The 72089-nt window shown below is 40.0% G+C and overlaps 2 protein-coding genes across 2 annotated transcripts in view; both read left to right on the forward strand.

The window, feature by feature from the left end:
• Positions 1–18630: 18630 nt before the first annotated feature.
• On the forward strand, positions 18631–37091 carry LOC140327558 (uromodulin-like). The gene is made up of 12 exons (XM_072406947.1): positions 18631–18679; positions 18921–19009; positions 20259–20309; positions 21804–22000; positions 24133–24287; positions 26248–26496; positions 27657–27810; positions 29721–29799; positions 29914–29982; positions 30079–30090; positions 36059–36400; positions 36859–37091. Exons 2-12 carry the CDS (start codon positions 18937–18939, stop codon positions 37089–37091), a joined length of 1614 nt encoding a protein of 537 aa, XP_072263048.1. The 5' UTR covers positions 18631–18679; positions 18921–18936.
• A 20395-nt stretch (positions 37092–57486) lies between these two features.
• The window catches only part of LOC140327559 (vomeronasal type-2 receptor 26-like), a 65840-nt gene continuing 51237 nt past the window's right edge, over positions 57487–72089 (forward strand). Inside the window, exons 1-6 of the mRNA XM_072406948.1 lie at positions 57487–57527; positions 58074–58365; positions 59764–60060; positions 60385–60552; positions 61493–61705; positions 64821–64957. Of these exons, the coding sequence (XP_072263049.1) occupies positions 57487–57527; positions 58074–58365; positions 59764–60060; positions 60385–60552; positions 61493–61705; positions 64821–64957 (1148 nt within the window). The remainder of the gene's footprint in view (positions 57528–58073; positions 58366–59763; positions 60061–60384; positions 60553–61492; positions 61706–64820; positions 64958–72089) is intronic.

The following is a 72089-nucleotide window of genomic DNA, read 5'->3' on the forward strand; positions in this document are numbered from 1 at the left end:
TGTGGTTATGCCCAATGTATAGTGCGCAAAATACGGTAAGGTGCAAATATTAACAACTTGCAAACAACAGCAAATTCAACCAAATTAGAATCCAATATACCAAAGGGATGAAGTGCCATGACAATGGGCAACACATGGTCTGGCAAGATCCTTGTAAATGGAAACAGAAATTATAAATTTGATTTGGGTGAAGTTCACAATGAGAATTTTAACCCCCTCCTGTCCATGAAAAACCACCCTTGATTCCTTAAAAAGGAGGAGTGCCATGTTGAGATACTAGGCCTTAACCTCAGAGCTCATCCCCTCCTGTGGGGCATTACATTACACATATGATGCTATATAGTGATACCTTGGCTAACAATAATTATGTTCCGGAATCACATTTGTTAGCCGAAATCTTTGTTAGCCGAAACGTGAATTCTTGTAGGTTTCTATAGAAAATCATTTAATTTGTTCTAGATGCTGCTAAAAGGTCATAAACTCATCAGATGAACAGCTTCCCCCAGTAACAGCAGGTAATAGATACACTATTTTATAAATACAATTGGGACAGATGTTTGTCTTAACATATTATTAGGCAGAATGGTATCAGTTACTGTATGAAATCTGCACTGTGAATTAATCACGAACAAAGCAAAAAAAGCCTAGACCTTCATTACCTTCTTCTGCAAGTCATGAAACGCGCCCCCTCCCCCCCATTAAACCTCCATCCTGCACACAAGCCGGATTGAGGATTTTTGCATTTTTGTTAGCTAAATTCATATTCATTAGTCAAGCCTCTTAAAAAGTGGGAAAAAAATGCGTTAGCTGAAAAATTTGTTAACAGGGCCACTCGTTAACTGATGTATCACTGTATCACTGAATGGTTCTTCAGTTAATAATGAGATAGTTAACATGAATTTGCATACATTTCTACTGGTATCTACCCCTCCACTTTTAAACAAGCCATAATTCTCCCTATCTTAAAGAAACGCTCATTGGAACCCTCCTTACATTCTAGCTACTGTCCTATCCCTTCTCCTATATATTTTCAAACTTTTTGAGCGCCTTGTCTATAAAAAGATTTGGCGACTGAGCACCAACTCTCTCCTTGACCCTCTCCAGTCTTGTTTTAGAGCTGCCCACTCCACTAAAACAGCCCTTACTAAAGCGGCCAATGACCTCATCAGGGCTATGTCTCAGGGCCAACTTGTCTTTCCCTCCTCCTTCTCCTTGATCTTTCCTCTGCTTTTGACACTGTTGATCACCCCCTTCTAATACACATCCTGCGCTCCATTGGTATCAGTGACATTGCTCTTTCTTTGTTTGCCTCCAACCTGTCTGACCGCTCCTTTCAAGTTTCTTTCAATGGTAACTCCTCCTCACCCACTCTCCTCCCTGTTGGTGTTCCCCAAGGGTCGGTCCTTCTCTGTACACCTCCTCTCTCTGTCAGCCATCTCATCATGAATGTCTGACCGATTCCAGAAATTCAACCTGGATAAAACTGAACTCATCATCTCCCCACTCCCTCACATTCCATCCAAATCACCACAACACATTCCTAACTGTTAACAACACTGTCATTCTTCACTCCCCACAGGCACCCTCAGTTCTACCCTCTCATTTACCCACCATTTTCAGAACATTTCCAGGTCCTGTCACTTTCACCTAACATCTCCAAAATCCACTTCTACCTGTCACCAGAGACCACCAAACACTGTGTACGGGCTCTTATTATCTCTTGTCTGCACTACTGTAACCTCCTCCTCTCTGGTATTCCACTAACCCGACTCTCTCCTCTACAATCTATTATTAATGCTGCTTCCAGACTTATTCATACTTCCCACTGCTCTTCTTCTGCTGCCTCTCATAGTAGTTTTCTTACCTTTCGGAACTTGTAGAGGAATACACCTTTAGTTTTAGGAGATATGCTGTGCGCCATAGCAGTATAAAACATGGTTTTACAACCTCTTAGATTGTAAGCTCTCCAGGTCAGGGTCCTCTCCTCCTCCTGTGTCACTGTCTGTATTAGTCTGTCATTTGCCACCCCTATTTAATATACAGCATTGTGTAATATGTATATAAATCCTGTTTTTTATTATTATTATTATTATTATTATTCTTAATAATATAATAATAGCCCCTGCTTTCCTTTAACCGTGCAGCGTGATGTATTTTATCAGCATCCCCAGCATACATTGCTGGGCTGTGCATAGCTAAAGGGGATTCAGAGGCAATTAGCTCCTGACTCATTCCTGCAATTCCATTGGCTGCTGGGACTTTATAGCCTCTCTGCTCCCAGTCACCAGGGCCTGTTAGATATTGTCCATGTCTTCGTTGCTTCCTCCTTTTCTGTACAGGCACCAGTCAGTAAACGAGGGTGTTAAGCTTATGTTTCTTTGCAACCTTTCCAAATATTCTCCATGATCAGGTATTTTCAATGTGTGGAAGAGAACAAAATGTGTTGACGAAAAAAAAAAAAGAGATTATTACAATGAGAACATCAGGGGAAAGGAGGGATTCATCTCACATGTGGCCCTGCATGCGTGTCATCTATTTGTTTATTTTTTTAACAAACCACATTACTTCAAATAGTACATTACAGGACTACATCACTCCTGTTGAACTGACTGAGCTTTTCCTTCTTTTTGTATTCCATATGTGATATAATAAAAGAGGACCTGTAGACAAATGTAGGTCAAAGGACCAACATTGCCGGTGGCTTCCATTAAGCTGATCATTTTTCAACTATAATGAAAGCACAGCAGTTTAATGATAAAAATTAAGTTGTTCATCTTCAATGGGTATGGACAAGCTGTTTGTAATATATATATTTTGTTTTCATTGAAAGACGATACTTAGACAGCACATAATTTAATATTGATGTTTAGCCCCTGCTTGCCTTATGTGGTCTAATTACTTCTTATAGCTCCCTTTTGTAACCTCCACAGTCACTACTATCCATATGTACCAGGTCACAGCATTCATTCCTTGATTTACCATGTATTGGCCAACTTCCTGTCAGTGCCCTGAATAGAAGATGTAAGGTCCTCCATTCGATGGATCTCATTGACTCTACCGAGCCATGAGCCAGTTGTGGGTGGATCAGGGTTTGCCAGTAGGTGGCAATACAAGAAATAGCGGCCATAATAAGGTATCTGATGACCAAACTTTTATATGCCTTCCATGAAAATGAATTGTGTTGTCGAAGGAAAAAAGTTGGGTCATCAGGGATATCCTGGTCCGACATTTGTTTAACAATGGACCGAACAGTGACCCAGAAACTCTGCAAAAGGGGACAATGCCAGAATATATGCAGTAGTGATCCTTTCTCTGTCTGGCACTGCCAGCAGCGGTCCGATACATCTAGAAAAATGTGATGTAGTTTCTCTGGAGTGCCGTACCACCGCCAAACTACCTTGAAACAAATTTATTGGTATTTACTAGTAGATAGATGCTTTATGAGTCCAATATGGAATATTTTCCTTCTGTTCCGTAGATAGCGAAAGACCCAAATCAGTCTCCCAAGAGCTAAGAAATGTAGGTGTATAGTCGGGGAGTGGGATTTGTAGAAGCCTATAAACAACATATAGAGTGTGTCTAATACCACCCACCCCCATGCATAGGTGCTCGAAAGAAGTAAGGGGTCTGCAATAGGAAAGGGCCGAACGGAGGGTAGACAAAAAGTGGGTGATCTGCAAAGTTTTCCAGAAATCTAGTTGAAACTCACCTGTAGCCTCTCTTAAATCCTCCGGGCTGATCCATCTGCTTCATCTAACAAAGTGTAACGCTCTACAAACACCAGAAGAGAGCAATTCTTTGAACCTCCCGTCCTCCAACCCAGGGGGGAAAGACGACATTCATTTTGACAACATTTTGACAACATTGATGCGTCCCAGCCAGGAAAAAGTAACAATTCACTGTGGAGAGCAATGGGAGATAATTCCCTTCAAATATTTCAGAGAGTGTTTTAGGAATTTTTGTGCCTAGATATGTAATTTCATGGGGTTCCCAGCGAAAAGCAAATAATTGTTTTAAGGTGGGAGCGGACTACATTCAAAAGTGTTATGTCTAAGGCTGCTGATTTGGAGTAATAATTTTGGAATTTGACACATAATTAAATTCACTCAGGATTGTCATGAGAATAGGCAAAGAGATGACAGGGTTGGTTATGTCGAACAATAAATCATCAGCGTAAGTAGCTACTTTCTGGATCAAGTACCCCATGTCTAAGCCCGAGTTAGCAGAGGAGGCATGGACTGTATGAAGAAGTGGCTCCAGGGACAGAATAAAGATTAAAGGGGATAAAGGACAACCCTGTCTTGTGCCCTTAGAGAGTCCATTCACTCTGACCCTGGCCGAGGGCTCAGGGTAAATGGCCCTTATCCATGAAAGTATTTGGGGGCCTAAACCTATGTGTACTAGGGTTTGATCCATGTAAAGCCAATCTACCCGATCAAAAGCTTTTTCAGCGTCCGTGGACAACAACATTAGCCGGATATGTTTGGATGTAGTGTAGTATATCCAATTCAGTACTCTGGTCGTGTTGTCTCTGGCTTCCCTACTGGGCATGAAACCAACCTGATCAAAATGGACAAGATTATGCATGACCTTGATCAATCTGGAAGCAAGAATTTTTGTGAAAAGTTTGAGGTCTTGATTGAGGAGGGAGATGGGTCGGTAACTCTCACGATAGGTCTTTACCCTCTTTGGGCATGACCGTGATGGTGGCCCGTAGGGAGTCCAGAGAGAACCAACCACCTAATATGATTATATGCTTCTAGAAAATGAGACACCAAGAAAGCCTGAAAAGTTTTGTAGTATGATAAAGGTAACCCATCTGGCCCAGGGGTTTTACTGGTGGGGGTGTCTCTTATGGCTGCACTATGTTCCTCCACTGAGATAGGAGCCTGTAGTATCTCCCTTTTAGACAAAGTAGGAGAAGGCATCCCGCACTCCAAAAGATATTTTTGGATCGCCCATATCCTCTCTCCCGTCACCGAGGGGGAGGATGTTTTCAAGATGTTATATAATGTAGAGTAGTATTGGCGAAAGGATTCTGCTATGTCTTTAGTATAGTAAATTTTTCATCCACAGTTGTCCGTGAAAAAGGGATAAACGAGCAGGTTTTCTGTACACAGAGAGCATTGGCTAATTTGCGACCACTTTTGTTGCCGTGTTCGTAAAACATCCTCTTGCATTTAGCAAGGGCAAATTTAGTCCTGTCGAGGCAGAGTAGTGAACGTTTCTCACAGAGAACTTGGAGTTCTTTACCTATTGTAGGATCTAGGGAAGATTTATGAGAAGATTCTAGGATTGCAATGCGGTTGAGAGTGTCCCCTATCTCCCTTTGACGTTCCCTTTTGAGTCTCGTCCCATGTTTGATAAATATACCTCATATTACTGCTTTGTGAGCCTCCCAAAGTAAAAAGAGGTTGGTCTGAAAGTAATAAGATTAAATATTGATAAAATTGACATTTGCCAGGACAGCTGTGTCTTGGAGGAGAGATTTATTAAAGCTCCAGTTCCAGGATTTGAGGCAGTGATAAGATAATTCGATAGAAATGGATACCGGGGCATGATCTGATAAAGTTATTGAGCCAATGGAACAAGACCATGTACCTTGTGTAACTCAGGATGAGGGAGCCAAAAATGGTCAATCCTCAAGTATGAGCTATGGGGGAAGAAAAGAATGTGTAATCTCTATCTTGGGGATGTAAAACGCGCCATATATTGAGGAGCCTATGTTGAGATAGGACTTTCATGATTCAACCGTTGTTACGAGGTGGAGAATGATTGGGATCGCTACGATAGGTGTCTACCATCCAATCTGGTGTGAAATTAAAGTCTCCTCCCAAGATCAAGATACCTTCTTGAAATTGTTCTAGTTTTTCGAGGGTCTCATTTAAAAATGAGGCCTGACAAGTATTAGGAAAGTATATGGATGCTAGAGTGACTTCAGAGGCTTCTAAGTTCCCCTTAATAAAGAGGAATCTGCCTTCCTGGCAGCTCAGTTGGTCCTTAAAATGCCATGTAACAGAGGAGGCTACCAAAATACTAACTCCCTTGAATTTAGATGAATCAGTGCAGCTATGATAGACTATTGGGTATCTCTTGTTACCTAACCTTGGAATCCTTTCAGTGCGAATGTGAGTTTCCTGTATGAAAGCTATTTGTGTTTTTAACCTGTGTAGTTCTGCCAGTATTGTGGAGCATTTTTCCGGGGTATTCAACCCTTTAACATTATATGTGACTACTTGGACTGGACCCATTGCAAGAATATTGAAAGGGGTCTGTCAGGGTACCTCAATATAAAAACAAACAAAAACATTAAGCGCAGATCAGCTGCGCAAATTCCCTTGAGAGGGGTAGCTCAGGTGGTCAGGGCGAGGCTCTCACCACTAGGGCCGGTCCTATAATTATATGCTAATATAAACACTGGGTGATATAGCTAATGTAAGCTGTACGGGGGAGGGTACAAACATAAATCTGCTTCTTTTAAAACAGATCGTTTTCTTAAACTAGAACAGTGTAAACAAATATCAAGGCATTATCAAATGTCAAGAACGTATACAAAAATACCTCACTGGGTGAACAACCCAGACCTTCTGTAAAGGACATAGCCAGTTCTTTTTCTTCAGGGGTACAAAAAAACCCCTTTATAGACTAGTTCATGATCACAGAGGAGCCTGTGAAGAATTGCACATATGGGACGGAAAGTTAGAGGATGAATTCTCTAGAGTAAAGTCAGGTGGTTCTAGACCAGGCATGGCGGTTTGAGCAGTGTTAAACCTAACACTGGGTTAATGTTTGAACAGTTCTGAAATTATATGGGAAAATGTAGTGAGAGAAGGTTAGAAAAGCTTGTCTCCCCGGTTCAATGGTTGTTTATACACCCATATGTAAGGCCCAGCGGTGGCAAAGCCTCACATCCTGCTAAATTAACTGCACATGATATCTCTAGAGTCTCACAATCCTAATACCTGCAGGAGACTGCACAATCGTAATGGCTGCAGGATATAAATGCCAGAGAAGTGAGTCAGCAGATGAACAGGTTGAGGTAAGTGAGCAAGCAAGGTCAAAGTACAATCTGTTCAGAGATACCAGGAAATTCCCTTCAAAACCTAATGAAATTTGATAATAGAGTTAGGCTGTTAAGAGATCAGATTTCAACCAGTATAGATCAGCTCTTCTTTTTGAAATATCAAAAATGTAAAGCTCAGGAAGGTAAGATTGCCATGTAATGAAACTAGAATTCAGGATGTCCGGCACTCTGAGAAAATAATGAAAAAAGAGATAAATTCTCCACAGGCTTCAAATATACTGATCTAAAGATCCAGGAGAACTTGTCAGTAAAAAATATGTTCTAAAAGAAGCTTGAGTCGCCTTCAGGGTTGGTAGGTGCACAAAATTTAAAGGAGTAGATGTACAGAGTCAGAGTTCAATCAATTGATCATGTCTTCTCTTTGTAATATATGATATAAGGCTCAGGGAGATGCAATTATAATAAGATGAGGCTAGATGTCAGGTTGTCAGGCAATCCGGTATGTTATTAGGGAATTTATAATACTGGTATATTCCCGCAATGCACCAATATATTGATCCAAGAAAGCTGGAGAATCTTTCAATGAAGACTGTTTTAAAATAAACGTAGGTCTCCTTCTCTTATCAGGATGGAGTTGGATTAAAACATGAAGGTATTATTCAATAAAGAATGCAATGTGTCCAAGATAGCCGCCTGATTTCCTCTTGTTACTAAAGGTTCTCTGTAGTGATCTTAATAGGTTAATGTTTGAACAGTGTCCTCAAAATATCAAAAAGAAAGTTAGCAGCTTATGTCACAAAGTGCAGGTTAGGGTTATCCCTAGTCAAGAGTGCCTGAGGAAGGCTATTGATTGCAAAGCCACGTGGCAGCAGCCCAAAGATGGCAACCTGTAAGCCTGATCAGCAGAACTCAGGACTCAGGGCAGCCACAGCAAATCCCAGGGCAATCCTTCCATCAAGTGTCCCCCAGCACAAGCTCAGCATACTTTCAGATAAGGACCTCCTGTCAGCAGACTCTGCCAGTAAAAAGCCAAATGCCATGTGTATGGTGATGTCTCCTGTCTCGGCCGCACTCAGGATTTTATCAGCCGGCTCGCACCTGCACTAGGCTGCAGTCTCCAGCAGCCGACCTCAATGCTCCGGAATAGCAGCTGTAGCCTTCTCCAGCACCAAATAAAAGTCCCTGGCATCCAGGATCACCATCCTGGCAGACAAGTCTCAGGGCTAAACGGAGCTGTGTGTGGATGCGTCCTTTCTTGGTGACTCCTCCTCTGGAAGATCACTGTAGTAGGATTTTATGCTCCTAATAAAGGTCAGATTGATTTTTTTTCACCTCTCTATTATCTGAAATATCTTCCAAGACACAGGGCACCTTACTAGTTTTGGGTGATTTTACCTTGGTTTTAGACCAGGTCCTGGAAAAAATTAATGGATCTAAGTTTGGTGTCCTCCAAAGAAAAGTCACCAATTTTCCATGCTACTAAAACAGTACGATTTGGAGGGAAAGGAATTGATCAGCCAAGGATTACACATATAATTCAGTGGCACATAATCAGTTTTCCCGTATTGATAACATTTTTCTTTACCCTTAGTTGATTCCCCTTGGTGGATAAGGCTCGCATTCTGTCTACATCATGGTCAGACCATAACCCGAAAGTGATGCATGTGAGGGGTTTGACAGGTAAACAACCTGGTTTCTGCTGGATCCTCTGACCCAAATTGCATGCCCTCCCAAAAACTGAACTTAAGGATAGTAGGCTGTCACAGAATCCAGAGAAAATTTTGTCCATTTCTCAAGCTTTTTACAGTAACGTGTATGGTAAGGGGGACACTTTCTTCCAAGCGGCTATGGATGCTTTTTCAGTAGTCTTACCATGCCAAAGCTAAAAATCAAACATAAAGAAATTCTAAATCAACACTTCTCTAGTGGGGAAACCCTGAAAGTACTTAAAACGGGCAGCACTCCTGGTACGGATGGATTCTCATATGCTTATTACAAGACATTTGGTCCTATGTTGATCTCTCACTCGTGAACTACTATCATTATTTACAAAAGGGTCACTCCCTTTCCCAAGAAGAAAACTGAGCTTTAATTAGTGTCATTCCCTAGCTGGGAAAAGGTGCAACGGAAATAGCAAATTACAGATATATCTCCCTGATTGAATGGGGCCTTAAAATTTATTATTTAGATAATATGAGTTTGTTTCAATTCTTTTGTAGGAGTTTATATCCATCTGGACAAGGCAGACAACACAGGCAGGTCCTCGATCAGACAAGAAGGTCAATAGACCTTATCTCGTTGCTGCACATCAACTGGTACAATGGCCTGAAAAAGTAAGCTATGATCCTTTCAATTAACCTACAGAAGGCATTTAACAGCCTGTCATGGTTGTATTTGCTTTTGGTCTTGTCAGTCATGGGCTTCGGCCTGTATTTCACTAATCTATTACAGTCACTGTATGACAAGCCAGAAGCGAACATATCGTTAGGAGGTTTCCTTTCTTCCAACATCTCCAATAAAAAAGGGACAAGAAAGGGTTGTCCATTATCTCCTTTTTTATTCATTTTAGCTATTGAAGCACTGCAGATGGCAATCCGGGTGAATCGGAATATCAGAGGTATTCAAAGTAATCAGAGGGAACACAAAGTGTGCTTTGTTTGCAGACAACACATCGCCACTTACAACACTGCCTAATCTATTTAGGTTTTTAGATGTAATCGCCAGTTTCTCAGGCCTTCATGTTAACCATTTCTAAATCCCAGGCCCTCAACATTAACATACCTGCGGCTCGGTTAATGTATTTGAAAGGTAATTTTGATCTCTGTTGGGGGGAAAGCTCGTTACAGTATCAATGTGGATTTGAAAAGATGGTCTAGTCCCCCCCTCCTGGCTTGGTCGTATAGCAACTATCAAGATAAATGTACTCCCTAGGGTACAATACCTTTTTTCACACTCTACCAATACAAGCCCCACCTCAGATGCTTAATCATCTCCAAATAAAATTATGGAATTTATCTAGGGAGGTAAATGGAGAAGAATTCAAAAAGCTACAATGTTTGCTTCCAGAACTCAGGGTGTATTAGGGGTTCCCATCTTTAAACAATATTATATAGTGTCTCAAATTTCACAATTCTCTCTCAGCACATTACAGGGGGTGCCCCCTCAATGGGTGGCGTTGGTAGCGTTGGAAAAAATCCATCGTGGGGATACGTAAGATACTTAGGCACACCATGCGCTGCCTGACATGGACACACTCCTTTCAAATACGAGATAAGCATAACTATAATTCAAAGTTATAATTGAAAGTTATGTTCTTCTAATACTCCGCTAACTCCACTGTGGGATAATCCTGAGTTTTCCCCTGGAAGAGATTGCAATAGATTCAAATGGTGGATTGTCAAAGGTTTCAGGCGCATCCAAGATATGATAGATGTGCTATCCGTTCTTGGCGATGATTATCTGACCAGTAAAAGAGAACCCCCAAGGCTTGAATATTTTCAGTATAGACAAATTAAATAATTCAATCATCCGAAATTCTGCTCGTCCCATTTGCTGCACTCAGTTTGAAAGTACCTAGCTGACACGAAAGGTCAAATTTCCTCAAATCTATGCTGCGTTGGTGACTACAAAGAGATTAAAATACATGTGTTTATGGGAGGAGGAATAAGGCCTAACCTGCGATCAGAAAGACTGGAGTGATGTGGCATATTCCATTTATAAAATATCACTTAACTCTTCCTTGGTAGAGGACAATTACAAAGTTTTACTTGGTATTTGGTGCCTGACTGGTTATCTAAGTACCATCTAACATCTTCCAACATGTTTTAGAGGGGGTGATTCCAGGCTCTCTTTGGAAAATGTATGCTGGTCATGTCCAATAACACAGAAATACTGGTCAGAATGTTTCATATTATTTCCAGGGTCTTGCAAATAGATGGGCAGAGCTCATTTTATGATGTGAGTCTGATGAGAGTCTTCTACCCTATATCTAGCCCCCCTCTCCTCTATACCAAGGTCCGATCTTAAATGTTATGGGAAGATAAGTTGTAAGATCCTATTTAACAGTGTATAACTATCCTGTGACACAATGAGATCTAAAGGGTTTGGAGAAGGATAGAGTTGTCATGTCTTGATTTTTTATTGTGTATGCCAATGTGTTATAAGTTGTTTCACATATATACCAATGATTATCTACTGTTGATTTGCACTTTGTATTTGTGTGTCATTATCGTAATGAAATTGATAAGTTATTTGATACTTTCTTGTATTCTCAATTATTGTTGGTGTATTTCTTTTCATACTGCTAAAATAAAACTGATAAAAAAACAAGCTAATTATCAAAAGGTATAGAAAATAATTTCACAACTGAAAGTATATAGCCAAATTACACAGAAGTTTCACAGTAACTCCACAAACAGTGACAACTTGTACTGCTTGACACATCCCCCCTTGTCGCCCTTGTAACATTACAAAAAAGGAACCTCCCCTGTTATATGTCAGGTAAATGTGGTATTGGTACAAGTCCCCCAATGCCTTTTATTCCTATTAATGATTTGACAATTAGCCTTAAAAATTGACATAATTTATTAACATGATTTACACCTATAGACTGGAATTCACTGCTAAGTCTACATTTCACCAAATGCCAACAGGATTTACTAAACCACTGATGACTAGGATCAGGACTGGTTAATTCATATAATAAACAATATAAATATTTAATAACTGGTCCCCATGGTTGTCCTGTCTATGGATAAATAAGTAATCTCTTGCCATGGTTTCTGTATCCTTGACACCTGCAAAGGTTTGTATACATAGAGAAATATTTTTTGGTGTTTTGTTGTACGAACCCAGACCCAGCTGGTACCGACCTGATATAGATTCTCTGAAGAGCAGACAGAACAAATACCCATAATTATTCTCTACTTTTTATGTGTCTCCATGAATGCAATGGTTTTTACCACTATGATCACAGCGGTTTCATCTTACTGCTCCTACACATGCAATATGCTACTGCTGTAAACTTTTAATGGCTGTCATGTACACGTAAAATTACAAAAAACTATTTACAATGAATGCTTCTGAGAAATATACTTTTCAAAAAATGTGAACTTTGATTCTTGTTGGCCTTCAGATTACCAATATGATGAGTTGCATGCAGATGGTCAAAGAGGTTTAAGTATTAGCTCTATCAACAGAATACTTTTTATTATGAAGCACCTAAATTCAGGTCGACCTGTCAGAAGAATATGCATTATACTAAAATAAACTACCCAAGACATAACATGTCCCAAAACCTAAAAACATAAATATACTTAAACACAACACAAGTTACATTTACAAAATACAATTGTATAATAAATGGCTTTCTCAAATGACTTTCCAAGAAGGAATCACTGAGGAGAAGTAGGAAAACCCCCCATTTATCACCGAGCTGCATAGATCTACACTCACCAGATATGGTCCAGTAGTCACTAGAGGTCAGCTAAGATTTTATTATATTATTGTAGCCCTGTTATGGGGGGGGGGGGTCATGTAAATGGCTCCCACAAAACAAGCTATGGCGCTAACCTGTAGATAACAAAGAGGATCCTGAGCCTTCGCTATGTGGAAGAGTGAGGATGCTAATAAAGTTGGCAGTGCCTCCACCCAGGACAGCTCTTCACATGCAGGTGTCCAGCTATCCCCAAAGGGACATTTGGAGAACTTCTTTTGTTTCTCTGGACCAACCACATCATTTTTCAACAGGTCATGTAGCACTTTGGCTGTTTTTGAATATCCCACTACAAATCGACGGTAGTAACCACAAAATCCAAGAAAAGAGCGTAGCTCTGTAACATTCTGAGGTCGAGACCAGTTTACCACTGCTTCCACCTTAGCTGGGTCGGTGGCTACCCCTTCAGCTGAAAAATGTGTCCTACATAGGTGACTGATGACCTACAGAACTTGCACTTGTCAGCTGACAGCTTCAGACCTTCTTCCTTGAGGCGTTGTAGCACTCTAATGAGCCGTTCCTCGTGCTCTTCGAATGTAGCCCCAAAAACAATGATGTCATCGAGGTACACCAAACATTCCCTGGGCACAAGATCACCCAGAACTTTCTCCATCAACCTTTGGCAAGTGGCGGGGGCACCTCGTATGCCTTGTGGCATGCGAGTAAATTGATAGAAGCCCAAAGGACATATGAAGGCTGTCTTCTCTTGGTCTTCAGGCGCCATGGGAACTTGATAGTACCCTGACCGTAAATCCAACACAGTGAACTAACAGTTCCCATTCAGGGCCTCAAGAGCCTCCTCAATTCTAGGCAAGGTATACTGGTCTGGTATGGTTCTCCGATTCAGGGTGCGGTAGTCTACACATAGGCGGATTGATCCACATTTTTTTCTTACCACCACAATGGGGGAAGCATAAGGACTTTTACTGTCTATTATAATCCCCTGGGATTTCATCTGGTGTAAGGTCTGTCTTAGTTCGTCAGCATCCTTTGGTGCTACCCTCCGCGGTCTCTCTCGGAAAGGAGTAGCATCTGTAAGTCGAAAAGTGTGTTCAGCACTCTTAGCACAGCCCACATCCATTTCATCTGTAGAGAACACTTCGACCAAATCAGACAGCCGCTCTGTCAATTTCTTGTTCCAGGTCTCTGGCAAGTTAGGATCACTCAAATCAAACTTGAGTGAAGAGGCTGTGTCTCTGACTTGAGCTCTGTACACTTCAGCATATGGGTTCACGCCAAACACAGGATAGCAGTTGGCCACATCCTGGTAGTAATAAAGTTGGCAGTGCCTCCACCCAGGACAGGGTCTCTGTTAGCAGAGGGGCTCCCTTCCTGGGACATTAACCAGAAATAATAGGAGTAATATAAAACAACATCTGAGGAACCACTACACCCAGCATGCAACATTAACCATTGCAGCTAAATGAACACACAGGTTGGAGTATTTGTAAGCTTTATATCTCAAAACAGAAATAACAATATATACCATCAATAAACAGCAATGAATACATGTAACAAGCACATAGCAGAGTCCTGAGGAGAATTGTGCACAGATATACCCGGGTATATATACAATCTATTACCACAAATACCTCCAGTACTGATCAGTGTCAGGATGAGTTGCAGAGGCCTCTGGAGTTGATTGTAGTAAAGATGTCCTGATGAGATGATCCTCAAAACAGCAGCAAGGAAATCCTCCAACCGGCAATTGTGCTGTGTATACTGTGATACCGGATTGCAGGGATGGAGGCAAAGCCTCTGGAGTTCAGGAACAATCTATCTGCCCTACCACTTAGACCCTAGCAATCACACTAATCTGCCAATGCAACCGGACCTCTGCTACCTTTGGGCCATCGGATGCCTAACCTATGCTAGGTGTAACTAGACAGAGGGTGCAGATCAGCAAAGATAACTGAAAGGGCAGAGAGAATATATATTTGTGTATGTAGCTGATACACTGACAGTAGGGATATCCCAAAGTGATCTCTAATAAGATATCACATAAACCCCATTAATATAGAGGGAATTATTATAATAATGCACTACATACAGACAAGGCAGTCAGTGTGTTCTGGGAGGGATGCGGAGACACCTATCCTGGCTGAGCACATGTTCTCATCTCTGTCCCTGTACCCCCTGCATTTCTCTATATCCTGATGGGGTTTCCCCAGGCCACTATCAGGGGCAGGAAAACTTCAACAACTTTATTTGCTATTTACAAAGTTACAACTCAGCAAGCAGATAGAAAAAGGCAGACCCCTACATTAGCAATGTATATACACTGAGTATGTTCACTGAGTCCAGTGTAATGTACAGTAAATTAGACCAGTGCTCAGCCACGTGTAAGATCCATATGCTAACGCATTTCACCCACACAGATGTTATCAGGCTTCTCCTCCAGGGTTAGGAGGTTTTTACTGAAACATGTCAGTGGTAAAGGCCAACTATGCCACACAATCTATTCTAGAAAGACTTCTGTGAGGGGTTTGGAATGAAATCTCCTGTGTTTGGGCAATCGTCATTTATTATTCACCAGTTTATATGAAAGTCGTGTGTTCACAGAACATTTTCACCATTACATTTCTATTCTATGCCTATGGATTCTATGCCACTGGATTTTTCCATCCATGTTTTGAGTAATGCTGGAAGTAAAGAGTGATAAGGAGGGGATCATCACCTGGAGATCACCAAGCTTTTGTTATTAGGTGACCTTACCTATAATACAAATGAAAAAGGAAGAAAATAATCTGGAGAAAATTTCTACTTTTATGATGACTTTTAGCAGAATATAACTTGGGAATCTTACCTAAGAAGTCTCAGTAAAGTTTCCCATAAGGGAATTGTGTTTTAGACACTGCTATGTATTGCTGAATGTAGACAACTCAGTCTAATCATTATGTACATATTATTTTATTTATAACTCTTCATATTTTAGAGGGCTTTGTGAATCCATTGTTAGAACTAGAGATGAGCGAATCGAAGCGGACGAAGTGGAATTCGATCCAAATTTCAGGAAAAATTAGATTCGATCTGAATCCGAATTTCCTTAAGATTCGTGGTAACGAATCACAATTTTTCCTTTAGTGTCCTGTATTCTTAGATAGTGAAACTCTATCTAAGAATACATAGAACAGCGCTGCAAGAGCAATTGCTCTTGCCGTGATGTGATTTTACTATCTATTCTTAGATGGAGTTTCTCTATCTAAGAATACAGGGCACTAAAGGGGATGAATGGGGCCATATATATATATATATATATATATATATATATATAAGGATTACAAAAAATCACATCAATGCATACCATCCAAGCAAACTTACTTAATTAACCCCCCCCCCCCACACACACACACACACACACAAACCAGTCCCGTTAAAATAATACTAATTAAAATACATATGTATTTGTATACATTGAAATGTATTTTGACAGACACAAGTGAAATCTCTAAATGTTCCTTAATACATGTATTATAACATGTTTGCCTATAATCCTTTACTAAAATATTTGACTTCTCTAAAGTCAAACTAGAATGAAATTTTTATCAGGTCAGAAATGTTTGTTCACATATTTTTTTACACTCATACTATTGTGTGATGACAATTTTGAAAGCGTCACTTAGTATATATATCCAGCTTGATAGAAATGAGTTTGCAGTATTGCAACCAAAAGAAAAAGTAACAAGATGTGTGATAAATGTAACTATAAATGAAGCAAGTTTGTGAATGAGTAGAATGTAACATAAAAAAGTAACACAAAATAAAAAACATCAAGCGTGAAAGATTCAAACTGACCTGTAAAATGGACTGGTGATGCGCACAGAACAGGGCTCAGGTGTGCGCTAAGCTATCATCATTGAGGTTAACCTCTCCTTCTGAATCACACAGCTAAAAATTAATCTCCTTAATTGGCTTATTCAAGATCTTTGCAGGAAACCGGCAGGTGAGTTCACTAGAACTTGGGCCCGACTCGCGCTAATAAAGGTTGTTGACTGGAGCGTACGCGCATTTCATTGATGAATCAGGCCCTATAACTATATAGACGGAGATGTTTAGCCAGGAAAAGTCAGCCTATACACACACAGCAATTTTATAGTTGTCTAAAGTAGGGTTTCAAAAGTAGAATCCAAAGGATTATTCACTGCCTTTAATAATGAACACAACTGAATTGTATTAACCTAACTTTGAGTTCCCAAAGCAAATATGGTTATTCCTCTATTTCTAATAAACCTTAGTTTAATACATTGGTTTGACAGTGAAAATAATGACAAAATTGTAAGAACATTTGTGATAAAGTAAAACACGTTTTTTTGGTTTTTAGAAGCTAACCTTTGCACATAACACACTTTGGTTGTAGATATTGCTGTAAAATTTTGAGAAAAGGTGTAATAAAAAGTAATAAACCACACAAATTCCCTCCAAGGTGTATGATCCTTTTATTGTGATGACCAACCAGCTCAACTTACCACAGAAAAGCTTTTATAACAAAAGTGCAGAGCCAATTATGCTATAAAACCATTTTCTGTTATAAAAAAAAGCTTAATCTATTTTAAGAACTGTGTAACCCCTGGGACAAATTTATTTTAAATCACAGGATCTCTAGCTTAGAAATCTCAATGGAACATTGTCATTATTCATCAGTCCATAGAAAATCAATCATGAAAACCTATAATCATTTTCATTTGTTCCAGTAAACCTGGGCAGATTTTCAGTGGATTCAAAAGCATTAACCTACATTTTTGTTAGTTATCCTATTTATTTCAAGTTATTAACATGAACCAGCCACATACATACCAGGTGTCCTGAAATAGATTGCCTAAGAAGTATGCTCAGTTAATCTGGCCGCTGCACAGCGATCCTGATGGCACCATTGGCTGCACAATGACAGGAGCTCAGGGGTGGAGCATACATCCCCAATTGTCTCCTTGCTGGATTGGCTATAGAGAGTAGAGCTCCTGTCATGAGGCCAGCACTGGAGAGATTGTCCTGGAAGTGTAGATTTGGACATGTGGTCCTGATTTTTTTTTTCTAGAAATTATTTAACACTTTTTCAGGAATGGGTAAGGGGCAGTATGTACCACTTTATTCATTCCTCAGTGTGAGGGGACAGAAACTTGGGGACCTTGGGAAGGTTAAAGGAGAGTTTAAAATTTCAAAAAGCTCCCTGCCTGCAGCCCCCCCCCCCACTGGGGTCACAGTGTGGGCCCCTACACTGACCCTTTCCACCACTGGGGCAGGCGGGGCCTGGTTTTGCCCTAAGTATTTTGGCCCCTCCTTCTATGGCAACCCAGATTCTAGAAGATATTTCATGGACAGGAGTGGGCACACATGTTCACTGCCCCCATTTCCTATCTACAGAGGTCCCAAACCTATTAAAGGGTCTGATTTTAGCTCCTCTAGTCATTTTTGTTTCCCTTTGATGCAGAGTAAGTAATTGGAAAGGTGTATTGTAGGCGTTATATACTAAATAAATCTAAATACTACTATATACTAAATAAATCTATTTTTGGTCTTTTTTCTGCCCTGGGTTTAATAATTAAGCAGTGAATTTTTGTTACTAAATATTTGGTACTTTACATTTCTGCATGGGAGAGCAGCAATGGCCGTCCTTGTGTTTCTCTCAGCTCAGTATAACAATCTCCTGCTGATAATAAAGGTAAGAATGTGCCAACTTCATAATGTTTGTGTGCAAGATCTTTTCATTGTTTTATTTATTCTCCAAATGTGTTTACTGTTCTGTTTCAGTTGGGGTTTATTACCCCTAAACTGTCATAGATGTTTGGATTACCCTCATTAGAGCATCACATGAGACAATAATATTCACCTAAGGATGAATCTCAGGCAAATTCAGGTGAATACAAAAATCTTATTCTGCCTTAAAAGTTAAATATTTTCCATGTCAGCTAATTAGATCATAGACTTCTATTTTATTGTACATCATATTGTCTATGTTAAATTTCTTTACAACACAACAACCACCTTATTTTTGTGCTTAGCATTGTTTTATGTCATGGTTGGGAATAGGCCTGGGATAAATTTCAATACCATGGAAACAGGAAATAAAAGCAGTGACATCACGTACCCTGTCCTCTATATAAAACTGGTATAAGCCCAGGGGAAGAGAATCCTGCAGAGATATTTGTGCACCAACATATTTTAATGTAAGTATGGGCAAAGTTTTAACTACCAAGAGAGGAATTGTGTGTTGGAGTGTCACTGGATGAACTCTACATTCCCAACCAGTATAATAGAACATATAGCAGACAATTCCAGGACAAATGGAACATGGTGCCTGAAAATCCCCATCTGTGCTGGAGCTGTCCAATGTTTTACCAATATCAGTGTTTGTCGTACAGTCAGCCAATCACATCATGGAATTTGTAACTTTTCTTTTACTTTCAGTTGAGATATTGGAAGGATGCAGGCATTTTCAGTAACTATTCTGCTGTTCCTGTCACCCATCATCTCAATGTCATTTAAATTACAAGGAGGTAAGATATTTTCCAAAAATGTTTAATGTTTATAGATCTGCAATCGTTAGAAAAGTTCTATTCCTATACCTGTACCTGATTAATGCATGTATTCATATATTTTATATTCACAATACAAATCATTTTTGTAAGGTTACAATTATTTGTGCAGACCCAACTGATCATTCTATCACTGTTATACAACTGTCCCCGGGGTGGTTGGTGGTGTAATTACTGCTTGGCATCGGGAACAGGTGGATGACACAGCACCATCTGTATTGGAGATGTTCACAGAAATCTGGTCAGATTGGAGTCTGATTTCTACTTTTCTGAACTTGACCAGGAAAAAATATAAAGGGGCATAGAGAATTTACCAGCCTGCAGAACTTGGTTTATAAAAAATCCAAAGGGATATAGGTATTCAGTGTCTTAATTCTGTAGATGGAACCAGGAATGGTGTGCTTGGTGGCAATAATGATGGTGCTGCTGTTTGTGCCCCGTTCCAGCCACCAGATGCCCAACAGTAACTGCACCACCAACCACCTTAGTGCCACCAGTATAACTACAAACTGTGCAATTAGTTAACTAATCCTTAAATGGATTCAGACCAGCCCCATACTGTCCCAGATTCCTGATATTATCTAATAACATAATAATAAACCATTCTTAGTAATTTCCCAAGAAAAATATTATTGACTGTTTTTTTTAACCTGTTTTAAATATGAATTCCACTTTTAGTTTCAAGCATCTTTATTAGATAAATGCATCTTTATACTGATGAATGTTGTACTATGTAATAAGGGAACAGTCTTAGGGTTTACAACATCCTCTGCTAAATTAGATTTTAGTGCCCCTCCCCCATGCCAGGTGCCAACCACCTCCAATGGTTCAGTTTATGTTTAATATTTAATGGTTGACCTCAGATGGAGGAGAATATGTATCTGTCAGGTTTCAGCACAATTGGGATACAACATAATTACAATGCTGGTTAAGATTTGTGTGGCCAAATTGCAGTGGGAGAAACGTTTGTGCTAACATGGTGCCTGCCAATGCAAAAGTGTGCAGAAGTCAGTGGTATTTAGTGATAAAAAAATCTTACAACCAACGTTACTGTAGATAAAAATGAGATATTCTTATAATACTAATAATTAGAGTAACTTTCTTGCAGATTTATGGCAGATTGTAATGATAGTTCATACAAATTTCTGGATCTCTCTATTGGTACATGCAATGTCCACAATAAATTAGGATTGTTATTTATTTTTTTCAGAGCCTTTGGTTGGCAACAGAGCTCAGGCACGGTCAAATTGTGATGCATCGGGTATGTATCCCTAAATAAATGTCATGCAGGCTTAAAAAAACATTTTATTATGTACTATAGAAAGTAAGAATAAGTGAGATATTTCAGGTGCAGATAAGAAGAGGACACAGAATAAACTGAGCATTAAACATCTAGAATGTACTGTGAAGACTGTGAACCCCCTTAATACTTTTTAAGAGGAACTATACTCAAAATTTAAAAAACAAAACAAAAACACTTACCCTCAATCCCACAGGGCAGTCCAGTCATTCCGGGGGTGTCCAGCATCGGGTCCTGTGTCGTCTCGGCATCCGTCTCTGGGCCGGGGCTCCGGTCGCCACCATCTTTATCTTCTCCTCTGTGTTCTTCATCCTACGTCACCTGACCCAGGCACGAGATTGGGTGACGTAGGATGAAAAAAAAATTTGCTGATCTCACCCCACATGCGTGAGATCTGCAAATTTGTATCTTTGAGCAAAATTGCTCCTTTTGCGCATGCCTGGGATGCTCAATCATGCACAGAAGGAGTGCCAAAGATATCTCAGGAGGCTTTGCGCTCCCATTCATTCTCGACCGCCTAGGGTTTTCCACCCTTTTATGTAAAGTGAAAATTCTGAGTTTAGGTACACTTTGAGGATAGCTTTCTCCCAAGATTATAGAGTTCAGGATATAAATATAAATATATAAATATATAGGCACAGGCAAAAGGTCGGTCCAGTCAGCATTAACTCACAGTATCAGAAACAGGCAAATTCAGCAACCATAAATCAAATAAATATCTTTCCATCACAGATTAGCCCAGCTAAACTCTACAACACGCCCTGGTGATTGGGAGCAGAGAGGCTATAAAGCCCCAGCAGCCAATGACAGCGGACAACTGAAGCCAGAAACTAATCTGCCGCTAAAATCCCCTTCAGCTGTGCACAGCCTAACAATGTATGCCGGGGATGCCATGAAGGGCTGAATGGGAAGCAGGGGCTGCTGCTATCTTAGTTCCCGTGGCTGCTTCAAATGACCTCACTGGACATAATAAATTGTGTTTTATACTGCCATGGCGCACAGCACAGAATCACCAGACAGATAAATATCTCTCCAGCAGCCTCTTCAGATTTGTAGAGAACAAATGATGAACCCAAATGTGGGCAGGAAAAGGGATGCAGCGTCTATAGATGGGATCTATAGATAAGAATGTTGTGTCAGTCAGTGAGGAATGTTCAGCAATGATCCCTCTAGCGTGAGGGGTAACATTTGGAGGTAAATCCCATGAAGACAGCTTCATATCTCCATTTTTTTCCATTCCTTTGCATTTCCTTCTCCTTACATTTGCATTTATTGTAAACTCATTACAGGTGTTTCTGCAATGCAAAATGTCATGTAAATCTGACCGTTTTATACTTTGATATAACTGCTCAACTATTTTGTTGCTTTTAATGATTTTTGTACATTGTATTTGTTATAATGACTCTATAATGTCTGAATATAAACTAAACCCTATTGAAATATTTCTGCTTTAAGGTGGCGTGTGTTCAGAATTATTGTGCCTAACCAATGCGATTGAATTGACCCTAAAAGTAGACAAACTGAAGGAGATGAATGTAAATATACCAACAATCCATTTGAAGGATAGAAGATGTACTGGATTCTCCTACAATGATGACACTGTAAACATAAAATGGGCACTGGGAAAAGACATTTGTGGGACAGATTTAACTGTAAGTGTTATGGACTTTTATTTCTTAGATTCCTCCCAAGCTTGCAACCCCGCAACCTCTTCTCAACAACTGACTCTCTCCTAAACCCCACGCCTGCTCCCCCCACAACATCCTTCTCTGCCCAAGACATTGCCACCTACTTTAGAGATAAAATAGACAAAATCAGACATGATGTCTCTGCCCACCGAGCCACTCCAACCATAACCACCCTTTCCACCTGTAAATCATCACTGGCCTCCCTCAGCCCTGTTACAATAGATAAAGTCTCCATTCTTCTTTTATTATCTCCATCTACTACCTGTCCGCTTGACCCTATTCCCTCTGATCTACTCAGCGCCCATTCCTCCAATCTGGCCCCCACCCTAACCGAACTATTCAACCGTTCCCATTCTACTCATATATACCCCTCTGCTTTTAAACATGCCATAATTTTTCATATCCTGAAGAAACCCTTTACTAGACCTTACCCTATTTTCTAACTAATCTCCCTCCCTCCTATCTCCCTTCTCCCATATGTCTCCAAACTTCTTGAATGCCTTGTCTACAAAAGACTCCCCCATTACCTGAGCACCAACTCTCTTCTTGACCCTCTCCAGTCTGGTTTTAGAGCTGCTCATCCCACTGAAACAGCCCTTACTAAAGTGTCCAATGACCTCATCAGAGCTAAGTCTCAAGACAACTTTTCCCTCCTCCTTCTCCTTGACCATTTCACCTTTGAATCAAAATCAAGCTGCTGTGCTTTGCCATCAAATCCCTCCACAGTTGTTGTCCCACTTACCTTTCTGACCTCGTAAGAAAATACTCCCCAAGCTGCTCTCTCCACTCCTCCGATGACCTACAACTTATTTCCTCACTCATAACCTCTTCACACACACAGCTATAAGACTTTTCTAGAGCTGCCCCAATTCTCTAGACTGGTCATCCTCGACCTAATCGCCTTGCTCCTACTTTCTGCTCATTTAAAAGAGCACTCAAAACCCATTTTTTTCAAACTTTCCCACCCATCTTCGTCTGTCCTTTGAAACCATCACTACTTCCCAGCACTACATATCCCCCTTCTATTGTGTGTAAATTCCCCCACCTCCTAGATTGTAAACTATTCAGGGCAGGGTCCTCTCCTCCTGTGTCACTGTCTGTATTCGTCTGTCATTTGCAACCCCTATTTAATGTACAGAGCTGCGTAATATGTTGGCGCTATATATAAATCCTGTTTATTAACCCCCTGAGCACTAATCCTGAGTGTGATTGGGGGTGGATTTTTAAGTCAAAAAATGCTATTCCAGAGTCACACTCAGGGTAGATTTAAGCTAAAATATAGCCCACTTACCGTGCTCCGTCGGGGTTCCCCATCATCCTGCTTGTCCCTGCAGGTCCTGGGGACATGTCCTGCTGCTCTGATCTCCAGCCGTGAAGTGCAGAGACGTCCTACGGGGTTTCCCGGTGACGTTGGTGCATGTGTTGGTGTGGCCGGGATATAGCAGCAGGAAATTCAAATCATTTTGTATTGGGTTCAATACAAAAAATAGCTGTATTGAGTCCAATACAAATAATTATTCATATAATATATTACTTATTTAACTATTCTTTATTTATTTGTTAACAGATTTTTGTGTTTTTTTTTTGTTTTTTTTTACATTTATTTCCTTTTATTAACTAATGGACATATTTCGGTGAGTTATGCCTACGAATTATAGGTTTACAATGTAAAATAAATTTCCATGCAAATATGTGTACCACTTTTTGCACAAAAATCTGGACAGAATCAGACCGCTAGGGGGGTTATTAATAATATTAATAATAATAATAATAATAGCTATGTTTCTAGCCTTGTATATGGTCACCTATTGGAGTATCTTGGAACAATACTTTTATAATCACTTTCTGCCAATAACTATGTGTTTCCAATCACATTGTATCCTGCAATGTCAGAAATCTTCCATTATGTCAGTGGATGAGTAATATTTTGTAGCTGGGTTGTAATTTCTTGTTATTTACATATACTCCACCCTGATATAAAATGTTTCTTTACTGATCTTCAATATGTTATATTATATAAAAATAATATTACTATAAATCATGAAACCAGCAGACATCACTCATTAATTGTAAAATAAACATTTCTTTTCTCCAAGGTGAGTGGTACACATGCAATATATGAGAATAATGTTTATCTACCCCTGGATCCGGCTGGAATCATCTACAGAGAAATTGTTATCCTAAATGTCAGTTGCTCGTACCCATTAGATATGAATGTCTCTCTTAGCGAAATTTTGTTTCCTGAAATAAGGTACAGTTTTTATTTACTAACTTGCTTTAATGGGTGTGGACTTATTATAATTTTTTTTACCTCTTTTACTTTTTGCACTTTTTTTTTCCTTTTTTTACCTTGTTCTCGTTTTTTAATACATCTTTGTGATTTGTAAAGCAGCTAGCAACTGTAACTTATTCCAATTTTATTTTTAATGGTAAAAAACCTTCCTATAAGAATATAGAAGTATATGTGAGTTTATTGATATGTATAATTTATACATGTTGTTTACCTGGGTTGATATCCAGCCCTGAGAATTCCACTTGGTGCTAAGTAGCAACTCTACCCAGTGATATTCTACTGGAAAGATATTTACGTTGGCTCGGGCCTGACATGCTGTTTGCCACAACCCTGACCTTGGAACTTCCTGACCTTGATTATCAGCTATTATTATAGCTGTTTCCTGCCTTGGCCTTGGACTGTCTTGACCTGAGTTCTTGTCAGCCCCCAGTCCAAACCTTAACCTGCCCAACTCAAGCCCTCTACTTGACCCAGCCAGCTTGTCCTGTACTCGTCCTACACCGAAACCATGTGATCCCGCTTGTCTCTGGTGGGATGACATCCCTGCAGCAAAGAAGGCCTTTGGCCCTTGCAGGGTGCTTTGGTGAAGCCAGGAATCACTTAGACTCACCACTTACCAGGTGCTCTCTGTACACACTATAGGTTTTTGTTGCCTGAAATTATCATTTATGATCTCTTGAAAAAATCTACAGTTTGTATAGGTGTCTCTGAACATTGTTGGGGATGATCAGTGATCAGTTATATTGGATAACTTACAACTATCTGCTAATGCCTGACATTGGTAAATGAAAGTAAAACAAAGTCTCCTGATAAGGCAATCTCCTATTGATCCCCGATCAGCTGTCTCTCTCTCTCTGATGGCTTCTGTTTACAGTGACACTGGAAGAACGTATAACACACGCAACTCAAGCATGTAGTTAGATCACTCCCAAGATTTTGTTGTTTGCACACAGCTTATATACCAGTTCAATGACTACAGACAACTAGCAGACATGACAAATGTCCCTGTGATTCTTGTCAGGAGAAGAGAAAAATGGCCGAAGTGAGGGGAGAGTTTCAAGGAAAAAAGGGGTGAAGCGGATATTAGTTTACTGATAAAAAAGTACAACTAGTTTCAGCATAATTCACTCATCTACAAAACATAACAAATATACAAAAATAACTTCAATAATTCTACATCTTACAGCTCCTCTAAATTGCCCTCCTCCCACCTCCCCCCCATCTTTACAGAACAGAACAGAAGCTTGGATGTGCGGCTATTATTCCCAGACTCTAGTTATGGTAACTTACAACACTCAGAATAAGCGATAATATGACAGAAGAATGACATGCCAGGAGATTAATTTTTTTCTTGGGCCTATAACCTGCATTTGTTTAGAAGTGTGACAAGGAAGCTTTAACGAAAACATTGTTAGGACTTTGCAATTTCTAAATGTTTCTTACTTTTTTTTTAGTATTTTATTAAATAAAATCATTTAGATTAGCCATTCAAGAATATTTTACCGAACTACTTACCTCTGGAGATATGATAATTCGGAGCACAGAGTATGCATTGTGTTCAGTGATTGGGCTGATCAATGGATGTTGTTATGGGATTGAGGAAAACCATTGTGGTCTAACCCTACATGTGCAAAGAAGAGTTAGAGCCGCTTCCTGCACATCATCTATATACAATCACTTCACATTCTACAAATAAACAATTTTATAAATCTTTAGCATACATAGGTGAGATCTACACCCACACCATGTTCAGTTTACAGATAAACATTGAATATAATTGCAACACTATGGTTTTCTTTCTACATTCTATCAGAGAGTTGAATGAGAACTACTGGCCATAAAAAATAGCTTAGGCAGGAGAACAGAGATTCACAACATCTCAGATTTTACATTTCATTTCACTGTTTTGTCTTCACAGCACAACCTATATAAACATTGGAAACAATGGACAGTTTAAAGTGAAGATGGCCGTCTACAAAGACATCAGCTATACAACTCCATACACTGATCCATTGATATACTTACCAACCAAATCTAATTTATATGTTGGTGTTTATATCTCTGATTCTGGTGCTGTTGGCGACTTCAAGCTTCTGATGATAAATTGTCACAGCACCCCAACAAATAACATTTATGACCCTGTAAAATATAACATCATAACCAACAGGTAAGATGCCAGTATAGTTCATCATTGTGTTTGTATCCTGTGCAGGGCTAGCAATTTGTTTCTTTTATGGGAAAAAGTGAATGGTGACATTGTTAGCTTATCTTCATCCTGATCCCAAACTGTGGCATATGTTTGGCAAGTTATCACAAAAAGTCTTTCCTAAACACAGAGGAGCACTAAAACCCCCATTGGTCTCAAGGTCCACTAGTTCACCTCAGCCCTATAGTATCCTGTATGTACTTCTGCTGCTGGCATCAGTTCTCTTGGCGGTGTGCGTGCTAAGGATCCAACCACATCTCCTACTCTGTAGGATAGTTTATATAAGATCTCTGTTATCCATTCCTAAAGCAGCAAAATGGCTGCAAAACGTATCAAATGAATGAAACTCCCCCTCCTATGTGGAAATTAGCTTACAGAAGCCAACCTCCAAAGGGGTGACGTGTTTACAATCATATTTATTTATTATAACATTAGAATTGATCAACTCTATCCAATATGATGCCTTTTGGTTTTATCATTGTTTAATGTATTGATATATTAATTTATGATTTGATGTGATTATAGCTAAATAACCCCCTGAAAATCCCGCTTTTCTTGAACGTTCCTGTTCTATCAAATTTGTTTCACTTATGGTAATTTTTGGGATGTGGCTTTTATTCCTCCCCATGAGTGAGTGCCTAACACTAGGGGCTCCTAAGTCCAACTGTATCTAATAAAATCAAATTGTAGTTGTAGCTTCTACATACATTGTACAACCCTCCCTGGATCCTTTCCTTTACCCAATCTTCTTCTCATTTTTCCTCTCTGTCATACAAAGAGAATATTGTGTTCAAACATAAAATGTATCTCCATAAATGTCTATTGATGCCTACAAATATACACATGCTGATTTTATTATCCAGTTACATCTTGTACATTTAAAATATTTTAAAATATAAAATTGATGTATTTCGAACCCCTCTGCCACAAACAGAAAATTCACTTCTATAAAGATTCCTTATACCGTGTCTCTAATTAAAACATTCCTAATTACTATAATAGACAAATAAAACATCAATGACATAAAATGATCTGAATATTACAATGTTGGAAAAGAAGACACATAAATAATAAATATAACAATAATGATTGATAATAATGATATTTTTATTCAATTACAGCTGCCCTAACCCTAAAGACTCAACCATACGAGTTTTAGAGAATGGGATTTCCAGCCAAGGGAAATTCTACATACAAATGTTTAAGTTTATTGGAGATTATAGTTATGTTTATTTGCATTGTGAAGTTCATCTTTGCAGCAATACGTGCATTCCTGTAAGTATGAATTTATTCACTTTTATAAATACATATCATTCAGTAAATAACAGTGCCTGGGCCATTGGTTACCATTCTTGTTGTAAAGCACAGATTTTGCATGTAAGTCCCACATTTAATTTGGATGTGGGGCATGGAGTTTGTATGAGCTCACTGATTGTAAATAATTATTTCATAACCCAGAAAGATACCAAATACCCAGCTGGCACGTCACCGACTTCATTGCTGGTGTGCTAGAGACATGAGATTATACCAGACATTGGGAATGAGATTTGTATTTGCTTCCACTTTGGATTCCAAGTCAATGTCCTGGTTTATATGTTTGGTCCAATTCCAAATTTATAGTTAAAACATTTTTTTAAAACATTTTATTTTTATTGAAACTTTTTAAACATTTATGGAAAACAAAAAAAAATGAGTTACAGCAAAATTCAAATCTTACATAGATAGATATACAATAGAAAAGCACAAATAAACATGAAAGATAGCCTTATGTGCAGCATCACTTGCTATAGTGAAAAATCCTATACAATTCAGTACTGGTTAAAAGTGCAAACATACCCTTTATATCTTTGAAAGCCTCTGGGTCATAAAATACATGACAGAATAAAGCCTCCCAGCCTCTGCTATTCAACCATGGCTTGCTCGGCAGTCAGGGACATTCTTTAGCCTTCTATAGTCCAGGGAATCCCGAATAAAAACCAGGAAGACCATATCTGAGTAAATTTCTCACTTCTATCATGAACATTGGCCGTTAGGTCCTCCATTACCATTAACTCATTAACTTTACGCAGCCAGAGCCCAGGGGACGGTGGAGAAGTACTTTTCCACTGAGAGGGAATACATGCCCTGGCCGCCATCACCAAGTATTTTACACTTGAATTTACAAAACTCTTTTGGGGCCAGTCATGAAGAAACAATAGGAAACAAAACGGGTCCTCAGGACCTCTCACATAGTTAGCTTCTGACACAACATCATAACTGTTTACCGGAACTCAGTGAGTCGCCGAAATGACTAAAATACATGTAGCATTGTGCTGGTGTCCTCAATACATCTTCAACACATCTTTGACGTCCGGGAAAAAACTTATCAGGCGTATGACTTAATGTGTCATGAGCAACAGAGGTTTCTTTTGTGACTTGGTGTGAAACCATTGGGAGGTGAATTCAACAAAGAATAAACAATGGAGAGAGCATGTCTAGTGCCACCCTGACCCAAGCAGATCTGCTCAAAACCTGTAAGGAATCAAGTGAACATTTCTGCTGATGGTAGGGAACGTTAAAAATTAGCAAGTTGACATGTTGTGGCCAAAAATTCCAGGTCAACCTCCTGGCAAGAGGAACACTCTGCCTGACTTAGCCACCGTCCTTGAAACAAAAAAGTCCTGACTCTGTCTACACCCTTGTCCCTTATTCTTGGTGTTCCCAGGACCAGAGTGAGGGGGCTTGGTGATGAGGTTAACTCACCATGGGGAAAATATTTAAACGCAACCCACTTGGAAATTACTAGCCAAAAGCCTCTTTTGTTCGGTAGACAAGGATATGGTCAGGGCTGCACACTTAGATATATTGATTTTAAAATTGGAGAGACTCCCATATTCTTTCATAGCCTACAGAGGATTAGGGAGGGTGACCAGCGGGTTTGAGACATAAAAAATCAGGTCGTCAGCATATGCGGCCACTTTCTGTTCTGCATCTCTCAGTTTAAGGCCTCTGATCTCAAAGCTTTAATGGAAAAACCTAGAGACCCCAACATGCATGCTAGGTACAGCAGGAATACATCATCATGCAATTCCAATAATTGAACTGCTTTGCTGATCTCAGCCTGGGTAAATGGATTAAATGTTTTAATTTAATCATTCAGAAAAAAAACTACTGACCAATAAAAGTGTGGTTTCTTTTTATTGCAGTCATGTTCTGGCAGCAGATCCAGCGGTGACATTCCACAGACCCAGGGAACGCTGACTATTGGGCCCATTCGATTGTCTGGTACAGTATAACTTCTATGTCATAGTCACAGCTTGTTTCTTCAATTTCTGTAGGCAAAGAAATATTTGTATAAAAAACAACAATGTGTAAATCAATCTTTTTCTTTCTTTTTAGATGACGCTGTTCGTAAGTATATTCATTTACATATAATAACATTGGTGATATCACTTTTATTCTTTTATTGTCAGAGCTTTTTTATTCCATTTCTGTAAGCAAAGAAATATTTGTATGAACTCCATTTTTATTTGTCTGAGATATATCTCTTTCTTTTCTTTTCAGATGATGGCGTTAGTAAGTATAATTATTTATAATTTAATAATTTTTGTAATATCACTTTTCATTTTTTGAGGGGATCCACATAGGAATTTCCATAATCAGCATTAAATTTATTTCCAGTATCCATTCCTGCATTTCACTTTATTGATTCTTCTGTGATTATTTTATATTTCTTTATTTTTCTTTATCCTTCTCTATTTCTGATCTGTTAATGGCTAATATAAATAGTGATATTTACACTGAAATGTTTGAAATATTTCTAAAAAATAGTTCATTTTTCGCAGTGCAGATCACATCAGCTTTGGGAATGTACATTTACTGTAACAGTAAATACAGAGACAAGTGGAATTCATAAAAACGATGTGCCAAAAAATATTTTGATTTTCATCATTCATACGTCACGGGGTGTTTTGGTGGATGTAATGGCAAATTAAATATGTCATTTGGCAAATCCAGAATTTTTACAAAAAAAGAAAAAATCCCTTGCCTCACTAATTTACTGGACCTTGCCTCTTGTCTTTAAAAATACCTTTGATTGTTGTAACTATTTGTAACAATTTCTCCTTATTGTGAAACTTTGAAGACATTTTTTTAGCAGATTAGCATAAGTGGAATTGTAGTTGGAAACATCAAGAAATTCAAGTCAGTTTCTCAGTTAGAAATTTTGTTATGGCCTAGATTTGGAGCTCATTATTTATTTTTTGGTTCAGTCAATCCAGCCAGCGGATGTTGACAGCTGCCATGACCTTCTGGCTGGATTAGCAAGGCCATACGCAATACGTGCCATTGACATGTAAAAAAAAATGTTTATTTTGTTTTTATATTTCTTTATAAAAACTGTGTGGGGGTTTATTGGGATCCTAATATTAAAACAAGACCCTTTCTTAGGCTTAGGATAGGAAATAAGAGGCAACAAGTATGGCATAGAGCAGCGGCCACCAACTGATGGTCCGCTAAAAAATATTTTTGGTGGTCTGCTAAAAAAAATGTTGGTGGTCCGCAGCTCCGATCGGTGTGTCCCCAAATGGGGTCGGCAGAAGGACCCTGCTGGTGGGGGCGTACCGGCTAGAACCATGGACCGTGTCACCCGTACAAATCCCATGCTCAGGGAAGTGGGTGGGCTTCTGGCATCATAACGTCACTTTAGGGTTTCTCCCTCTTTGAGTGACACCCGGCTCCCCACTCATGTGCGGTCTGGAGCTGGTAACTTAAGTGGTCTGCAGGAGGGAAAAGATTGGAGACCACTGCCATACACGGTTCTCTGGAACCTGGCTTGCCAAACAAGCAATAGACCCATTCAGTTTGGCAAAACCAAATGTTGGCGAGGGCCAGTCTCATCCCTAAAACATGATCCCAGAACAGGCAGAAAGCTTATAGAAATCTGGAAACTTTGAAAAATGATATCCCCAGATATTCACCCTTTGAAATCAGTAGAGGGGTACATAGTACCCTTCCCAGAAAGGTTTAATTAATGTTTAGGAATAATCACAGAATACAATAGGAACATTTATCTTATCTATAGTATGTTTAAAATTATTCAAACTTTTTTAGATTAGAAGGTAAATACACACTTACATGAAACAAACCTATTTGTATGAACTATATAATTATATAGAAAGCTTTCTGTGTTCTCTTTTTAAGTTTGTGGAGTGACAAGGTCCCACTATCATGTTCATGCCTTATCATTATTTTCTATCTATTCACAGACGCAGCAGCAAGCTTCAGTCTGGCTACAGTCCTTGGACTACTTTTGGCAAACATCCTCATTGTTTGAAATACAAAATTTATAATAGACTATTTCCTTAATTAATAGATGTTTACAAAGGTTTGGTCAATAAGCAAACAGGCAAACGGTGTGTGTTATAAGTTGACTGTTTTAAATATCTAATGTACACTTTATATAAATGAATGAAAGAATAAATCATATGCAGCATATTTATTATTGTAGACTTTTATTTTAATATCAGGTGGAATTAAAAAAAAAATTCTGCCTGCTGTACATTCCCATAATTGATAAATGAAAAGGATGGTGAACATAACAGAACATATCTGAGTTTACTGCAACTTAAACAAAATATTAGTATCTTTTTGGGCAAATTACATATGGTCTCCTTAATCATAATTATCACAGAGAGGTAAAGTGGGATTGGGATACTTTCTGGCTCCATTTTGTATAGTTCTAATTAGAGGGGCTCAGAGCCCAGAGAGAAATCCAAGTCAAAATAATTTTGGTCAGACTGGAAGAAAAATAGATGTTTGCATCAGACTTCTGAGTCATAATTCAACTTCAATAAATTTGGCCATTTCAACCTTTTATATCCATATGTTATATCTGAGCAGCCTTCTCAGCTTTACAGCTGCCCTCCTGCTGGATTGGATAAACATAATTGACAGGTATATTATATGATTATAAATGGGTAAAATGGTAATATCTAATACATATAAATGGTTGAGAAATGACACCTGTCCCAGATGATCCCTTGCTGGACAGTGTTTAGGACATATTTGGATACAATGTTTAGCTGAACGTTAACTGACACAAATGAGAAGGCTGCATGATAAAAAATCATTGTATCAACCTTTTATAAGAAAATCACCTGTAATAGTCATTACAAGTAGAAATATTAAACAACAAGAAATTGCTGCTTCCCAAGGAAGGTCTAAAAATGGGAAAAACAACAAAGGATAGGGAGCACTTGTAAATTGATAGCTAGTGTGTTTGGAGCTAATTGGAATGTTTCATTTCTGAGTTACACTGCAAGAAGGTGTAAAAATTAGTGTAAATTTCTGAGGACACGTTCACTCCTTACAAGGGAAAAAATCAAATAGTTAAAAAAAAGTATACACAGGTAATAGTTCCAAAATGTGCCATTCCAATGTTTCAGTTTTTTTGAAACCGCGTAAAGACCTGGTGGACCCAGCTAGTTATCGCCCCATTAGGCTTCATTATGGGACACCTGACAGGGGATTATACTAGAAGAACTATCTCTTTTATTGATGCGAATAATTGGATGAACCAGGGAGCATTCATTCTTTGCCTAAATGATGAAAAAGCATTTGATAAGCTTGATAAGCTCGACATTTATGTTCGTCGCAGAGAGAAGTGGGAATTTCAGGACCGTTTCAATTCAAGTAATATTTTCCGCGCCCTTTAGCCACAGGTAAATTCTTGCATGCTATGTCACCATGCTATGTCCACTTCCCCCCCCCACTTTTTGTATTGTGCATTGAGCCACTGGCAACACCCAGATATTTCGGGCATCACCATAAAACAGACCACGTTCACGCAAGCATTATAGGTGGATGATATCCTACTATCTATAACTAATCCACATGTATCTTTGCTGTGTCCTCATGAGGTATGGGAAGAATATGACATCATACCGGGGATAAGGTTAATCCCACAAAAAAAAGGAAAGGTTGTCATTAAATTTGACCCCAGATGCGTTAAGAAATTTACAGATGAATTTCCTCTACCATTGAAAAAAGGACATTATCAAATACTTGGGTATTTTTAACACGCCAACATATTCATCCTCTGTTCCCGCAGAGATCAAGGTGGGCTGGCTGATTTTTTTAATAGTTTCTTTTTTATTTGTTATCTGTAATTATGTGAAATAAATTTTCAATAAAAATACATTATACATCAGTATACACTATTTCCAAGACCAAATTTTCACCTACTGCTAATTAGGGAAATTGGGAATTTGGGGGAAATTTATAAAAACTATGGATGAGCGAGAAGGCCTCTGACAGTCTTACAAAAATTTCCATGAACTTCCGATATGTCCACGAAATTTCAGTGAACCGATATTGCGAATTTGATTAAAGTTAATAGACCAATTTCAAACATTAATAGGAAAGCCCTTATACATGTTAAAACCACCAAATTTCCTAGGTTTCTCTAGTAGAACAGTGACAACAAGGGAAAAATACAAATGTTCCAAAAGACCTTGTGGTTTTCCAGTAAATGGCAGTTAAAGTGACAGCAGGCAAATAGGAGTTTTGCATGATGGACAGCATACAGAAGGGAGCATAAGCATAAGGACATTAAGAAAGGGTGGCACTACGTGTGAACTTACCCCACCAGCAGCAGTCTCTGCCACCAGGAGACAACAGTGCTAGCTGATATCATGACCTGGATGACATGTGTTAGGAATGCAACCCATAAAGTTGTAGACAAGTAGTACGGTGACATTAGGCAAAAGAATGGAGGACCAGAAAAAGAGCGTGGGTCAGTGACAGCAGTAGCAGTGTGTGGCCTCTGGTCAGCTATCACCAGGCAGACCACATTGGTAAGTGTCATGGAGAGCTGGGTGTAGTGCATCGTCAATGCCACACCGAAGTGTGTAAAACAATTTTAGTGATAGAGTACTGACAGGCAGCAGCAGCAGAAGGTGGAGGTGGTAGACCCTGAGATGCAGCTTGGACCGCATTCGTAACTGCCATCTAGGGCTGGGCCTAGTGCATCATCATAGCCACACAGAATTGGATAATACAATTTTAGATAATGGAGTTCTGACAGGCCGCAGCGGCAGAAGGAGGAGTCGGTGGGCCCTGAGACAGAGCGTGGACCGCATTGGTAACTGGCATCTAGAGCTGGGTGTAGTGCATCATCAATGCCACCCCAAAGTGCTGGGTGTAGTCCATCGTCAATGCCACCCAGAAGTGTGTAATACAAATATCTGAAATTTGCGAGAGCCAGACCAAGATGTTTTGTGTGCCAGCACTGTTGCTGTGGTCTGTGGTGCCAGAAGCGGTAGGAAGGTATTTGATATTGATAGTTTGCATCATGAAGTAGATGTCATGAATGTAAACCCTCAATCTTACAATACTTAGCTGAAAAATTAGGCAAATGCAATATTACCTATCAGTGTGGCAGTAATGGGGGTTTTCAACTGCAGTTTGTTGGCCTCCTGTAAGCAGCAGACATTGCTAGCTGGCACAATGGCAAGCATGACATTGGTGATGAATGCCACCATTGTATATTGCAATACATAGCGGAAAAATTAAACCAAGGCGTGGTCAGCTGACAAGGTGTGGGTGATAGCCTGCCATTGACTCAGCACAGGAGCAGTGTGGGTTCACAGAGTCATCTTGTTTGGCCACTTCTTGGGTCAGTCAATCAGTGACATCTCTAGTGGGGGTGTGATAGTTGTTAGTAACCTACTTTTCGTTCATTTTCAAAAAGGTGAGGCGATTGACATTTTCCTGTGATAGTCGTGATCGGTTGTCCATGAATAATCTGCCAGCGGCACTAAAGGTTCTTTTGGACAGAGCACTTCTCATAACTGCTGTTGTCAACACCACCAACAGCCAGAAAAATAGCCAACATATTCGTGCACCATGCACTTCACCCATTCTCAATGGTTATGCCCCCGCACTTCATTTGTTTGAGGCGGCTGCATCAGGTTTTGCCAGGCATCCAGAAAATCACCTCTGCATTGGCCTAGACATTTGGATGTATAAGGCCTGCTGCCACTACTGCTGCTGCTGCTGCTACAGGGAGATGCGGTGCAGGCAATGTCCACCTGAGCACCCTGTGTGGAATGTGGTGCGTGGAACTTGTGACATTTTAGATCTGTAATGGTGATCCAGAAGGGTGGCCAGCCAGTAATCATCCTGTTTTGATGCCACAAATGTGGCATCGCAACATGTGGACACACATATGAAAGAGGGGTTCCCTGGGCTTATTCTTCTCCTGTTCCTCAGTAGGTTCTTCCTCCTCATCACCCCATCCCCCACACAATGCCTAGGGCGTGACAGCACAAATGCGGTTTGAGCAGGTCCTGTCCAGCAGCCACAACATGGTATCCCTTATCATCATAATCATCTCCCTCCTCTTGGAACTCCTGATGCTGGCCAGTGTCCCTTCTTTCTCCTCCGGATTAGTGTTGGTCAAATATTCGATTCAACAGCTATTCGATACAATAATAAAGCTTCTTTGCTCCAGTTCCAGCCCCGCTTCCTTCCTACATACTAGGTCACAGACCTCGTCTTTCAGCTCCCCCACATTTCAATGGTGACCCCAAGCAGTGCCGGGTGTTCATAAATCAATGTACTCTTCATTTTGAACTTTTACTTGACCAATTTGCCTTCGACCGAGCCAAAGTGGCTTTTCTGATGCAACACCTTACTGGGAAGGCGCTGGCCTGGATCAATCCCCTCTGGGAATGGAACGGCCCAGTTATAATGGATCTACGGGCCTTCCTAGAGACCTTCCACAAGGTGTTCGATGAGCCTGGTCTCACCGCTTCTGCCACATCCTCCCTGCTGCGGTTGCGTCAAGGAAAGCAATCCGTGGGCTGGTATGCAGTCCAGTTCGGTATGTTAGCCTCAGAACTCAGCTGGAATAATGGGGCACTTTTGTGGCCACTTTTTGGGAGGGGCTCTGTGGGAGAATTAAAGATGAATTGGCCGGTGGGGATGTTCCCTCCTCCCAGGATGACCTCATCTCCCTGGCTACTCAAATTGATTTACGGTTCCTGGAACGTGCCAGAGAAGTCCTTGTCATCTGGCATTTTCACCTTGGCAAGCTTCTAATCCACTGCCTCCCATGTTGTCGGCAGTCCCTGAACCCATGCAGGTAGATCGGATTAGGCTGTCTGAACAGGAGCGCAATCACCGCCGTGCCTTTGTTTCTATTGTGGTAGTTCTGATCGTGTGCTCCTCACTTGCCCCCTGAAGCCGGGAAACGTCCGAGCCTAGGGTTTGTGGGAGAGGCAGCCCTAGGTCAAGGTAATTCCTCTCCTTCCCTGACTCTGCCAAAAACCTTGTCATTAGGAGATATTCGATTTACGGAGATGGCGCTTCTGGATTCCGGAGCAGCAGGGAACTTCCTGCAACAATGCCTAGTGGATCGTTATCAAATACCTGTTCAACGCCTACAGAGTCCTCTGACCACATCGTCCGTCGATGGAAAGGCTCTGTCTGAGTCCATATACTTTATCACAGAACCTGTAAAATTACAGGTGGGATCCTCTCCTCCTGAGACTGCCGTGGCTACGTGTTCATGAACCTCTCCTTAACTGGAGGTCCGGAGAGGTGCTGCGTTGGGCACCATCCAGTCATGGAAAGTGTCTCTTTTCTGTCCCGCCAGCTCAGTCAACACAGGTACCACCCAATCTCCTGGGTCTGCCGGCAGCCTATCGTGCTTACATGGATGTCTTTGATAAAAAAGGAGGCTGAGACGCTACCTCTCACAGGCCGTATGACTATCCTATTGACTTAGTCCTGGGCTCCTCACCTCCTCGTGGGCACATCTATCCCCTTTCACAAGCAGAGACTCTAGTCATGTCTGAGTATATCAAAAAGAACCTTGACAGAGGATTTATCGGTAAATCCTCTTTTCCGGCTGGTGCTGCTCCCATTTCTGCTTTGACCCGTAAGGTAGCAAACCCTAAGAATTGGACAGCTGAGGCTGAATCGGCCTTCCAAACTTTGAAACAGGTCTTCTCTGTGGCTCTGGTTCTCCATTGCCCTGATGCTAACAAGCAATTCAACTTGGAGGTGGATGCATCGTCTCTTGGAGCGAGGTGGTCCTTTTACAAAAATCTTCTTCCGGTTAGATGGTGCCCTGTGGCCTCTTCTCCAAGGCCTTCTCGGCTCCCGAGCATAACTACTCTATTGGGGACAGGGAGTTTTTGGCCATAAAAATGGCACTAGAGGAATGGCGTTACCTTCTCAAGGAGGCATCTCATCCGCTGGTGATCTACACCGACCACAAAAATTTGACTTATTTACAGTCTGCACAAAGACTGAATCCTCGTCAAGCTAGATGGTCCTTATTCTTTGTACGATTTGATTTTGTTCTCCTTTTCCGTGCTGCAGAGAAGAATATCAAAGCAGATGCTCTCTCAAGGTCCTTTGATACTAATGATCGAGATGAGGAACCTCAACAGATCATTGATCCCACAAAAATTGCTGTATGTCCTGTCATGTTTTCTGAGATTCCGCCTGGAAAGACTTTTGTTGCACGGAACCTCAGGAAGCGAATTCTAGTCTGGGGTCATTCCTTAAAAAACTGCAGGTCATGCCAGACAACGAAAGACTTTTAAACATATTTCTCAACGGTTCTGGTGGCCAACCGTGCGGCAAGACATCCAAGAGTTTGTCACTGCCTGTCCGTCATGCGCACAGTATAAAACCTCCAAGCAACCTCCTGTGGGCCTTTTGCTTCCCCTGCCTGTTCCTGAGGCTACTTGGCAACAGATAGCCATGGATTTTATTACTGATCTACCCTTGTCCTCTGGGTGTTGTGTGATCTGGGTAGTGGTGGATCGTTTCTCCAAAATGGTGCACTTCGTTCCTCTGCCTGGTCTTCCTTCAGCTCCTCAGCTGGCAAAAAATTTATTGAACATATTTTTTGTCTCCATGGTTTTCCCCACCATATTGTGTCAGATAGAGGTGTGGAGTTCACCTCCAAGTGAAGGAGCTCTTTGTAATCTCTTGAATGTAACTCTGAACAACTCTTCAGCTTATCATCCACAGTCTAACGGTCAAGTGGAACATGTCAATCAAATTCTGACCAGTTCTCTACAACATTTCATCAACCTCCATCATGATAACTTGGTTAAGTAATTACCTTGGGCTGAGTTTTTGTACAATAATCATGTCAGCGAATCTTCCAAGAAATCTCCATTTTTTGTTGTTTATGGCCAACAACTAAATATCCCACTCCTGGTGTCTTCTTATTCAGGTATCCCTGCCGCAGATGCTACCTTAAGAGAATTCTCTGAAATCTGGGAGGAGACTAGGGGAGCTCCTAAAGAAGCTTCCGTCCCCATAAAGGAATCTACAGATAAGAGAGATAAGATAAGATAGAGTTTCTCCTAAGTTCCGTCCTGGTGATAAAGTCTGGCTCGCTTCAAAATACATCCGGCTCAAAATACCCTCCTACAAATTGGGTCCACGCTTCATCGGTCTTTTTGAAATTCTGGAACAAATCAACGAGGTTTCCTACAAACCTAAGCTGCCGGCCTCACTCTAGGTACCGAATTCCTTCCATGTCTCCCTGCTGAAGCCCGTCATCCTGAATCATTTTTTCAAGAGACCTGTCTCAGCTCCCGTAGCGGTCAGTAATGAGAATGTATATGAGGTAAAGGCCATTCTGGGGATGAAGAGGAGTAGAGGGCGAACCCTATTTCTGGTGTATTGGAAGGGGTTTGGTCCTGAGGAGAGATCTTGGGAACCCAGAGAGAACATCAATGCGCCATGTCCAGGACCAGGCCTGAGGAGATGCGGCGTCGGGGGTACTGTTAGTGCTGAAGGTCATGCCAGCGCCGCTACTCTGAATTGCAGGCATGGGTGACTGGGTCCTATCTTTCAGGTAGAGTAACCCCAGTACCTGTGTTCCATGCCAGAGTTTCCTTCCTGCTGGAGACTTGCACTGGTGTTTGAGCTGGCGTGGGTGTGTCTCTCTTCATCTATAAGGCAACACATACACTCCCTCTGTTTCTACAGCCTATGGCTGGATCTCTGCTAGTATTTAAAGGCACTTCCTACAACAGGAAGTTGCCTGAGCAATCTCAAGGTTTTAGCTTGTCTAGACTACTAGTGCAAAGGTGCTTCTTCTGTTTTCTTTGCTGTGTACCAGACCTTGTTTACTTATCCTTGGACTTTGCCTGTTTGCCTGGCCCTGACCTCGGATTATGTTTATGGACTTTTGCCTGATTGCCACCTGACCCTGACCTCTGCCACTGACCTGATGGGCGCTTTGGAGTGACACCTGGCAGCTACCCTGTGGCCCAAGGCTATCCTCACCATCAGAGGCTCTAGTGAAGACCAGGTAGCAGCTTAGATTCGCCCCTTTGGAGCATACCCAGTCAGTGGCACAGTGGGTCCACACCCACGTGCATTACAAGTTCCAACATGGAGCAAGACAGCTGGGGCCTGTCTAGCCCCTCCCAGTAGTTTGTCCACTCGGTCCACCTTATGCCGAACCCTGGCACCAGGGTATTAAATGTAACAAAACAGTAACTTATAAAAGATATATATGTATATAATATAACTCTATATATATTATTTAAACATTTATTTGTCTTGGACTCAATATAGCTTTTATGTTTGAGTCCAGTACAAAATAATTTGAATTTCCTGCTGCTCCGCCCACCCGCATGGACGTATGTACCGACATCACTGTGAAACTTGGACATGTCCCCAGAACCTACGGGAACCAGCAGGACACTGGGGTTTTTTTAAGTTTGAAGTGACCCTGGGTGTGACTCTGGATTACTGCTTCTGGCATGGAAAATCCCCCACGAGTCACACTCGAGAATACCGATGGGGGGGGGGTTAAATAAAGAAATCCATTCCAGGTTTGCTGGATCACCCAACTTCACCTATGAAATTGTATCTTCTTTGGCCTTGCAGAGCTTAATAAATCAAGCCTAATGTGTCTGCCTACCTACCTAAATTTGCAATATATAGAACAGCACAAGTTCAGTTTCAACCTAATGCATGGTCAAACTGGAACCTCACCTCTTCTGAAATTGTTAAAGTGGTGAATCTGCTCTAGTGTCTAAGATTCATGTATTTCTTTCCAAATATCTTGTGTAGGTTTGAACATGAATTGAGGCATGGGTAAGTGTAATCTTCACCAATGGAGAAGAATTATTAGAAATATTACAAGAAAGGTGAGGTGGTAAACTCTCATCTTGTTTTTGCAAAAAAAAATCTGAAAATTCTCAGCAAGATTGTAGAGAATTTTTTTATTAAATTAGGGGTTCTATACCCTAAGTGGATGAGATTGTGTTTGCTGAAGTACTATAGATCATGAACAATTATGATTTTAAGAAATACAATTTTCACCATTTAAAAACTTTCTCTCTGTGGTTTAGAATATAAAAAAGGGAAAATAAGGATAATAGGCATCAAACCATGGCCTATGCTATGTTGAGGGATAGGGTCTCATACCTACAAACTGTCCCAAATATTTGTGGAGTTTTCAGGGGATACTTTATAGCTCCCCTTGCCCATTTACTATAAAAAGAGGACCACCTTAATAACGGGCCTTTCCCCAAAAACCCCTGCCCTCTTTTTCCTGACTAACTAGTTTTCTATTGTTGGATCACCCAGCTTCACTGATGAAAATGAATCCTCTCCAGTCTTGGAGAGATTAAATAAATCAGGCCCATTGTGTATCAAACTGACTTGGGACAATAACCTGGTAATTAAAGCACTGGGATGTTATTAAGCTCAAATGCATTGCAAGTTACCATTTCGTTGGCTTTTAATATTTACTACTATTTTATGATTTACCTGCAATTATTTGAGTTGATGTTGCTATCAGTAGTATTGAGACTTAACAAAGGAGTAAAGAAAACGTAAACCCAATCCACATTCATTTTCTAATATACTGAGCATCTTGCTTCCTACATGACATTAAGTAAGAAACTTGCCAACCTGCCAACGCCTACATGCCCTCAGAGACTGCTAAAGTCATAATTTTACATCCATTTTTATGAAGTTTTAAAAAAAGATAAATTCATTTATAAAAGGACTTGTGGGGCTCTGATTCATTGATTAGCTCACAGTTAAGTGAAGTATTACTATTGTTACTATTATGATTAGTTGCATTTTCTTTGGTATTACTAAAGTAATGGAAAATATTTGTTTGCTTTTTCTCACTCAGAATAGGTTTATTTCATTCTAAGACCAAACAAGAAATGATAGGTATCAAAGTCATACTATTTGATGTCACTAAATATAAAGAAAGAAAGTTAAAGAAAATACACAGTTAAGGTCATACTTACCCAAAATAGCATCTGAGAAATAAACAAATAAAATAAAGCAAGTGGATGAGAATCAATATTTGTGGAGCAGGGTGACTGTTGTAATGGTGGAAACAATATTGAAGCCTACAGCTCGGTAACGGTTGCCTCATACAACGTAAGACTACACTGACGTCGTGCTGTGCCTCCCCTGTTTTTCCGTCTCTAGTAGTTTGTAAATTTAGTGCAATATAAAAGCGAAAAATATCATTCAGAACATAAGAATGTTTTATTATATTATTTTTGTTTTTTTTAATAAATAAAACATAAACATTTCAAATATTGTTCAAAACAGACCACCAGACCACAGACCACTGGTTGGTTACCACTGCCCTACACTAATCTTCCCTTATGCATTTTATAAGCAAAACACCCAATATACATCTCCCCCCTCTTTTATAGTGTGGATGCTGCTATATTCAAAAAACTATTACTGGTCTAAGCCTTTGGTCATAAAGAATTAAGCATGGTAAATGTCCACAAAAATCTCAAGAGATTTCAAACTGTGAACCAGCTGGATCTACCACAGAGATCGGGCATGTGGAGAAGGAGCAGCCAGAAGCCTCTTGGGATGTGTGATATAGGTATCACAGGAGGCTCTGCACTCCCATTTTGTCTTTACCATTTTTAGGTTACATAGAGGGGTTGTCTACCCTTTTATGTAAAGTAAAAACTTTGGTGATAGGTCCGCTTTAATATCTGGTTTGCTGATAAACCTCCATAGGGCAGGACATGAAATAATTTAGAAAAGCAAAAGGCAATAAGGTCGTGACAAAGGTTTCATTTATTTCTTACTGTAGCCAAAACTGCCAAAGCCAATAAATAAATAAATGAATAAAATAAACATTTTAGCTGGAAGTGCACTTTACCTTAACAGTGTATTATTTTTATGAGTAAACACATGGGTTATGTATTTTTTATTTATTTTTTGTACACTTTCTTTTAAATGTCATTATACCATTTTCTGTAAACCATCTGATTACATGAGAGAAGAGAATTGTATTAGCAGCTGTCACGCTGGGCTCCCCCTCCCATCATCCTCACCTGCTCACCTGGCTGAATCTATCAGTACACAGTAGTTATTGTTCCCCTGTTGTATCAATGCACAGAGGACATTGTTTGTTGGCTACATAATTACACAGTTATCATACAGAAAGAGATTTCAGCACCCCAACATCTCCTTGAGAGTAGAGACTAAACATCTAAACAATGATTACAGTTACAATTGCCCCAAACAATTATGTTGTATTAAAAGTTAAGCAAAATCATTTTATTGCCAGATTTCTTGTTGTTCAGACACGTGGCTGGATGCAAAGCGCAGGGCATAGAGTGCAATAAAAATTTATGCCAATCTTATTTTTTCATGTCATACAAAACGTAAGCAAAGGTTTATATTTTCTCCTACAAAGTCATTAACCTCCTGGGCATTTCACTGATATCTGAATTTCTATACCAAAAGCGGTACACTATTTTTCATGATTTTTTTTTTTTTTTATTGTAGACCTGTAACTTACCAAAATATGTTCAAACAAGGGTCTAATAGATACCCTAAATACTATAACCTTTGAAACACACAATCATGTAAAAAAAAAATAAATTTAATAATAAAATGAAATAAAAAAGTAAAAAAAAACACAAAAATCAACTTAAACAAAAAAGCATAAATAAATCAAAAATACTGAAAATGCAATAATTCTGTATACTGTATAATACTATATTTTTCTAAAACACCTCCCTAATGTGGTCAATTTTAAAACAGGGGGCAGCACAGAGTCCAGGGTTTCCTTGCTGATTTTTTTTCCGTCTTCCCCTCTCATGGAGTGAAGCTGTTTAAGCTGATTTTTGTGTTTTTTATTTAATTTTATTATTAAATTTATGTTTTTTACATGATTGTGCGTTTCAATCTTTTTTATATTCAGGATATCTACTAGACCCTTGTTTGAACATATTTCGGTAAGTTACAGGTCTAAAATATATTAAAAACATTTCCTTTCAATTACTTTATTTATTTATTTGTTTATTTTGTATTATTTTGTATAGGATTAGATACAGAAGTTTGTATTGAATCCAATACAAAATATTTAAATTTCCAGCCCCGCCGACGGGCGCACGCACCGACATACCAACGCCATCAGAAATCACAGAGGCACGCGTACGCAAACGCAGAGGGAAGGAGAAGATGGGGATCCGACCGAGAAGACGGGCATCCTACGCTGGAGACGGGCATCGACGGAGAACTCTGCCGGAGGAGGAGATCCAATGACAGCACACTGTTCGGGGTAAATGCTTTCAGCAAGGTTAAACATATTGTCAATCCAAATAAACAAACATGTAAACTTTCAAGCTTCTAGTAAATATAAGACTGTGTCCTGTTGTAAGATGTATAAAATGTATAAATATATTATGCTTTTAAAATTGCATTGAATTGAATTGCATTGCATTAACTAACTGTTAAAATGCAGTACCTCAATGCACCAAACTGCACATTACAGGGCTATGTAGTTACAATAGCACACATACATAGTTACAAAGAGGTGCATGCATTAAAAAACACAACATCACATAGTAACACACTATCTTGCATTAAGTCTGAAATATGCTAATTCAGTTGATTTCCCCATGCAGCCCCATGTTGTATGCGTATATAATCTTTTTATTTAACTGAAATTTTTATTTTTTATTGCAACATACATTTGACTTTATTTATTGACCCCTATTACTGTTACACATGAGCTGACATGCCTGCTGTGATACAAGTAGTAATAGGTGCTCTCTGCGGTTGCCATTCAATAAAGGTATTTTTTTTTTAATTTCCATGAGCACATTGTGAATTGCCTAAATACTATTGCAACTGGATTTGTCAAGCATTCATAACACGTGTTTTTTTTACACTTTTTTGATCACTGAAGTGGCCTTCCCATTCTAATCGAAAGGGCTACAGCAAATCTTATTGCACAAAACGTAATGCATACTGCATTTAGTGCAGAACAGAGAAAGAGTGCATTGTGGTGCACTGCAGTGCTGCATTGGAATTCCAACAATTGCACCATGCAGTTCTAATTAGGTAAAATTTGTTTGGCAGAAATTACCTTTTTAAGACCCCTTCACATGGATGTGACGTTGTAGCTTTTACCACAGGTCACCACTATCTACTTTAACACACTATTTTTGGCTCCCCAAAACAAGCTAGTGTTTCAAGTTCGGTCTATGATGTGGTTTCTAGTGCACAGCCTATGACAACCGCTTTGTCATGCAATTGTGTGCAGTTGTGACTTTACCTTCAGAGTAGGAAAAGCAACTATGCAACCAGAAGTGATCACTGGAACAGTGTACAAAATTGTTCCAAACCAACACTATTCAGTTGAAGTGGATTGGAATGTGTTTGAGCCTGCGATAGAACACTGTAATCAACTACAGTCCTAAAATGATGTACCTTGTATGACTTTACGGACCAGTACCATTTTCCCATACTGTCTCAGTAACAGTGTTTTTTTTATGTTAGTTAGTTGTATGGTTTGCATGGGCCTTTCCTACCCCATTCTCTCATTTTCAACTCAGTTTACACATGTTCATTAAAAACAAATGAACATGTGCAAACTCCTGGCTCAAATAATTTTATGTGTTAGTAGCCCAAACACTCTACCAGCTGTGCATAAGTGTAACACAGGGCTTTATAGAAACAAACCTGGAGATTCCCACATTTAATTCACCAAAGTTACACCTGCCAAATCCCGAAATTAACAAATATTAGAACTATCTTGCTGAGTAACTAACAATTGTAATTGAGACATGCTGTCAGGATCTGAACGCAGGGATGCTTCGGTGTCTGGCTGCATTTCTGTTTACTGCGCCACTAGAGGATTTGCCTTTTGCACTCTGTTGAATTCCTTGGACAAAAATGCCTTGATACTTAGTTTCATGATGAATCTTGAACTCCTGGCCCTTCCCATGAACTTCCTATTTAAGCCATGTCACTGAACTTCCTGTTGCCAGATTGTGGTGCTCTGCCAATATCTTGCTCTACCTGCTACTGGTACATTGCGCCCTCCAAACTGCTACCTATGTGCCGACCCTTGGCTGCTGTTCACACTCTGCCTCCAACTTACACCATTGGCTACCGACCTCGGCTTGTGCTTTTACTATGTTTGTGTTTGCTCCTTCTCTGCTACCACTGCTTGTGCACAGATCCAGGACTGCTTCAGCCTGGGTTTGCTTGCTGTTTCAACTACTGGACTCTGAGCCTAATTCCTGATCATTACAGAATAATCTGGCCTTAAACATGGAGTCTGCTATTTCAGCTGCTGTGCCCACCTTTAGGCAGCAAATTGCAGAGTTGCAAAAGTTTGGTGTTACTTACCAAGAAAATGTTTCTGAACTACAAAATGTGGTAAGAAGTCAACAAGAAGAGATCAATGGTTTGCAGAGGCAAATACAGGAATTGCATTCCCAAGTCTCGCCCCAGACCCCAACGCAAAAATGCGTCTACCTCTAAAAATCAACGGTGATCACAGACAATACTGAAGTTTCCTCAACCAATGTCGTATTTATATCCAGACACAATCCTCTGCATTTACCTCTTTTTTTAAACTCCTAACGGAGGAAGCCCTAGCTGGTCTGCAGTTCAGTTTTTCCATGTGTTTTCCACGTGTTACCTCTGCAGTTTCAGTACAATCACTGGACACTACAGTAGTACTACTGTGTAGTGCCCTGTTTTCTTGGATAGAGAAACTCTATCTAAGAATACATAGTAGCTGTTGCAGCCCTGTATTATATTGCTGGTGCAGCGCTGTACTATGCATTCTTGGATAGAGAAACTCTATCCAAGAATACAGAGCCCTACAGGCAATGAATGGGGACAAGTTCCTATTAATTACTTGTAGTGCCCGGACACTGTAGTAGAACTGCAGAGGTAATCTTCAGTTGAGTTTCCCACGTGACGTCACTTCAATTTCCCATGTGATGTGCAACAGCGGAACTGAACTAGAGATTACCTCTGCAGTTCCAGTACGATCTCTGGAATGACAAGTCCCCATTCATCACTTGTAGTGCCCAGACATTGTAGTAGAACTGCAATGGTAATCTGCAGTTTAGTTTCCAAGAATACATGGCACTATAGGTAATGAATGGGGACAAGTCATGACTTGTAGTGCCCCGACATTTTAGTAGAACTGCAGAGGCCTGCAGTTCAGTTTCCCACGTGACGTCACAATGGAGCTGAACTGCAAATTACATCGGCAGTTCAACTACGATCTCCGGGCACTATAGGTAATAAATGGGGACAAGTCCCCATTCATCCACTTTAGTTCCTCCGAGATCCAGCAAAGACAGGAGGATTCCCATGGCTGCACAGCTGCGTGAATCATATTGTCATTGTGGGAAAACCTGTAAAAAAAAAAGTTAGGTAAAAGAAAATAAACATTCAATAAATTACTTTAAAATTATTATTTTATTTTTTACTTTTACATTTTCTACATTTTTTTGCACATTTTCACCATCGAATGCCGTGTTTTTGCGGGTCGGTCTATCCGAATTCTAATAGCCATATTCGGGTCGAATATAAGGACAACCCGAATTCGAACAGCAACATTAATAACTAATATTATTCTTAAAACTTCTTTTTGGCTAAATGTATCTAATTATTGAAAATCCTTAGTCTTCATTTGCAGAGATGTTTTTTCTACCATACCTCTTGATAAAGCAGTATTAATTGCTGAGAAATATGTCAATCAAATTTAGGCTTCTAGTAATCTAATAAGATCTAAGATATGTGTTCTAGATGTATCAATAGATATCCAACAACACAACTTTAGACCCTGGAGCTTTATTATTCATTTCTTTGTCAGGTTGAATATAAACTGTTAATGGCACTGGGCATAATGAGCCCGATTTATCAAGCAAAATCTGAAATTTGCTTGCACACACATATTCGCGATCCGGAATCGGATCCCTAAAACCTATTTTTCAACTAATTTTCAGCTGCCGAGAATGCTGGCGTATTCTCCTGGCATTTATTAACTGAAATGATCGGGCGCTTCAAGGCACACATCTTCGGCAGCTTGACAGTGGCAAGCTTGCATTAAAACTCAACCTTTCCCAATTAAATGACCTAATATTTTCAGGTTCGGAAAGAGTTAACTGATTTCAGCTCTTTACATACCTAAATGTTGCCTGACCCGAAGATCCACCTGGTGATAAATCCCTGCGAACTCTGGCAGGCGAGAGCTCCCTTATGCCAGTGGACTTGATCATCACACAAAAGTCACTAGCACACACACACACAAGCTTCTATAGATATCTATCTATCTATATATACATATATATGGAGAGAAAGTGATAGATATATAGAGACAGACATAAAAATATTTATAATTATGTTTATATCCATTTTTATGAACTTTTAAAAGCGATTGTAAGCTTTTTAAGAAAGCTTCCATTGAAAACTGGCAGCTTTTTAAGGGTTTTTAGCAGGACTTTGGAATATGGAAGCCCACTTTAATAAGGAGAATCCCAGATTGTGGCCACAACACCTTCGGATTGAGTACAAGGGCACATTAAACCCCTTACTCATTTCCTAAAAGGGTTAAAATATGTGTAAAAAAATAAGACAAAAATAAGTATTTTATTTAATGTGTGTTTGTGTAACTTTTATTTTGTACAGGTTATCCCAGAATGACAGGATGATTCCCACAGCTGCATTCATTTATGACCACAGCTGTGAGACTCCTGACAGTGTGGGTTCCCCAGGCACTTGGGTTACATGAGGACAAGTCACCCCATTCAGCTCTAGTGATGATAGGATGAAACACCACAGTTGTCTTATTAAAACTCAGTTGTTTGATGCGCATTGTTGTGAACCAAACCTCAGGAGTATGATGTGCATTGTTGTGTGCCAAAGCGGACCCGCTATGTGCGCATGAACTGTGTTCTATAAGTTGAAAACGCGCTGGACACTCAAACCTGCAGAAACACCCTGAAAGGCTAGAAAAGCAAGAAAAATGTTTGGCACAAAATGTATTTGTCCCTGGGAGTTTTATATACTAGTACTATTTGTTTTGTGTAAACATCTAAATAAGGCATACACTCAGTTACACATACATAAGGCATACACTCGGTATTCATTAAGCAACAAAACATCTGTTCATTTCTAAGAGTGCCTGACCCTGCTTGTGAGCTTGGCAATCAATGAGCTTTGATGTCGTGCTTGGCAACCTGGACCCCCTTCCATCACCATCAGGTGTGTTAGAATGAGTATGCAACTCAGCTGGACAACTAATTTACAATCAGTTTGGACAGCAAGTGGAAGTGTGTTTGTATACTATAGTGCCAAGATCAGGCACCACAGCACAATGACAACAAACCTATAACACTACTAAAAATGAACAAATGAATTGTGCAGAGCAGTGGCAGCAAATCAACATGAGTGAATAAAGGAAAACCGAAGCGTATTCATCAAATGTCATACTATTAAAAAAAGAAAAAAAAAGGAAATAAAATAAATGCAGGCCTAGGAATCCACTGGGATCAATGGGGGGGCAAATCTCCCCATTCAAAACCTCTGATACTCTCTGATTGGCTGAGGAAAGGAAAATCCTGATGACACTTGAGCCCTCAAACTCATCGGAGGCTGGAGGAAATGTTTGAGAGACATCCTCGCTCATCCCTAGTCTCAATATGAGTCAAAAGTTCTTTGGTCCGAGCATATATGTTGGGATTGGACACATAGATTGCATTTACTATATAAGCATTACATTGTAATAAAGTCGCTCATATACATTTAAGATCACTGAATTTGTGAGGCATTTGAAAATGAAAGGCCGCCATAGACATCTGGTGCCCAACCTGTGGCCTTTTTTCTTGTAATAACTGTGCATCCTTAGAACCTTAGCACCCACAAGTCTGTGTTCCCTGCATATATGGTGTAGTATTAGCTAAATGTTTCTTTCAATTAATCTCCTTACTTTGTATTTGCTGCCCTTCGTTTTTTTGTTTCTGTTGTCTTGCTCAGATAATTATCAAAATGTGGTGCTGGTAATTTACCTCTAATGCTCTGTGATTGGCTCGGGAAAGGTAAATCCTGATGACGCTTGAGCTGTCATCAGGGTTTATCTTTCATCAGCCAATCACAGAGCACTAGAGGTGATGAATGGGGAGACTTGTCTCCATTTAACCTCTAATGCCCGGGGATCCCACACTGAAAGGAGGATTCTCTCAGTGGGAATCATCCTGTCATTGTGGGATAACCTGTAAAAAAAAAAGTTACACAAATCACACACATTCAATAAATTACTTTAACATTAAAGCCTCCTTTTTAACACTTTCTTTTTACACACGGATTTGCAAAGTCCAATCCCTGTTTTTTGGATTGGGTCTATCCAAATTCGAACAGCCATATTCTGGTTGAATATAAGGACAACCAGAATTTGAACACCAACACTACTCTGTACCTTAAGCAAGCCCCTATATAGCCTTAGGAGGCTAGGTGCACCATCCCAATACATGGTTGCCCTCAGGACTTCTGTTTGCAAAGGATAACATCTGGCAAAGGACTAACAAAGAACAAGGAGCCCACAGATAATGCAGTACAAGGAAGTGTATTAGAGGAGAGCTCAGAAAAAGGGAATCGCCAACATATGGTGGGGGATGTCAGAGGTAGGGATGAGCTAACACTCATTCGGATTCACGAGGATCGGCCGAACTTCGTTTAAAAGTTGGGGTTTGGGACTTGCACTTGACCCAAACTTGACCCCGAACCCCATTGGGGACCCGAGCTTTGGGACACTAAAATGCCTGTAAAATAGTCATAGTAAGGGCTATAGGAAGCAAAACGAGGGTAAGAGCAGGACAATTGCCCTGCAAACAAATGTGGATAGGGAAATTACATAAAATAACATAGAATAGAAAAAAATTAAAAAATAATAATATTGAACTAGGAAGTGGAGGTCAAAGTGGAGTAGGAGGTGAGGAGGCGGTGGACGTGGCGGTGTAGGTAGAAGCGGTGGGGAAAGAGGAGGAGGTAGCCAAAACTGATTTTGTTTTTTTAATTTTTTTTTTTTAATTTGGGAAGACCCTAAAAACATTGGGAAATAGTCAAGAGAATGCAAAGAGAAAGTGCGCTGGAGTATAACAATGGCTGGGTGTGGCCGGTATACTGGGCTATCCAGCACAAGGTCCGGACAAGTCCTGTGGGATCCATGCCTGGTTCATTTCAATGAATGTGAGTTTGTCCACATTGGCTGTGGTCAGGCAGCTGCACTTTTCTTTGATTACCCTCCCTGCTCTTCTAAACACACGTTCGGACAATACACTGGCTGCAGAGCAGGCCAGAACCTCCAAGGCGTAAAGGGCAAGCTCAGGCCATGTGCTCAATTTGGAGACCTAGAAGTTGAATGGGGCAGATCCATCAGTCAGTGCATGTAGGCGTGTGCACACGTACTGTTCCACCATGTTGAAATGCTGCCTCTGCTAAGACGTTCCGTATCAGCTGGTGGTGCTGGTTGTTGTGGCATGCTGACAAAGCTTTTCCACATTTTGGCCTTTCTTACCCCCCCTTCTGAGGTGCTGACAGTGCCCCAGCTGCGTTGGCGACTTCTTCCTCCTCCTCTGCCTTCCCCTTGTTCTTCCACTGAGCCCCTGCTGTCAGTTGGGAATGCTATCAGCAGCGCGTCTACCAGCTTGCGCTTGTACTTGCGCATTTTCCTATCATGCTCCAGTAACGGAATTAAAGATGGTACGTTGACCTTGTAGAGGGGATCCAGCAGGGTGGCCACCCAGTAATCAGCACTGGTTAGAATGTGGGCAACTCAACAGTCATTGCGAAGGCACTGCAGCATGTAGTCGCTCATGTGTGCCAGGCTGCCCAGTGGCAACAACAAGCTGTCCTCTGTGGGAGCTGTATCGTCTGTGTCATCAGTATCCCCCCCAAGCACGCTCCAATTAGCTACTTTGGGTGCTGTAAACACAGTTCCTTCTCCTCATCATCCTCCTGATCCTCCAGAACTGTACCCTGGCTGGACAGTTGTGTACCTGGCCTCTGTTGGTGCAGGAACTTGTGAATGACTGGCCTGATAACCGTGGAAATGATCCCTCTTCCTCCTCTTCCTGCTGTGCCACATTCTCTTCCATCATCACCCAAAGTGATTTTTCAAAGAGACATAGAAGTGGCATAGTAACGCTGAGGACAGCGCCATCGGCACTGGCCATGGTGGTGGAGTACTCGAAACAGCGCAACAATGCACATATGTCCCGCATTGAGGCCATCTCATTGGTGGTGAAATGGTGCTGTTCCGCACAGTGACTCACCCGTGTATCCTGCAGCTAAAACTCCACTATTGCCCACTGCTGCTCGCACAGTCTCTCCAGCATGTGCAAGGTGGAGTTCCACCTTGTGGGTACGTCGCATATGAGGCGGTGATTGGGAAGGCTGAAGTTACGCTGCAGCACAGACAGGTGAGCAGCAGCAGCAGGGTAAGAACGCCTAAAGCGCACATAGATGGCCTGAACTTTTTGCAGCAGCTCGGACATATCGGGGTAATTTTTTCAAGAACCTCTGCACCACCAAAATCAGCACATTCACAGGCATGGGATGTGCGTCAAACTGGCTAGGCCCAGAGCTGCTATGAGATTTTGCCCGTTACTGCACACCACCAGGCCGGGCTTGAGGCTAAGTGGCACCAACCACTCATTGGCCTGTTGCTCCATGCCTGTCCACAGCTCCTGCGCGGTGTGGGGTTTTTCCCCCAAACAGATGAGTTTCAAAACAGCATGCTGTCATTTTCCCCTGGCTGTGCTGAAGTTGGTGGTGAAGGTGTTATGCTGACCGAATAAGGAGGTGGTGGAGGAGGAAGCAGAGTAGGAGGAGGAGGCAAAGAAAAATGTCCTGCAATCCTCGCTGACGGAAGGACATGCGCCAAACTGCTATCCTTCTCAGGCCCAGTCGCCACTGCATTTACCCAGTGTGCAGTTAGGGAGATATAATGTCCCTGCCCATGCTTACTGGTCCAAGTATCAGTGGTTATGTGGATCTTGCCACATATGGCGTTCAGCAGTGCACACCTAATTTTGTCCGCCATTGGGTTGTGCAGGGCAGGGATGGCTCACCTGAAAAAGTAATGGCGGCTGGGAAACACGTACTGTGGGACAGCCACTGCCATAAGGTTTTTAAAAGTCTCCGTCTCCACCAGACGGAATGACAGCATTTCAAAGGCCAGGAATTTTGAAATGCTGGCATTCTGGGCCAGGGATCGTGGGTGGGTAGGGGAGTACTTCCTCTTTCTTCGCAATGTTTGGGAGATGGACAGCTGAATGCTTCCGTGGAACAGTGTGGAGATTCTTGGTGACGGTGACGGAGATAGTGGCGTTGTTGTCACATCCTCTGTTTGTGGGGTGGCAGTTGCCACTGTCACTCCAGAGGGGGAGGAAAAGGTCGAGACTGCAGCAGAACAGGGGGCAGGAGGAGCCTGAGATCTTTTGTGGTTTTTGAGGTGTTTACTCCACTGCAGCTGGTGCTTTGCATTTAGATGCCTGGTCATGCAGGTGGTGCTCATGTTTAAAACATTTATGCCTCGCCTCAGGCTGTGATTGCACAGCGTGCAAACCACTCACGTACCCTGCTCCCTCTTTTGCTGTGCGGCTGGCGCTGTGTGACCACGACCCCTTTCCTGAACTGCACACGTCACTCATGGCCTTGATTCCATATGGGGTAAAGGACCTCATCATCCTCCATATCATCTTCCACCCACTCTTTACCCCTGCCCTCCTTGCCGGTCTGCACACTGCAGAAAACCGCAGCAGTTGGCACCTGTGTTTCGTCATCATCAGAGACGTGCAGTGGTGGTCCTCCCATGTCCACATCCTGAAACATGAGGGGTTGGGCATCAGTGCACTCAATCTCTTCCACTTCTGGGGCAGGGCTATGTGGACGGCCCACAGAAACCCTGCCAGCAGAGTCATCAAAAAGCATAAGAGACTGCTGCATAACTTGGGGCCCAGACTGCTTGGCTGATTTGCAAGGGGATGAGGTGAAAGACATACGCCCATGGGCTGCAGGTGCCAACTCTGCGATTTCAGCAGGGGAAAGGGTGAGAGACAATGTGAAGGAACTGGAGGCACTGTCAGCCACCCAATCCACCTAATCTCTTCCCTGATGAAAGAACCAGCGTCTCCCTGAGGCCTAGTTACAACCAAAGAACAACCCAACACCCAAAAGTAATTCAACTTATCTTAATAGCAGATAGAGAAGCAGGAACTCTGGATAGGACAACACACCAGCTCTTCACATCCCAGCAGTGAATATCGACCGCATAGCATGAAGTGTGAGGCCAGACTAAATGGAGGAGCAGTAATGACCACCAGCTGCACCTGATACAAAGGGAGTGGTCATTACAAACAACAACGCAGAATCAAGTAAACACAAAGAGACTGTCAGATAACCTCACATGCAGCTGGATTGCACCCACAAAAAAATCGCTATAGGTCACCCGCATAATTAACAACCAGATTAATTATTATATTTCTGTGTCAGGGGTGCAAGGTGGTGCATTGCACCCACAAAAAAACGCTTTAGGTAACCCACAGAATTAACGGCCAGATTAATTATTATATTTCTGAGTCAGGGGTGCAAGGTGGTACATTGCACCCACAAAAGATCGCTATAGGTCACCCACAAAATTAACAGCCAGATTATTTTATTTCTTTGTCAGAAGTGCAAAGCTGGTGTATAGCACCCACAAAAAAATCACTATAGGTCACCAACAGAACAAATAGCCCGATGAAATTCCTAACACTGTCCCTCACTGCCTGCTTCCTGTCCCTGCACTACTCTGATGGGCAGTGCTACATGTGATCCATCTTTTATAGAGGCATCTAAGTGCCCACAGCTTAAAAGCTTGTTGATTGGCTGCTCTGCAGCCTTTTAGCAAGCTTCATTAAATGCTCGACTACCGAACTCGAACCCAAACTTTTCCCACGAAGTTCAGGCTCGGGTACCCAAAATCGCAAAGTTCGGTACAGACTGGAACTTTACAGTTCGGGTTCACTCAACACTAGTTAGAGGCAATTCTATCCACCAGCTTCAGTTTAGGGGCCTATTTATTAAGCCAAAAACACCTAAAAGTAAGTTTTTAGTGTTAGTAAGTATCAGATTACCCTTGCACTAGGCTGCTTACCCATGGGTGTGCTATATAGGCTTCTGGGCCTAAGGAAAGTATGGAATCTGAAATTATGAATCTGCCCCACCCTGCTTTTTCGGATTCTCAGTAAAACCAGCACCAGAACAGAAATTCTGAATAACCAGCAGAGAACCCTAAAAGTTCCCTGGTGAAACAACATTGCTGGTTTCTGAGATACCTCGGGCCCACAGAGTGCCCATCCAGAACTCCATCTAGTAACACAGGTGACCTTTTTGTCACTGTGTTACACAGAGCCAGAGGTCATACACATAAATCACTCTGGCATACAAAGTAACTATGGGTATTTCCAATTAAGGGTTACAAGAATTGCCAAGTGAAGAGATGTTCAGGAAGAACATAACTGATCCAATGGCTGACCATTGGGGAACACCAACAGGGAGGAGAACAAGAGAGAAGAAAACAAACTAGTAAACAAGAAAAGCCCAGTATGACTGATACCAATAAAGTTCAGAATCCAGAGTAGAAAAGGGTGATCAAAATTGTCAAAAGCAGAGGTATGATCTAGGAGAAACAGGAGAGAAAAGTGGACTGGTTGAATACCAGATTGAAGTGGGTTGATAAGTTGATGTTCAGATAGTCGGTCAGTCTTTTATGGACAAGACACTCACAAAGTTTGGAGACATATGGAAGGAGGGACAGTAGCTAAAACGTAGAGAGGGATCTAGTCAAGGATTCTTCAGAATTTGGAGAACAGTTGCATGCTTAAGGGGAAAATACCAGTAAAAAGGGAGAGGTTTAACTGTTCAGTGTAGGGACCAGGGTGGAGGAGTGGGCAAAGAATAGACCATAGGGGAATGATCAAGTGGATAAGTAGTAGATGGAGAAGCCAAAACAGAGGAGACTTTGTTTAGGCTAACAAAGCTGAAGGAGGTTTGTGATAACTTACAGGTGGAAGGGGTAGATGTGGTAGAGTTACACAGTGAGACATCACTTTTTATTTTTATGTTTTTCTCTGTGTTTTTTTTTTTTTGTTGTTTTGAAGAAAAGAGAGAAAAAGGGAAAGAGGAATATGGGGGGGGGGGGGGGGGCAGAGGGGTAGAAATACAAGCAAAAGAGATGGGGTGGTGGAGAGGGAAGATAAGGGGGAGAAGAGAGAGTGAGGGGAGAGAAGACAGAGGGAGGAAATAGAAGGAAGTTGATGGAAAAGTGAGGGTTGCCGCTATAGGGGAAAGAGGGGAGAAAGAAAAGGAGGAAATGAGAGACAGAAGACATGGAACAATAAATTAAGGACAGAGTTAGTGGGACGGGGGTTGGTTTGGAATAGAGAGACAGGGAGAGAGAGAGAAGAGTACACCAGTTCCTCACAGTATACTTCTACTATCCCATATAGAGACTAAAGATTCTCTGCTGGTCTAAAATCTATCTCTCCTCTTGCCTCCCTTAAGACTATCCTGAATATTTCTTCTCTGGGCTATGTAATTTGTTCTCCATCCTCCATCTCTCCTCTAATGAGCTACTCCAGGTCAGCCAGCAATTTTGCCCCAGTGTTTTGGGCTGCATGCTGTGCTTTGGGCTGCGTAGGTCCCACTACTTAAACAGGCCAGTGAGCTAGAATAAAGGAGGGCATAGAGAACAGGGCAGGGGTACATATGTAAACAATAGAAGGCCACCACTAATACCATTAACAGATATCAGAAAACATTTGTAGGACAATAACTAGTTAAGCTTTCAGCTTGAAACAGCCAGAGGATTTATAATATTATCCAGCTAAATAAAATAGTTTATTCTGGATGTAAAGAATGATGTCACTGTAATAGATTACCTCAAACATTTCTTCTCCAGTCTGAAATAATCTCAGATATTGTATATAAACTGCTGGAGATGATCCCCGTCCAATGCAGAGGAAACTTACAGCTGTCAGTGACTGTCCTCTGTCATGGAGGGATTTCTGATCCTCATTGTCCTTTCTGGGTTCCTGTCCATATTACAAGGACTATATCTTACTATCAACATAACAAAGGGTTCACCTGTGTGTCGCCTCACCCCTGCGTATCCTTTGATGGAATATGAGTATTACCAGAGAGGAGACGTCATTATCGGAGGGCTCTTTTCTGTATACACTTCTACTAAAATGCTTCCAGTGTTCGGGGGTGCATATGTATTACCATATCATTGCTCCCAGTAAGTACATTATCATTTTTTGGGGGGTTTAGAGGATCCCCCAATATTTTACTGATATATAGCAGCACTATATTACCCACCAGATTTCTGTCTACATTAATTCTTGTATTGATTTCTATTTATTTTTCACATTTCACACTGACAAGTTTATTTGCTTCCACTTATGTATGTCTGTCCTAACAATGATATTTTTTTCCCTTTAAGATGCAAAAAAAAGAAGTAATTTGTCAGAAATCCAGATATACCTGTGTGTCATGTGTATTCTTGCAACAGTGTATGGTAATGTGTGTGTCATATACAACACACACTGCTCAGGCAGAGATGTGATCAGGATGGTGAAGTCCTCAGGGAAGAAATGTGATGACACTGTAATGTAAAGAGCAGGAAATGTGAATTCAGCCTGTGTGTGTGTCTCTACATGGGTGGAAGCATCCAATAAATCCATCAGTTCTGCGGACATTCACTCCATATGAAGCACCAACCAATTTCCACCAATCAGAATATGTGCCGGGGGAAATAAAAAATTCACAGCCGACAGATTCACCCAATTTTGTGTTCTGTTTTCAACATTTATTTTAAATAAAATAAAGTTTATTTTTATTTTAAATAAATTCCCAAACCCAGAACATAACCATGAATATAACTTCACCTGTAACATAAACTCCCGCTCATTGATCTCTTCTATCTGCATAAAATTGCACAATTTGGAAAGAGCCCAACCACAGAACATGCTGCATGCTGTTAATGAGCCTTATGTTTCTGGCTTTGGAACATATACAAGCCAGAAAAATCCAAATTTCCTAAATTGAGCAGTACACGTGGCAGATCAGAGGCTGTCTCTCCTGCTTTTCATCATTGAAAATGATCCCTAATATTATTAATGTATAATAAATGATATGATTTTCATTTTTTTCTACAGGTTGAATGCATTAGAATATGAATTGCTGATGGCATTTTTCTTTGCCATTGATGACATTAACGAGAGCCCTGAGTTCCTTCCCAACATTACTCTGGGCTATCACTTGTTTGATACGTGTGGGTATAATATCAAAGCGATAAGTTCCGTTCTAAAGATTCTGACTGGTAATAAGAGGAGAGTTCCAAACTACTCCTGTATGGAAGGCACTGAAGTTGCTGGATTTGTGGGTGATACCACACTCCCACCGACAATTGCTGTGGCTGACATTCTGAATATGTATCAGTACACACAGGTAGATTGTCTCTTCTGAATATGTCATATATGTTATTTAGAGGCTATCAAAAGCAAATTAAATCTCCAAATGTAAGTAAAGTTAATTCTCAAAACATCTTGTTTATTTTCATTGTAAGCTCAGAAAACAGTGTGCAAAGTTATAAGTGCCTAAATGCAAAGCCAGACCCCTTCTGTAGGGAAGTCATTTGCAGTGGTCTCTCTGCAGAGGTCTCTGATACCCCGTAGAGTCAGACCTATAGCTCTTCAATCATCAATGCCCTTACTCATTTGGAGATTTCTAGTTCTGACCCAGTTCAACACCTTTGTTTTGGTTCCCTTGACATGTATCTGATTTTAACTAAACATTTATTTGTTCTTTGTAATAAAAAAACAATGATGGTATGATCACATCCAGCATATACTGTCCTTAATAACAACTCTGGGTGAGACAGTGACCATGCTAAATAACTTACCCACAGCTAAGAGTTAGGTGAGTCCACGGCTCTGCTTGTGTTGTCTGACACAGGCAGATATACAAATCCTTTGGCAGAGAAACTGCCTCCAATATGTATTTTTGGGTGTTTACATGTTTGTCTGGAGTTGAGGTTTAAGGCCCAGGTAGAAGAATGGAAGAGGAGCTTCTCAAACTAATGCAGCACCATCTCTGCGGAAGCTCATTGTAGGATAATGGGTTCTCCTATCAGGTCTAATGGGCCCTGCCACCTACAAAGGAGACTAAAGTCTATAGTCTGGACTCGAAAATATACTGGGACACCAGTGGCTTTATTAACATCCTATAGGCACAGTGGGATAAAAGTGTTATTTAAAATACTGCAGCAGGTTTTACAGTGACAAAGACAATCAAGAATAACACTGAAGAACTTCTCAGTAATACAGAACAATACTCAGATCTGTTTGTTCCATTTATAAGGAATGTTGACCCATAAAACACTGTGTGAATGGAAAATGTAGTTATATGTTAATAAAGATCATCAACAAAGTAACATCAAACTCAAATGTAGACTTCAGGTATGTACCATAATAGGTAGAATTGGCTAGTGTCAGGACATTACATGAGCACTTAGGTAACCAATAGAAAGTGACAAGGCAGGTTTTATCCTGCAATAATTAGAGTTTATTATCTGAGGGACAGTACAGCTCCAGATGGCAGTGGAAACATCCAGTTCCAAAATTCTTCTTTGTAAGAGAAGGATGGCATTAAAAATTACACGTAGAAGCAATTCAAATCATTTAAGCTTCCAATCCTCCCTTAAATAAAGACTTTGTTGCTACCTTGGCTTTGCTGCACATTCCTGGAATTGATTATTTCATGCACCTTCCATTCAATGGCCTGACAAAAAAAATGCCAACACATAAAATAATGATTGTATAAACCTCCTATATGGTGTTTTTTCAGATCAGCCATCGAGTCACTAACCTTCTCCTGAATGACAAAGAGAAGTTCCCAAACTTTTACAGCACCAACCTGAATAGTTGGGTTTGGTATGAAATGGTTATAAAGTTTCTGAAAAAGTTTAGATGGAATTGGGTTGGAATCATCACATCGATTGATGGCGTTGAAGAAGCAGAACTACAGAAGCTGACAAAAGAGATGACTCGACATGGGATCTGTATAGAATTTGTCATCCACCTGACTGACAATGAGGACACTAACAGAAAGAATGTGCAGACTATTGAAACGTCTACGACCGATGTTGTCATTTTATGTGGCCATTTTTTATATCAATATATAGTATTTTTTAAGAAATCCAAAGTTCTCAGACAAAATATGACATTAATTCTCAATCAGTTATGGGATGTTATGGAATTTCCAGAAATCAGCCTAAAGGAAGCATGTAACTGCAGCATTATACCAACACACCCTCCCTACAACATTCCTAGATTAGATACTTATATGTATAACGCCCATCCATCCAAACGGCCAACTGATCCGCTGCTGGAAGATATTTGGTTAACTCATTTTAATTGTCCTTCTTCTAATAAGTATAAAATGAATTTGCTCGGATTATATTTGCAGTTCTCTAATGTCACCTGCACCGGAACAGAGCCGCTAGCATATCGCTTCAGTAACAAAGGTGATGCAAGGTTTTATTATATCTACACCGCAGTATACTCACTGGCTTACACTTTACACAATATGAAGCTGAGCATAAATAAATCTGGAAAATATGAATTAAGAGAAAAAGTAAGTTACTATCCTGACTGTTCTGTGTCTAAAATGTATTCTGGTTAGAATAAAAGAAATATTTTGGGCAAATGGCATTTCATGAAATTGACCATTAATATTTGATCCCCAAAACAAAATCAAAACTCATCATGTAATATTATGAAATCACCAGAACAAATTGTCTTCTAATCATTAGAATGCCAGTAGTAAATTTATCAGATCCATCTCAATAAAGGGAATAAAATGTTTAGGATGTGGAAACAGGGAGCATACTGCAACAACACAGATCCCGCTCCATACCGCTGCAACAAAATGCCATTCTATACTGTTTACCCCCTACCTTCATCACATCAGCAAGATCCCCTGTGCAATCACCAGCACTACAGCAAAATACATTTCTGCATCTGCCTGGCACTTCTACAGCGATGCATATGTATGGAATATGTCCCCTACTGCACCCTTTGGTAATTCACCAGTGACCCCTTTTGTTTCCATGTTCAAGGTACCAAAATGCATTTCTGCAGCCACTGCACTGACTGATTCTCTGCAATGATTTGCCACTGCATACCACTTTTCCCAGTGCCAATTAGCTGATATGCCCTTTTGCAGTTTTGCACATTTGCCCAGTGTTCCCTATTATGCCGACCAGCACTACAAAAATGTACCTTAAGCATCCACAAGAGCTAATGTGGCCCAGTGGCCCTTACTGCTGCTATACAGACATTCATACAGAATTTACATACACTGCACTGATTCACCCTTCTGCCCTTTACCAGCAATGTAAGAAAATACTCTTCCTCATTTATTCATTCAATTAATAAGTATACTTTGCTACATATCTCAAATATCACTTTTTTACCCAAATCAGAATTATTCTAATATGAATCTTATGTGTATACTGTTAATGTCTGTGATGAATGTGAGTTAATTTATATTAATTGTATTTGTTCTCTTAAAGCTGCACAGATACATGCGCATAGTTCACTACAAGGACCTCACAGAGGAGAACATCACCAATGAGAGAGGAGAATTAACCACTACGTTTTTATTTGGAAACATAGTGAATTCTGCAAATTTGAATGGATATGTGCTAAGTTATCTGCAGAATACGATTTTGGAAGCAAACAAGATAGAAGATATTCCAGTAAAGCTCTATTGGAAACAAGACAAAGTGAGAGATTTCTATTGTTTGTGTGTGTTGTATCACATCCCAGATATATCCTAGTAATGGTTTAAAGACTGTGCCTAGGTTCTCTTGTTCCTTGCTTCACTGTAGTCTAACATTAGAGGATCTATTCTGTGATAGGAGTCAGATGCTCTGTTATTAGGCAGTGAAGGTCATTCGGAGGATCCATTAAAATATGTAATATATTCATGAAATAATGTAGACTCTAGGCCACTAATCTGAGAATTTGTTTCTCATCTTGGGGGAATATGGAGCCCTAACTCTGTAGTCATGAAGGAGAGGACTGATAAAAAATGTGTGCACTGACCTCGCAATTTTTTTTTTGGAATCTGTGAACAGCATATTATAGATAAAAATGAGATTCATCTTCATATTGATGGCAGTGGTTTTGGCATGGGGTGTCCATCAGCAATATATAGGTGTGATTTTTGGGATTTCTGATCTGTATTGACAGTATTCCTGGAGGAGGATTTTGGAATCCCACCCTTGTGGGATCACCTTTACTGGGATAAATGGAACTCTCAGACTACAGGAGAGGTGTATGAAGCACACTGAAGACAGTAGTTAAGGTTGAAACTGACCCCCAGTCAGTTTTATTAAAAGGTTGCATAAGATAAATCAAAACAAAAATAAATCCTAGCCAGTCAGGCACTAACAGATTCCTCTCTACCGGTTGGTGGCTAACCTAGCCAACTCAACACAAACGTTCCAGCACCCTTTACTCACATGTAGTACAACAATGGCTCTCACAGGCAGATTCCCTGTGCCCCAGGTCAGAGATGACTTCCTTCCTCCCCTTCCCTTCTTACCTGCTGCTCACATCTGTGCAATAATTGTTGGCCAGACAAAAACCAAACATTGGCCTGAATCAGAACACTTCTGAGTGGCATGCAAAACCCAAGTCTGGAATCCTATCAGACATGTTGCTGATAAGTTTAGAAAAAAAAATAGTTAAAAGCACATAATAAAAGTCGGAGATGAAAAGCTTTCCAGTTAGTCCAGTCTCAACATATTATTAGGCAAACTGTATGGAGCCTAGTTAATTAATTAATTAACTTCTGGAGCAAGCTGTGCTTTGATATGCAAAAAAAAAAAACAACTGCACAATTTGTCTTGGTCATTAAAGCATTAGAAGAGGTTGCAGAAGAGCTCATCCTTTAAAATCACCTACAAACTCAGCTGTGTTTAGCAAACAATTTCTGATGCAAGTTAAGCAAACCTTCCCCCTCCCGCCATGCAGCACACAAGCAGCAGGAAAGCCATGTTTGTATGTGAAGCGATATCTCTCTCTCACTTTATGATACAGATTACATGAAGTACTGTACATATGTCATGCATTATGTTATCAGGTGTCTTACTTTTTGCTTAGCTTGTTAGCCAAATCCATATATTTTAGTCTCTTAAACAGTGAAAAAAACAATTGTTAGCAGAATAATTTGTTAGCTGAGGTATCACTGTATATACAGTATATATATATATATATATATATATATATATAGATAGATAGATAGATAGATATATTTGAAATAAAGCTGCTAACAAGGAATTTATATTGGAGGTAGGGAGATCTTGAACAGGATCTTGGAGTGTTGGAGTGGGAAAGCAAAAATTTTGGCACATGGCCATCTTAAGGTGTGGTGTAAGCAAGCTAAGATGTCCAACTGTGTTCCCCGGTGTCGTAGTAGATATAGGGCCTGATTTATTAAAGCTCTCCAAGGCTGAACAGGATACACTTTCATCAGTGAACCTAGGTGACCCTGAAAACCTGGAATGGATCTGGTCCAGCACTGAAAAAATGTACTAACAAAAAGCAAATAATTTTGAAGAAATCCATTCCGTGGACAGCTATAATAAATCAGGGCCATTGGATCTAGACAATCATTACCAACCATCTTTCTCCTTGTAAAAGACACTATGGGGGTTGGGATTCCCCTCCTCATTCTGTGTGTAGAAGAGGTGACGGGGACTCATTCAGAAGGACAGCACCCAATACCTTGCTGATACTACAGCAGTAAGGACGTTTTGAAGAGTGACAGACAAAGAGAGCATTTTTGTTTTTATTGTTTGTATTTCTTCCCATTCCCCCTTTTCACAGTAGACAACAAGACTTTATAGTCTGACCTCATATAATAATTACTACTGCCAACATCCTGGTAAGACAAAGACAGATAACCAACTACATAGGTGGGACGTTTAAGGCAGTTCACATACACTCTAGATTTAAAAGAACGACAATTTTTATTATACTTCTCACAGTATTTTACTTGTTAGCCCTATTAAAATTATATATCTTGCCTATTAAAACAATGGATTCAGACTTTTGTGTGAAAATAAAGTAAAAATGTAACTTTTGTTAAAAATCAGGGTGGAGCTGAATTTGGTAATTCACATTCACTCTGCTGGGAAGATTCACCCTTTCTAATTGTACTAGGGACTATTGTAAATGCCCATTCACACTACTGTATTTTAGCAATATCCAATATGGCAACACGTTTGGAAAAAAATGTTCTGCTATACCCATGTTACATTAATGCACAGCAAATAATGTGAATAGAGAAACTGCTTATGTTTTGGATCCGAATGCCAAAACCAATACCAATCTCCCCTCCTACATGGCTGTCCTTAAATGTTGTGAAAAAAGCACTTTCATTTCTTTTAAAATGTGTTGTCATCCAAATCAATGGGGCATTGTGGGAATTTTTTTGTTGCTTACATACTTTTTGTTAATTCTCTCCTCCTGTTGTGTGCTACTTACCCAAATCTTAGATTGTAAGCTCTTCTGTCTTGGGCCATCTCCTCCTGTGCCATTGTCTGTGTCTGCTACTTGCAACCCCTTTTTAATGCAGAGCTTTCCGTAATATGTTGACACTATATAAATACTGGTTAATGTTATTATTATCATTACTATAATGATGATATAATAATGATATAATATTAATAATATTAATAATTGATTTCCTCCTTTCTAATAAGGTAGACTGTAGTTCTTACTGTGGGGAACAGTAGATTGGATGGTGCCATTTGAATGTTTTGATTTGAATGGTAATGTTACAGTCAGAAAACCATAGCAAGATTCTACCCAAATACATTTAACTTTCAGATTCCACAAGCTCGGTGCAATCACCCATGTCTTCCAGGATCAAGAAAAGTTCTAACTAGACGAAATCATGTTTGCTGTTACCAATGTGTACCATGTCCTGAAGGGGAAATCTCCAATGTAAAAGGTAAAAATACATAGTGACATTGTAAGGGTACAAAAATAAATGCATGATCCTAAATATAAAAAAAAAAAAATTCAAAAATCTAAGTAATAATACCTATGAGTATCAGAACCTAAACCCATAGATAGCCCCATTGTGTGCAGGAAAAGGGCTCTTGGGATTTGTAGTGAAGGGGAAGTAGCAACATCTAAGTCTGCCATTTGGCTCATGTATCAGAAAGATCTTTTTTGGTAAAGTGGACTTTTAAGGCAGTAAATATAGGACAATGTATATATTAAAAACAATATATACAAAAATAATTACTTGGTTAAAAGCAACATTTATTAATTACAGGCTGGAAAAAGGGCCCGCATACATTGATTTCAATTTCAATAGTCAGTGAACAATAAGGCGTACAAATGACATCGATAACCATGAATTAACACAATATCATAAAGAAGTAGTGCTCATGTACATTCCGGTGTGTTCCACAGATTAGATCTGCTTCATCAGGGAACAATGGTGTACAGTGCAAATGAGTTCATTATACACCAAGTTGAAATGGTGCAACTTAGACCTGACCAGAATACAGTACAAAAACATGGAGGGCTATCATGACCGAGCAAGTGGCGACCAGGCTCAAGCAAGAAGTCTCAAAGATTACAAATAAAAGTGCAGGGAGTAGAGAGAGACGTTTGTAATGTATTATACCAATAAAGATCTAATCCAAACAACACCAGAAGGGGACAAATGTTGGGCAATTTGCAGACTCCAGTAAATAAATGATGACTCCTGGCATAATGACTAGCTCCCTAGATGTCTGGAAGCTTGTGATAATCTGGCAACTAGAGATCTTGGAATATTGATTTTATATATATATATATATATATATATATATATATTTATATATATATATATTTAGGAATTTTGGCAATAATTGAATAATTGGGAAACTTGACAAAAGAAAGTTCTTTCTATAATATTCAATTGCATCAGTCTTAAATAGTCCCAATGTGTTTCACCTCCAAGGGCTTCTTCAGGGAGTGCAGATCTTAAAAGTCTATACAAAGACGGTTTGTATACAAGTGCAAGATATTGTAGAAACAACATTATATATCAATGTATATTTACATCTAGTTACAGTTGTCATTTATATAATAATAATATATGGCTGAATAATTCAGGTGTTTTGATAATGTCTTACATATGGATGGCTGCAACAGAGGTATGTTGGTGGTCTATGTTATGAAAGAACTTAATTATTTGAACATTTAGTGACATAATGCTTCCTAAATTAGTTGTGGTTAGTTCAGTGGGTTGAATTGTATGTTTAACAATAAATAAATATATAAAGATAATGAATGATATATGAAAAATGCTGAAACTGGACTACTTACATTTTAATGCAGAAAATAAGTGAAAGACAGGTCCCCTTATTTTCCTGGGGACATAGATAGTAACATTGAAAGGTTTTGACTATGTTTAAATAGAATGGATTAGAAAGAGGATTAACCTAAGGTTTCATATATTGGGTAGATGTAGTTCACTGAATAATAAGGTGAATAGAGAGATACATAACAATGGATGCAATGGAGCAGGCATGCTCCCATGTGTATGAGCCGATATTCCACTAAGCTAGTGGCTTCCATTTCCCTCAAGTCCCCACATCTAGAAGAAAGAATTCCTGTATATGATCATGAGAGAAGGGTTCCTAGAGCTGTAACTAAGCTTAAGAATGTACTGTAAGTAGCAAGATGCTTACACTTTTGTATGGCTTGCAAGAAGTTCCAAATACCCTCTCTGCTTTCTTCCCCATTCCCCACTGTTACACGGAGCGTTTTCACACAGAAAGAAATCCCCAGCATCCCTATAGGTGTACACAGCAGGGCTGTTGGTAAACAACAGAAAGGTGCAAGGCAGGGCTCTGCGATTGACTGGTATATAGAGATCGATGTTTAGGGCATCCCTGGTATATAGCAATGATTTACCTGGATGTGTTTACAGTAAATATGGGGTGTGTTTAGTGGGCTTGTGTGCACTATAGTATGTATTGATCTTACAATAAATGCAAATACGTCATCAGACGTTTGAGATATCTAATGAATGTACATGTTACATTGAGCTACAGATACGTAATGAACATACATGTTACAGTGCTTATTAATTGCCATATAAATTACGTACAGGTAGTAGTAAGAGAGTACATCAATAAACTTTAAAACAATATTGAAAGTGAGCTAATTATGCATTATTACATGTCTCAACAATTGTAATACAATGCAAAGTATATATTCATCTTAATGTTGATAAGAGTTATATATATCAGAAACAACATCTTATTGTTGTATTTAGCCATGTCATTATATCCTATATACTGTATAGCATGGTAACAACATATATAACCATAAATAGAGAAAAACCATAAGTAACCGTAACCAGGCATGCTCCATTGCATCCATTGGTATGTAACTCTCTATTCACCTTATTATTCAAAGAACTAAATCTATCCAATATATGAAACCTTAGGTTAATCCTGTTTCTTATCCATTCTATTTAAACATAGTCGACACCTTTCAATGGTTCTATCTACGTCCCCGGAAAGTTAAGGTGACCTGTGTTTTCTGCATTAAAATGTAAGTAGTCCAATTTAGGCTTTTATATATTTTCTTTATATATTTATTTATATTAAACATACATTTCAACCCACTGAACTATGTTATTTTGACCTTTGCACCACCCAAAACACCTGAATTATTCAACCATATATTATTATTGTATCAATGACAACTGTAATATATAGTGTATTATGTATTATGTATTATATGTAAATATATATTTATATATAATGTTGTTTCTACAATATCTTGCACTAGTATACAGACCTTAAATTCTTGGAGGCGAAACGCGTCAGAACTATTAACGACTCTTACAGTTTTAAAAATTGTAACTGAATTTGATTCAGAAGTGGATGTCTAGAATATATTTACTCCAGTCAAGCGCTGTTTAAATTAGGCTGGATACCGTATGGGCTCATCTGTACCTTTTTTGATAATTATGTATGAAAACTTTTATGTATCAATACATAATTAATGCTTTCCCCTCTTTCTTTCATCCCTCCTTCATCCTTCCCCGTCTGCCTATTTAAATTCCCATCAATATTGCATTCTGCATCTCCAGATCTCTAATGTAAGCTTCTAGAAGTACTCACATCTGTGACCCTAGAACTGTATATTGGACAAAGCTAACTTTTACAACCTTGATACGACCCCTTATAAAAATGACTATGTTGACAACATGCGGGTGCTTGTGAACACTTTCCCTAATTAGTTTACTAGGGGAATTTAAGGAAATAAAAAGAGAGGCCCAGAGCGAATGCAATAAAAATAGACTCGGGGGCTCCCTGGGAGTGTGGCAAGGCAGCCAGGTAGTTAAGGAGTTAAGAAGGTTCCAGAAGATAGAAGGAAAAAGGAGTTGATTGGCCAGGGAGCTGGATAAAGTTGGAGTGGAAAGGAGCTGATAAAGGAAGGATCAGGTTGTGGAGAAGTTCACAGGAATGTAGGGCTAGAAGCAAGATTAGGCTTCCCATGGTTTTTCCCCCCCCCCCCCCCTCCCCACAATATATAGCATTAGGGCTTAGTTGGCCGTGAGAAGCATCACTGCTGGCAATTGCAACACTGGGAAGTTGCAGTCAATGGTAGAAAAGGCTCTGCAGGGGATTCTCCAGGCCTCTGTACCCCAGTGAAGCAGGTGTCTACGCTTGCTGGGTGAAGGCCCCAAAACAATTGCTCATCAGAAAAAACAGTGCACACATTAAGTCTTTAACTCCACTTGGTTCCATTGACTTTATTGAAAAACCACAAAGATTTTCCAGCATAAGTTTCATTTTTTATACATTTATAATACAAAGCTTCTAGGCTATTAAATAAGATTCCCCTATACCTATCGATGTAATACATTTATTCCATTTAATAACTGTAAAAATAAATTCTGTGCTCTTCTCCAACAGACAGTGACATCTGCTACAAATGTCCTGATGACCTGTGGCCAGATGAGAGGAAAGTGAAATGTATTCCCAAAACATATGAATATTTGTCCTATGAAATGGATGTCATAACTCAGGCATTTTGTATTATCTCTCTATTATGCTTTGTTGTAACTGTATTTATAATGACATTATTCATTCTACAGAGGGAAATACATGGTGGCTGTGGAGGTATTCGCCATCCTGACCTCCAGTGTTGGGTTATTGGGCTGTATATTCTTCCCTAAATGTTACATAATTATCATAAAACCTGAGAAAAATACAAAAAAAATTATACTTAACAAGATCAGATTATAATTACTTCTCAATTTTTACATTTGCTTGATAGACCATAACATTTGTTGACTGGTTCTAAAAAAATGTGAATAAACTTACTATTTAGTCTATGTGATGTGACCCAAATCATTTCTGGGATTCTGGCATTTCTAAGAGATCTTATAAGCTGAAAGTATGACCAATCTCTTGTTGGGACTATCCTCTTTGACCTCCTTTCATCCATCAGACATAACAAGTTTAGTAGATAGGTAGACGACATTCAGTGGTGGTGTGTTCTGGAAATACATTGGTGAATATGGAGGTAAGGAGGTTTACTATTCCCAGATGTCCTTCATGAAGTTCAACACTGTAGGTTGCAACACTAAAACACAAACTGCCCACATTGACATCCCCCATGTATAGTAGGCTCATGTGTGTGATAGCAGAATAAAACCAAAGTGAGATTATCTGTGTACTTCCAGTCTTTAAGGGTTGCCTCAAACTCAGGCTACCGTAGGGTCTAATTATGTTTCCTGATCACCCATTTGACATATCAGTGGGAGGCATGTATTTTGTTTCACAATAACATGATCTGCAGTTTCAAAAGAAGCATGACCTGGTGGCCCAGGGAAGACAATAAAACCCAGCATTGCATGTGTAAAGCAGCTATTACAGGCACGCCCGTTTTAGGGTGAAGTATTGTAGCCAATGGCTGATGATCTGTTACCAATGTACACTTCCTTTCGTAAAGAAAATTGATGAAATCTTTTCTTGTCCACCAGTGAATAATTTCTTTCAGTGCTTGGTAGCAATCTTGAGACAAATGTCATTGTCCTTTTACTTTTATCCAGAAGAACATAGGATATAACCGCTCCCAGTCCATATGCGGATGCATTATATGCCAATGTAATTGGCCCAAAGGATTGATATGCACAAGAATATCATCTGATATGACAGGTGTCTTTATTTTTTGAAATGCCTTGTTACATTGTTCAGTCCATTCATGTATTTGTCCCTTCTGTTGTAGGGGGTTTAAAGGTTGTAGAACCAATGTCAGATTTTGGACAAAAAGAACTCTAGTCATTCCAGAAAGGATCTGAGCTGTAATACATCTTTAGGGTGCTTGGATTTTCTCCGAAGACTTGAGCAGACCATATTCATCAATAACATGTCCACAATATTGTATAGAATTTTAAAAGATTGCACACTTTTCTTTGTTAGCTGACAGACCATTTTCATTAAGCCATGCCAGAACTTTTTCTGTTTTCCAAATGCTCTGTATCATCCACATCAATCAGAATGATATCATCTAAGTAACACTGCCTATGGGGAATGTTCTGAAGAACTTGATCAATTGATCTTTACCAGGTGAAATTGCCACTTTCTTCCAGTTCCATAAGTAAGCCTGTGAGAGATCAATTTTGGTAATTTCCATCCACCGGTCAGAGAGGGGAAGATGTCTTCAATTAAAGCCAATGGATAATTCCCAGTATGCAGCACAGGGTTAATGGTGAACAGAACCATCCTGTTTTATAATAGACACAATAGATGTCCCCTATGTACTCTAGGAAATGATCCCATTTGTTTCTAGGTGATCTGTTTCAGTGTCCACTTTTTGGCAAATCCTGTATAGCACTAGATGAGTTTTATGGAATTTAGGTTGTACATTTTCCTCAAGGCATATATATTAGCTTTAATATGTTTTAGGGGTTCCGAAAACTTACTTATGATGCTTGAGGTAACACAACTTTAATTGTTAACTGATTTTTAAGTATCAGGTGATACTGAATGAAGCATCTTAACCCCCTAGCGGTAATCCCGAGTGTGACTCGGGGTGGCTTTTACATGCAAAACGTGGTAATCCCAAGTCACACTCGGGGTAACTTTAGAAGGCCCCCTTACCTTTGCCCCGTGCCCTGTGCTAAAACGGCGATCCGATGGTCTCCCTGTCATGCCGAGGCGCCGGTTTGTCGGGGGGTGTGGCCGGGCGGGAAATTTAAAAGCAGAATACTGAGTAATCTGTTTTTAAATAAGAAGTTCTGCATTGTGCTTAGCATATCTCTGGAGATGCAGATCAGCGGCAGCGTCTGTGTGAGGCAGGCGAGACATCACCACTCGCACCACCAGCGAGGATGAGTCATCTTCCTGTTTATGTGAGTGGTGATGTATTGGGGGGGTGTCTGGGAGAAAAAGTACATTTTTTAATTTTATATTTTATTTTAAGATTACATTGTTGTCTAATATTTCTTTATTTTTTCAAATTATTATTTATAATTATGAATTATATTATAATTTATGATTATAATATAATAAATAAATAAATATAATTATCATACCCGGGAGTTAATCCTAATATTACAGGCCCACAATATAAACAAAAATTTCAATTTAATTTTGTCATTACTGAGACTGCTGACCTGATATATAAGTCCATCTTAATAGGGATTCCTGATATTTGTGGTGTCAGTCAGATAACTGAGATAATCAGATCATCATCAGATTGGTCACTGCAAGCAGAGTGATACACTTAAATACTGACCAGTTCTGATACATCATGGTCAGCAACACAGTAAGGATCAAGGTCATGAATCATAGAAAACAATTATTTTGGTCCAGAAATAATTTTGCAGGCCATCCAGCATGCTGCTTGAATACGTATTCTGATTACACTTTTTGCAATAGGGCACAATGGAAGTATTTTCTGCAATTTCAATGGATCACTTAGAGGTAATGATATTTTCTGTCAGCAAAATTGTCTGTAAAGTCTACAAACATTGAAATCACATTGCTCTGCTAGTTCCCATAACAGTCTCATTCACTTGTTGGCTTCATCTGTGAAACTATAATCTTTCAGCTTTGACCAAGGCTTTGG

This window comes from Pyxicephalus adspersus, chromosome 3 (assembly GCF_032062135.1).
Source record: "Pyxicephalus adspersus chromosome 3, UCB_Pads_2.0, whole genome shotgun sequence".
NCBI classification, from domain to species: Eukaryota; Metazoa; Chordata; class Amphibia; order Anura; family Pyxicephalidae; genus Pyxicephalus; species Pyxicephalus adspersus.

Bases quoted from the DNA above. Each gene is read 5' to 3' on its own strand.
- LOC140327558 (XM_072406947.1), top strand. From the start codon at position 18,937: ATGCAGGCATTTTCAGTAACTATTCTGCTGTTCCTGTCACCCATCATC. The intron at 20,310-21,803 runs GTATGTATCCCT...TTCTGCTTTAAG, and splicing joins GTCAAATTGTGATGCATCGG to GTGGCGTGTGTTCAGAATTA. The intron at 22,001-24,132 runs GTAAGTGTTATG...CTTTTCTCCAAG, and splicing joins TTTGTGGGACAGATTTAACT to GTGAGTGGTACACATGCAAT.